Source organism: Mirounga angustirostris, unplaced genomic scaffold, assembly GCF_029215605.1.
Source record: "Mirounga angustirostris isolate CCGP_5_RB_7025 unplaced genomic scaffold, mMirAng1.0.hap1 SCAF_4, whole genome shotgun sequence".
Classification (NCBI taxonomy): domain Eukaryota; kingdom Metazoa; phylum Chordata; class Mammalia; order Carnivora; family Phocidae; genus Mirounga; species Mirounga angustirostris.
In genome coordinates, this window is record NW_026991712.1 from 100,016,407 (window position 1) to 100,088,495 (window position 72,089).

Genomic DNA, 72,089 nt, shown 5'->3' on the forward strand with positions numbered 1-72,089 from the left:
GCATCTTTAAAAAGGCCTGTCTGACTGTGAGACAGAGCAGAGGGCCTCTCCCTCAGAAGATCAACACAGGCCCCCCTCATGTACCAGGTCTACTGATCATAGAGTGCTGCAAAGTCTCAGTTTCAATTCTGGTGGAAATCGGATCAGGCTTTCTTTTTATTTTTAATACATTTATTTTATTTTATTCTTCTTCTTTTTTCCTTGGAATCAGGCTTAAGGTTTTTATTCTTTGTTGGTTTGTTTGTTTACTTTTCTCATGTTTTGGATCAGGCTTTTCTTTTCTTTTTTCCTTCTTACTTTCTTATTCCTTGGAATCAGGCTTATAGTTTTTGTTTGTCTGTTTCCTTCCTTTTTTGTTCCTTTTCCTTTTCTCTTTTCTTGGATCAGACTTTTTATTTTTTATTTTTTAAAAGCAGGCTTATCTTAACAAACAGATCAAAGCACACTTAGTTAAATGTCCAAACACTCCCCACTCTAATTAAAACACCATAGGGTATCAGAATGGATAAGAAAAAACAAGACCCATTGATATGCTGCTTACAAGAGACTCATTTTAGACCCAAAGCCACCTCCAGATTGAAAGTGAGGGGGTGGAGAACCATCTCATGCTAATGGACATCAAAAGAAAGCTGGAGTAAGCCATACTAATATCAGTCAAACTAGATTTTAAACCAAAGACCGTAGTAAGAGATGAAGGGCACTATATCATAGGGAAGGGGTCTATCCAACAAGAAGGTCTAACAATTGTAAATATTTATGTCCCCAACTTGGGAGCAGCCAAATATATAAATCAATTATTAACAAACTTAAACTCATTGATAATAATACAGTAATAGTAGGGGACTTTAAAACCCCACTCACTGCAATGGACAGATCCTCTAAGCAGAAAATCAATAAGGAAACAATGCCTTTGAATGACACACTGGGCCAGATGAACTTCACAGATATATTCAGAACATATCCTAAAGCAGCAGAATACACATTCTTTTTGAGTGCACGTGGAACATTCTCCAGATTAGATCGCATACTGGGTCACAAATCAGGCCTCAACCAGTACAAAAAATTGAGATTATACCATGCATATTTTCAGACCACAATGCTATGAAACTTGAAGTCAACCACAAGAAAAAATTTGGAAAGACCACAAATACATGGAGGTTAAAGAGCATCCTACTAAAGAATGAATGGATCAACCAGAAAATTAAAGAAGAAATAAAGAAATACATGGAGGCAAATGAAAATGAAAACATGACAGTCCAAACCTTTGAGATGTAGCAAAGGTGGTCATAAGACGGAAGGATATAGCAATACAGGCATTCCTCAAGAAGCAAGAAAAGTCTCAAGTACATAACCTAACCTTACAACTAAAGGAGCTGGAAAAAAGAAGAGCAAATAAAGCCTAAGACCAGCAGAAGAAGGGAAATAATTAAGATTAGAGCAGAAATAAATGATATAGAAATTAAAAAAAAGAGACACCTGGGTGGCTCAGTTGGTTAAGCGTCTGCCTTCAGCTCAGGTCATGATCCCAGAGTCCTGGGATCAAGTCCCACATCAGGCTCCTTGCTCAGCGGGGAGCCTGCTTCTCCCTCTCTCTCTGCCTGCCGCACCGCCCCCCCCCCCCCCCGCCACCGCTTATGTTCTCTCTCTCTTGACAAATAAATAAAATCTTTAAAAAAAAAAAGAAATTAAAAAAAACCACAGTAGAACAGATCAACGAAACTAGGGGCTGGTTCTTTGAAAGAATTAACAAAATTGATAAACCCCTAGCCAGACTTATCAAAAAGAAAAAAGAAAGGACCCAAATAAATAAAACCACAAATGAAAGAGGAGAGATCACAACCAACACCACAGAAATACAATTATAAGAAAATATTATGAGCAATTATATGCCAACAAATTGGGTAATCTGGAAGAAATGGATAAATGCCTAGAAACATATAAACTACACAACTGACACAGGAAGAAATACAAAATTTGAACAGATCTATAACCAGCAAAGAGATTGAATCAATAATAAAAAATCTCCCAACAAACAAAAGTCCAGGGCCAGATGGCTTCCCAGGGAAATTCTATCAAACATCTCAAGAAGAATTAATACCTATTCTTCTGAATCTATTCCAAAAAATAGAAATGGAAGGAAAACTTCCAGACTCATTCTATGAGGCCAGCATTACCTTGATTCCAAAACCAGACAACGACCCCACTAAAAAGGAGAATTTCAGACCAATATCCCTGATGAACATGGATGCAAAATTTCTCAACAAGACACTAGCTAATCAAATCCAACAGTACATTAAAAGGATTATTCACCATGATGAAGTGGAATTTATTCCTGGGCTGCAGGGGTGGTTCAACACTCACAAATCAATCAACGTGATACACCACATTAATAAAAGAAAGGATAAGAACCATATGATCCTCTCAATAGATGTAGAAAAAGCATTTGACAAAATACAGCATCGTTTCTTGATTAAAAACCCTCAAGAAAGTAGGGATAGAAGGAACATAGCTCAACATCATCAAGGTCATATATGAAATGCCCACAGCTAATATCATTCTCAATGGGCAAAAACTGAGAGCTTTTTTCCCCTAAGGTCAGGAATAGGGATGTCCACTCTTACCACTGTTGTTCTACATAGTACTAGAAGTCCTAGCCTCAGCAATCAGACAACAAAAAGAAATAAAAGGCTTCCAAAGCAGCAAGGAAGAAGTCAAATCTTCACTTTTCACAGATGACATGATACTCTATGTAGAAAACCTGAAAGACTCCACCAAAAAATTGCTAGAACTGATACAGGATTTCAGCAAAGTTGCAGGATATAAAATCAATGTACAGAAATCTGTTGCATATCTATACACTAATAATGAAGCAGCAGAAAGAGAAATCAAGGAGTCAATCCCATTTATGGTTGCATCAAAAACCATAAGATACCTAGGAATAAACCTAACCAAAGAGGCAAAGGATCTCTACTCAGAAAATTATGGAACACTTATGAAAGAAACTGAAGAAGACACAAAGAAATGGAAAAACATTCCATGCTCATGGATTGGAAGAACAAATATTCTTAAAATGTCTATACTACCCAAAGAATACATTTTACACATTCAATGCAATCCCTCTCGATATAACAGCAGCATTTTTCACAGAGGTAGAACAAACAATTCTAAAATTTGTATGAAACTGGAAAAGATCCCACATAGCCAAAGTAATGTTGAAAAAGGAAAGCAAAGCAGGAAGCATCACAATCCCAGACTTCAAGCTGTATTACAAAGCTGTTATCATCAACACAGTATGGTACTGACACAAATACAGACATATAGATCAATACAACAGAATAGAGAGTCCAGAAATGGACCCTGAACTCTATGGTCAACCAATCTTCAAAAAAGCAGGTAAGAATATCCAATGGAAAAAAGACAGTCTCCTCAATAAAAGGTACTGGAAAACTGGACAGTGACATGCAGAAGAATGAAACTGGACCGTGACATGCAGAAGAATGAAACTGGACCACTTTCTTATACCATACACAAAAATAAATTCAAAATGGACGAAAGACCTTATGTAAGACAGGAAACCATCAAAATCCTAGAAGAGAAAACAAGCAGCAACATCTTTGACCTCAGCCAGAGCAACTTCTTACTAGACACATATATTGTTTAATTTCCAAGTATTTAGGTACTTCCAACCATCTTTTGCTGATTGATTTCCAATTTAATTGTCCTGTGGTCAGAGAACATAATCTGTCTGATTTCAGGCATTTAAAGTTTATTGACTTGTTTTGTGGCCCAGGATATGATCTTTGTTAGTGAATTTTACATGTGCAGGTAAAAATAATGGGTATTCTCCTGTTGATGGGTATACTGTTCTATTAATGCCAATTAGTTGATCATGTCATCGAAGTCTTTATACCCTTACAGACTTTGTTTTCTTATTTTATCCATTGCTGTGAGAAAGATATTGACATCTCTGACTCCAGTTGTGGATCTATTTATTCCTCTTTGCAGGCAGTCTATCCATTTTTGCTTCATATATTTTAAAACTTTGTTATTGGGTGCATACACATTACGGTTGTTATGCCATCTTGATGAATCAACTCTCCTAACATATAAAATGTCTTCCTTGTCTTGAAGTCTTCCTTGGCTGATTATTAATATAGCTACCCCAGATTCCTCATAATTAGTGTTTACATGGTATTTCCTTATCCACTCTTTTACTTTCAACCTGTATATCTTTATATCTCATTTTTGTAGAAAGTATACAGTTAGGTCTTGCTTGCTCTGCCTTTTAATTGGACTGCATAGAATATTATGTTTAATGTAGTTATCTATATGGTTAACTTTAAGTCTACCATCTTATTTGTTTTGTTTGTCCTGTTCTTTTTCCTTTTTTCCTCTTACATTCTTTGAGTCAATACAATATTTTTTAGTACTCTATTTTATCTCTTTTTATTGTTTTATTAGCTACAATTCCATGTTGTTGTTTTTTTTTCAATGGTTGCTCTAGGGTTTCCTGCATACATTTTAAAATGTAAACTACTTCACATATAATGCAAGAATCTTTAAGCAGTAGACTTCATGTCCTCTCCCCCATCTTTTTTACTATTGCTGTTATACATTTTACTTCTATGTTATAAGCTTCACAATGTTACTATATTTGCGTTTGAAAGTTATTTATCTTTTGAAGAAACGTCTTTTATATTTATAAATGCTCAGCACTTGCAATATTTTCTAGAAGTTTTATTAATAGCTTTCTGTTTATTATTAATTCCTAAAACTCATTCATTTAAAAATACATATTTTATGACATTTGATCACATTTTTATTATAGCAATTAAGTTGAGTTTTATTTGTTTATAGACCCAGAGCACACTAGATGGTGAGCTTCTATATGAGCAGGTTTAATGTTCTTATTTTTATCTAGCATTTAACAAAATGACGTATAAAATTTATAAGAAATAAATTACATCTTAAAGTATACCTAATATTATTTTAAGAAATAAGCTAATTTTATTCTGTGGTCCAAGACTTGGGATTTTCCAAGAAAAAATATTTTTTAAAACACTGGTCTGGGCCTGTCATTAGACTGTGCCTCTGACTTTTAAAAGATGTGACCAGAGATTGAGGACACAAAGCTTCAGTGCAACAAATTACAGAACTAGGTTTCTACATAATCCCTTAACCCTGTCTACCCTCAATTTTAGAAGGTTTCGGGCTCCTTTGCGGGAGCCTGTAAAAGAGGCTGGGGCCTGGCAGCAATGTCTGGTGTCCCACAAGACAAAGGAAAAAAGTGTAGTCAGCAGTGTCTAAACAGGACCAGCATGAAATAAGACAAGGATATCAAAGCGTCCTTTGGATTTTGTGACAAAAGAGTTCTGTAAGGTGGCCAGTGGGGGCAGTGGCGAGGCTGCAATGCGTCTGGGAGAAAGTGGGAGGTGAGGAAGAGGGGGGCTCCTGCAAACAACCCCAAGGTCCCTGGGAGCGGGCCAGCAGGGGAGAGACTGGAGCCCTCTTCAGACGTCCCCCGAGAGGAGGGGTGGCACCGGGGCACGGGATGCTCCCGTCCGAGGCGCGGGTCAGAGCAACTCACAGGTCGCAGCCGCTCAGTTCGCCCTGGGAAACACCCGGGTGCTCTTACCCCCTTGCGCGGGCGAGCCCGGGACGGTCCTGGACGCAGGGTGCCGCCGCGCTTGGCGCCTCCACTTCCAACTCCCGGGGGCGCCGCCCCTCCCGAGGGCCTGGGCCCGGCTTCCCACGAGGCGGGCCTCCGGAGTTTCTCCCAGCGGCGCCCCGTAGCCCAGCTGCGCGGCTCCGCCCGCCCCCGAGGCTCCGTCGGGCCGTTGCCTGCGCCACCTGCAGCCGCGAGCAGCCCGGCGTCGTCGTCGGGGCGGCGGCAGGTGGCGCAGCCGGGGGGGCGGGACGCCGTCGCCGGGACCCGGAGGAGAGGCGGCCGGGCGGGCCGGGCCATGCTGCGCTGGCTCCGGGACTTCGTGCTGCCCGCGGTGGCCTGCCAGGAAGACGATGACTACGTCAACTACGAGATCCTCTTCCAAGAGCTGGACCGCGACGGGAACGGGCTGGTGGACATCGTGGAGCTCCAGGAGGGGCTGAAAAACTGGGGCTCCTCATTTGGTCTGAACTCCGAGAATGTGAGTGACCAAGGGAGTGTGGCACCCGGAGCGTGGCGGAGTTGCAGGGTAGAGGTTGAAGCCATACTTGCTCTTTGCAGAGCTTCTTTCAAAGACCGGTGTTGGGGTTCGCTTCCGCGAGTCCCCGCAGCGCAGAATAATGCAGCCCGGCGAAACACGTTCTCAGCCCTCTTAGAACACTTTCCACAATGACCAGAGGCTTCTCCTGGGCGTTTTGGGAGATACTGAGTGGGTTTCTGGTGACTCAGCATTTACTGAACCCGTTCAGAATTTCAGGGGCCAGGTTAGCCTTTGTGAATTCATGAGTAGGAGACCTTCTCTTTTCTCAGGATGTTCACAGTCTCGGTTCATGCTTCAGGGTCTTGTACAAAAGACAGGCACAGATAGGTCCCCAGAGCTGCTGTCTCTTTCTGACATCGACACCAAAGGTCTAGGGGGAGTCAGACCTTGATCCATGGGTTGACATGGATCAGCTGATCGATTTAGTACTTTGCCTAAATTAGGGATGTCTTCCTTCTCTGGACCAGTCGCGACTTGATTATTTAAAAACTGTTAGGTGAAAGTTTCAGGATCTCAAGAGAAAACAAAGTATTCTATTTCCCCTCTATCAGTGCTGAACAGTCCTCAGATGTCACCCCACTTGTGTCAGCTCTCTACTGGTGAGATGCGTGTGTTAGAAGTCCAAAATATTCCCATGGTTCGGAGATTCCTGTATGTGATAGGACTAGTGGATCTTATAGTCATTATACAGCCCCTTTGCTGTATAATAAGACCTTCGGCCCAATGCAATGTAATGTGTAATTTTATGTCAAAAGATCACACACTCTTTAATCATTGGATTGTCCTGCTGGCTGAGGCTCCTCAGGCAAGTAAGGCAAATACGTACCTAAAATATGTGTCTGGATGAAACACTGCACCTTTCAGAGTGGAATAGTTCCAGAGTAATCAACTTGCTGCTCAATGGCTGGTGGGTTTCCCGAAGGGATGATGTTATGTCAGTGGCTCAGTATGAGTCTCTGATGCTGGTGGGTTGGGCATTTGGCAGCAACAGTAGCTATATTAGGCTTGGTGAGTGGGAGCCCATGCTGTTTGGCCTGTTGATCTATCTCCACCACCATGACCACTCCATTACGATACCACTGTGTTGTCACTGGTGTTCATTGTGTCAGCTGACAGAGTCTGGTTGACTTTATCTGGCTGGGTCATTCTGTCTACTTGGTTGTTTCATACCTCTTCCATGGGAGTGACCATACAATATAAACATATTTTTACTTTGTGTCCACTTCCATCTTTGTACATATTGCCCAGACCTCTTTGTCTCTGATTTTCCAATCTTTTTTGCTTCCAGGCCACTGACCATCTAACCAAGCTAGTCCACAAATCTATATTTATTGTTCTCTGATCACTTCTCTTTTTACATAAAGTGAATGATCAGGTACACTACTTGAAGTTCTTTTCACTGGGCAGATTTCCTCTCATTGCTGTCTTTCAGATTATTCCTGAGTAGTGCTGAGTAGTGCATAACTGGCCTTTTTCGATTTGCACTCACATACTAAGAAATGAATCTGTGAATCGAGCTCATCCTTTTTAGTCCTGTGTCAGCTGGTCATACTGAATCTCCATGTAGTTACAAGTATGGGCTTAGGGAGAGGTAATGGTATAACAGTGATGGGGTGTGAAAATCTGCATCGCTCTTTGTGTGTGGGGCTTGCTTGTGTTCTGATTCTGCTTTGGCTTGATCTCACATATACTGTTCCGTCCTATGGTTTGCTGCTGGAATCACCAAAACTTATGACTTGGTGAGTCTGACAGAATACAACCCAAGATAGGCAACTCTGGCTGTATATCATTTGATGTCCCATATTTAAGCACTCTGTTTCTACCCGGGCCCCATAGCATACCAGGAACCGTTACAGAGCTCTGCTATAGATTCTTCTTTTGGAGCTCACTGTAAACCCCACACAGCATCTTTTCCTACCTCTGATGCTTGTGATACCACAGAGTCTACTGGGACAGGTGGCCCAAGAGGCAGGGCTGTTTGCTGCATGACTTAGATCTGCTGAAGAGCTCTTTCCAACTATGGTCCCCATTGAAAGCTGTTAGCCTTTCTTGTTCCTCAGAAGTGGGTCACAGAATTTTTCTTAATTTTGACATATATTACCTCCAGAACTCAAAGAGGCCTCAGGTGTGTGTTTCCTTCTTAGGTGGTATGAGATGCAATCATTTGCCCTTTATTTTGGTGTGGTAGGGGTATGTCCTGACATGCTTCAGACTGGTCCTGGAAATACTTAATTGATGTGGTAGATCCCTGAATCTTCATTGACTCTATTATCTCCCACCTTTTGGAGTGTATGTACCTTACCAAGGCCTCCAACCTATTGCTACTTTTTTTTTTTTTAAATAAGAGAATTATTATTATTCTTTAAAGATTTATTTATTTATTTTTAGAGTGGAGGTTGAGGAGCAGATGGAGAGGGAGAGAGAGTCCCAAGCAGTCCCTCCGCTGAGCACAGAGCACAATGCAGGGCTCGATTTCAGGATCCTAAGATCACAACCTGAGCCAAAACCAAGAGTCAGACACTTAACAGATTGTGCCCCCCATGCACACCCTCATTGCTACTTCTTGTTCATCTAGTCTAATTAACATGATGTCATCAATATAGTGAATGTGTAGACGGACCAGGTCCTTCTGTGACAGAGGGCAGGAGATTTAAATGTATATTATTGTCTATGACATGGGAATGCCAACTGTTTCTGGTTCTCCTTCTTGGTAAATGGAAAACAGTGCATTCACCAGATCAATGGCCATATTCTATGTCCCTGAGGCTGTGTTAATCTGCTCCAGTAAAGATACCACCTCTGGATCCATAGCTGCAATTGACTCTTCTGCTACTTGGTTGAGCAGATGTTCACTGTCATCCTCCACTGTGATCCATCTAGCTTTTGTAGGACTCAGAATGGTGAATTAAATGATGGACACCTCCACCTTTGAATTCCTTAGTAAGTCTGTAAGTACTAATCTGTGCTATTTATTTTGGGCTATGATTTTTTCCCAATTATTTTATTGTGGTAAAATACACATAATATAATACTTACTCTTTTAACCATTTTTAAGTATAGAGTTCATTGGTATTAAGCAGATTCATAATGTTGTGCAACCATCTATCTCCTTAACTCTTTTCATATGGTAAAATGAAAACTTTATGCCCATTAAAAAATAACTCCCCATTCCTCCCTCCCCCCAGCTCCTGGCAACCATCTTTCTACTTTCTGTCTCTATGATTTTGACTAAGTATTTCATGTAAGTGAAATCATGTAGTATCTGTCTTTTTGTGCCTGGCTTATTTCACTTAGCATAATATCCTTAGAGTTCACCCCTGTTATAGCAGATATCAGAATCTTTCCTTTTTAAGTCTGAATAATACTCCATTGTATATTTATGCCACATTTTTGGTGCTGTATTATTCTCAGCCTTTTTTCCAATGCATTGATGGCCTGCAGTAACATCCATCCAATTCCCTAGTACTTATAATTGGTATTTCTCCCAGTTTTCAAAAACTGAGGTCCTGCATCAGCCAATGCATTCTCTTCCCATCACAGTTTACCGTTACCACCAATGACTGTGTGTATCATGTGGAATCTGCTTCCTAAGACCATTTCTGGTACCAGCTGTCATAGGTTGTGTTCCATGAAAGCTGCCTCTAATACTCAAGATTCGTGTGCAGAAACTTTACTGGGGAGTACTCCTAGGGATAATACCTGTGAGAGCAGAGGAAGCAGGATTGGACAGAGGGGGAAGATGAGCTGTGATGGAGTTGCAACAGAGGCTTCAGACAATTCAAGGAACTGTGGATCTGGGATAGTTCTTTAGAGTTGTCCCTCTTTGAGGCAACAGGCCAGGCCTTTATTACCTGCCCCCGCCTCCTCTGCCTCCTCCCCCACTTACTGAAGTTGGCTACCTCCTGGGAGTGACTTCAGGCAAGGTGAGTCTTTTCTGCCTAGGGCAATACAAAGGGAAGGGCTCAATTAAGAGCTGTCAGTCACCAGTACTCCCAGCTACTCTCAGTCCTGAGGGAGATGTGAGCAGTGCACCACAGAATGTACTACAGAGATACATTTGGAAAATAGTGCTGATGGGACTAGTTGATTAATTGGATTTGGAGTGTGAGGTAAAGGAAGAATTCAAGAATGACTCCAGGAATTTTGGTTTGAGCAACCAAATGGATGGTGGTGCCATTTGCCAAGATCAGGCAGAATTGGAGAGTAGTGAAGTAGGGTGAGTGATTAATCAACAGTTCTTGGTTTGGACGTTTGAGGTCTCTTTTAAACAACCAGGTACATATAGCAAGTAGTAGTTTTGTAAATCATGAGGAGATGTCAGGGTAGAGATGTACATCATCAGCATAATATATTTAAAGCTTTTTATAGGGTGAGATCCCCCAGGTAGAGGATATATAAGAGCTGCTCTGAGGACTGAGTCCTGGATCATTGCAACATTTCAAGGTCAGGAACAGGAAGAGCCAACACAAGAGACTGAAAAACATTTAATGAAGTGGGAGGGAGATCAGGAGAGTATGGTCTCTTGGGAGACCATGTGAGTCAAGTATTTCAAAGAGGGAGTTATATAGAACTGAGAAGTCTGCTGAGAGGTCTTGTAAGATGAAGACTGAATTTAACTGTGGGGTTTGTCAAGATGGAGGAAGTGTCTAACCTTGAGTAATTTCATGCATGTGTGTACCTTGTTTTTGGTTGTGTCTCTGCAGTAAGTGAGAGGGCTAGGATTCTGAATTCCTGGCTGCCTGACCACCTTCCTATGCTAGTGATATGTGTTAAAGTCAAGGGGGGGTGCACAACATGGAGGACACTCTGAGCTGGGGCTTTGGTCCCAGATCTCCATGTTATTCCCATCTGTGAAGAGGGAAGTTGTGCTGGACTACTGGAAGTTCTTGACTTCTGAACACAATCTAGGCTAGTGGGTATACAAACTTGAATATATATGCCTATGTATTAACTTCTAAAGAAAAACTATTCTTGTACTCCCAAGGATCGAGTTAAATCTTTTTTTTAAAGATTTTATTTATTGATTTGAGAGAAAGAGAGCATGAGAGAGAGCACAAGTGGAGGGGAGGGGCAGAGGGAGAGGGAGAAGCAGGCTCCCCGCTGAGCAGGGACCCTGATGCGGGACTCAATCCCAGGACCCTGGGATCATGACCTGGGCCAAAGGCAGACGCTTAACCAACTGAGCCACCCAGGCGCCCCGAGTTAAATCATTTTTATCATGTTACTTAGATATATATATAAACATCAAAAGCATAAAATCATTATGCTTATAGCTCTTATATAAACATAAATCCTAACAGATATACAAATTAAACACAAGACTATAAAAACCACTGAAATTCTAGTAAATAATATTTATTTAATAGGATAGCTAATAACATTTGGCTAAAACTAAATTTCTACTTTCTTATGAATATTCTATTGATTGATAAATTTGAGTTAAGCATTCTGAAATTATGTTTGCCCTGTTATCCACTGTCTTTTTTTTTTGTTTGAATACTGTGAAAACTGTCATTCATATGGTGGGCTCTGATGTCACTGGATTTTACTTGGCAAAAAATGCATTATTGCCAATGAGGTGAACCCCTGTTCTTTTTTTCATTAGCCCTCAAGAAAGGGGTATTATTTGAAAGTAGCTTGTGTGTGAACACAAATACATGGGGGCAATGAAATCAATATTAAGCCTTAGTTATAAAGTGGTTATCTGGTTGCTTATGCTATTTGCCTTCAGATTATCTTCAGAAAGAAAACACAAAATTAGAAAATTTCCATAGAAAACACTCAGACCCCAAGGGGTCTGTGGATTTCAGGCTGAGAAACACCTAGATTATAGGCAAATTTAAGCTGCCAGTGCCCTCTCTTCCTCTGGGCTCTACCCTGTTTCCTACAGGACCTTCTGAGGGGAGGGGTCAGGGACCGGGCCTAGAAAACCAGTTTAGAGTTTACTAAGCAGAAAGAAATGTGCACTTGTTAGAGTTCTATTTATAGTCCTTTTGCTCCTCCCAGTAAAACTCTCCTGTTTTAGCAGTGGGCCTAATTGTTTTTGATCTATTATCAGTGCTCTAATTCCTTAAGGAAGAATAAGGAAGTAGAAGGAAGAAACTTTCCTTCCCTCATTTCCACCCAAATCTTTCTGTGACCCCTGGAATTTTTGTTTTGTGGTTAACAACCTCTCAGCACTTAAACCTCTTCACAGAGCCTTGCTTTCCCCTGCAGGTCTTACTGAAGTAGCTCTCCTCCAAGGAGCCGTCTTGTAGCCCTCTCCGGGTTGGAGCCCCTCCTCCTCTTTCTCCTTTCGAACCACCTGCTTCACTGAAGCCCATGCCATCTGCCATCGGACCTAACCATTTTATTCTTTGCTACTTCCTGACCTTTTGGCACCTGATTTGGCACCTGCTTACAGTCTTCATCTCCACTCCAGATCCTCCCACTGACCTGGGTGACTTCCACATCCACTTCTGCATATGAACCATGCCACATCCAGGCTTCCTAATTCCTTGACTGTGTATGTCCAATGACCTTCACCTCCACACCATTTCAGCATCTCAATCTCATGGCTCCACTTGGGTAAATTTCCCAAATAAGACTGGAACCCACCTTATAGAGTAGTTGTTTCGGTTAAACGAGGTAAGGCTTTATTTTAGCACAGTGAGGACACATAATAATCATCACTTAGTAAATGTTAACTGTTATTATTGTACTAATTTATATCCATAGGGTTGGAGGGTGGTGGAAATAGGGTGGTGGAAAAAGATTTCCACTTCTACAGATTTTACCGGGAATGTGGGAGATTCTGAAACACTAGAATGGGAGCATGGCTGGGGAGGGTCTGAGAAGGCCCAGTGGTGTGAGCAGCTCCCTCCTCGACAGCAGTCTCAGCTGAACCCACAGGTGGGCTTATATATACACACCAACTTTAATTAAAAATAGGTGAGTTGAAAAGTTCACCCATAACTTTATGAAATGGCATACATAATATACAATTTTGAATTAGGCCGGCCTCTTGTCCAATAATGTTATAAACCGTGCAGATAAGCCTCTGGCTAGTCATTTGACCATTGACAAGGCAAGCAGAAGAGTGACAGAACTAACATTTATTGATCATTTGCCATGTGTTAGGTACTGTCTTAGGTAGTTTACATTTTTCCGTTTCATTCTAAATTTATGTTTTCTCATGTATAAAAAACAAGAGTTCTAAGTTTCAAAATTCTAATTTGAATTCTCTCGATAATGTAAATCACCTAGAGAAATGAACCTCATTGACCCCTGAGAAAATGAGAAAGCTTTTTTTTTTTTAAAGATTTATTTATTTATTTTAGAGAGAGAGCGAGCTCAAGGGGCAGAGAGAAAGGGAGAGAAGCAGACTCACTGCTGAGCCGGGAGACCGACATGGGGCTTGAACCCACAACCCTGAGATCATGACCTGATCTGAAATCAAGAGTTGAACGCTTAACCGACCAAGCCACCCAGGCACCCTATGCAAGCTCTTATTTTTAAAAACAACTTATACTTCTGCATTTTTATATGCCTTATAAAAATAAAACTATTGTCCTTCACTGTAAAATTTCCTTGTACTACTTCAAAAAGCTTTCTTCATTTTAGCCTCTATTTGTTTTGTGACTTACTAGCAAATGTAATGCATAGGAAAGCATGTGGTTCCTACATGTATTCTTAGAATTGGCATATGACTTTAAGTCAAATTTAATCTACAATAAATATGTATTGAATGAGCAGGTGTGATTAGTGATGGGATATGAATGAACTATGGCAAAAAAATCATCCATTATTAAAATAATTTCTAGAAATTTAACTGTAGTAGAATAAAAATGTATTTATTGGCAAAGGAGGAAAAATTAGCCATTCAAGCCAGTTGGTAGAAAATGCTACTTAACGATTCCGACATAAAAGTTTTTAAAAGGTTCCAAGGAGAAGAAAACCTTTTTCTGATCTATCTTACTCCCAGTAACCTCTATGCCCTTTTAAACTCCATGGTGTACACAGTATAGCATCTTAGGAATACTGCAAGTTGACCTGCTTTCCAAAGGAAAAAAATATATACATCTTGGAGCTTCATTAAACAAACATTACAATAGAAAATTATAAATTGCTTTGGAAGACTTGTCTAGCAAAGGGAATGAAAGAGGAATAAATTAAACTGGTAAAGAAGGACTATTTCAGGAAAACTAACAAATGAGGGGAGGAGTTTTTTTTTTTATTTGAGAGAGAGAAAGAAAGTACATGCATGGAGGGGAGGGGCAGAGATAGAGGGAGAGAATCTTTTTTTTTTTTTAAGATTTATTTATTTTTAGAGACAGAGACAGAGAGAGAGCAAACACGAGCAGGAGGGGCAGAGGGAGAGGGAGAGGGCATCCCAGGTGGACTCTGTGATGAGTGTGAGCCCCATGAGGGGCTCCATCTCACAACCCTGAGATGATGACTTGAGCCGAAACCAAGATGCTTAACCCCCTCTGCCACCCAGGCACCTAAAGGGATAGAGAGAATTTTAAGCAGGCTCTTTGCTTAGCGCAGAGCCCAAGGCGGGGCTCAATCTTACGACCTTGAGATCATGACCTGAGCAGAAGTCGAGAGTCCATTGCTCAACCGACTGAGCCACCTAGGCGCCCCTGGAAGAGATTTTTCAATCTTGTGGGTTTATTTCTGGACTCTATGTTCCATTGATCTATGTGTCTATTTTTTGTGCCAGTACCATTCTGTTTTGATTACCATAGCTTTCTAGTATATCTTGAAATCTAGAATTGTGGTATCTCCAGCTTTGTTCTTCTTTCTCAGAATTGCTTTGGCTATTCAGGGTCTTTTGTGGTTCCACAGAATCTTTAGGATTATTTGTTCTAGTTCTGTGAAAAATACTGTTGTTATTTTGATAGGGATTGCATTGAGTCTATAGATTGCTTTGGGTAGTATGGATATTTTAACAATATTAATTTTAACAATCCATGAGCATGGAATATTTTTTCATTTGTGTTGTCCTCAATCTTTTTCATCATTTTTTTTTTCTTTTATCATTGTTTTATAGTTTTCAGAGTACAAGTCTTGTACCTCCTTAGTTAAGTTTATTCCTAGGTATTTTATTCTTTTTTTTTTTTCCCAACTATAAATGGATAAATGGGATTGTTTTCTTAATTTCTCTTTCTGCTACTTCATTATTAGTGATAGAAAAACAACCAATTTCTGGGTGTTAATTTGGTATCCTGCAACTTTACTGAATTCATTTATTACTTACAATTTTTTTTTGTGTGTGGAGCCTTTGGAATTTTCTATGTATAGTATCATGTCATCTGTAAATAGTGACAAGTTTAATTTCTTCCTTACTAATATGGATGCCTTTTATTTCTTTTTCTTGTGTGATTGCCGTAGCTAGGACTTTCCAGTACTATGTTGAATAAAAGTGGCAAGAGTGGACATCCTTGTTTTGTTCTTGATCTTAGAAGAAAAGCTATCAGCTTTTTGACATTACCTTCCCTCCCCCCTTCCTTTTTTTTACAGTCACAGTTTTTTGGCATTCCCTTTTTGGATGATAATTTGGCAATTTTCTTTCCAGGAATCTATGTTACAAACAATTGCAATTCAAAGATTGTAATCTCACAGAATAGTCATTGTAGCATGTCCTGTAATAATAGTGAAAATTTGGGAACAACTTAAGTGGTAAACCATTCTTAAGTAAGCCAAAGAATGATTAAATAAAATCCACAAAATATATTTTCTTTATATTATTTCTCCACATTTTTAGGCTTTGTTCAGCAGTTATTGATTACCCATTGTATGTCAGAAACTGTTCTATGTTTTTGGGGTGTGGTGATGAACTAGACAAAGTCTTTATTTCTTGGAGCATTAAACAGATAAACAAGATAATTTATATATAATTATATAATTTATAATACTCCCTAATTACATACACCTCTCTGGCCTCATCTCCTGTTTTCTTCCATTTCTCACTCCCTCTCTCCTTCACTCACTGTATTACAGTGAGCTGTAATAGTTTCAGCAACCTTGGAGTTTTTGATGTTTCCAAACACATACTAGGCAGGCTCTCAGAGCATTTACATAAAGCTATTGCTCTAGGTTTTGGTGCATTTTGTGCCAACTACTTTAGTAAGTATGACAAGCATGAAGGACCTCAACTACTTCAATTCATGAGACTCAGCTTTCAAAAAAAGTATGTATATCATCTCATAGAACCTATATCACACCCAGGAAAATCAATAACTAAATGACAAAAAGAATATTGTTAAAGAAAAGTTGGTGATAAAAATATTAGGTTTAAAAATTTTAGCTATTTGACTTAGGATCCAAAAAGTGTATGCATATTGGGAATTCTAGGAAAAGACCCCATGTTCTTCATGATTACTACTGTATCCCGAAAGAGTAATTCTGCATTGTTACAATGTCTTCCCTGCTAATATAAACCACTGTTTCATAATTCTAAAGAAACTAGATGGTAATTCACATAAATGGATGGGGTTTGTAATATAATTAATTATGACTTCTATCAAATTAGAGAGAAATCTTATCAGAATGCTGACCAGACACAGAAGCCAGACCACCCTGTTGCCTTTACTGGCTTCCTCAGAGTGCCAAGCTGGCATGTCACGTACAAGGAAGGGGAGATGTGAGCAGAATCCTGGCTCTGCCTCCACCTACCCTATAGCATGCGGTGGACAAAAGCCCTCAGCTTTCTTTTGTTTCCTCAGTTGTAGAATTGAGGGGAGCAGGCTAGATGAAAAGCCATCTTTCAGCTAAGAGATCTTTCAACTAAACGGTCTGGGTCATCTTGAAATCCCCACCTTTGAGCAGACATTTAGGGTGGCAAAAGAAAATGGATTAAAAATGGTGGGTGAAGTGGGGCACCTGGGTGGCTCAGTCTGATTGCAGCTCAGGTCATGATCTCAGGGTTGTGAGATCGAGCCCTGCGTCAATCTCTGTGCTGGGCTTGGGGCCTGCTAAAGATTCTTTCCCCCTCTGCCCCTCCCCCCACTTTCTCTCGCTCTCAAATAAATAAATCTTTAAAAAAATTTCATTGTCTGATGCTTCATTTGCTTACCCCTTACCAGTACCAGTCATTAGTATCAAAGCATTTGGCAAAGATTTTTTTATAAAATAGAGGCCCTTCCGAGTTTGGGCAGAAAAACAACACACCACACATCACACCAGCAGTCAGGACTTCCTGCTCTGAATTTTAACAGCCATCAACCTGGTCAGGAGATGCACATTCAGACCATTCAACAAAATCAAATGAGTGCACCCTGATTAAGAAGATGTTTCCAGGTGTTTGCTGTGGCAGCACATATACTAAAATTGGAAAGAGTAAGTTTCCTGAAATCTTCCCAGGAAATCAACATGAATGAAACTGGTTCTAATAGAAAGGATGCAAGAGATTTAAGTGCAGGGTGGGATTTTTTTTTTTACAGAATAGAAAAATGACCGAAAGGCCAGTGGCTTTTCATTTATACACATATCCCCTCTTCTGGAATCTAACACACTGGTTTCATTTTCAAAATGAATCATTTTATTTTCCTCAAATGCAGCCGTAAATTATAAACCTTAAGCATGTGATAGTCACATGATTTCTTCAGTAAGCTCAAGACTTCCACAAGCTTCTCTGGAGCTTATAGCCAGAGTAGTCCAGGGAGTCAAATGTTAAAGCTTTTTTCACAGCCATACATTCCTTTGATGTTTGGGTTATTGAACACAAACGCACTGGATAACTTGTCTTCAGCATTGTCCATTTCTGTTTCTGAAAGTGTTAGCTGTGTTTTCTTTTCTTCCTTTTTTTCATTTTATTTTACTTCACTTCCCTTTGTTTTATTTTCATCATGATATGTGTACTCTTTAATCATCATCCCCCTCTCCACCACCTCCCTTCTGGTAACCATGTTTGTTCTCTATAGGTAAGAGTCTGTTTCTTGGTTTGTCTCTCTCTCTGTTTTTTTTCTTTGCTCGTTTGTTTCTTAAATTCCATATATGAGTGAGATCATATGGTATTTGTCTTTGACTGACTTATTTCGCTTAGCATTACACTTTCAGGTTTTCTACATAGAGTATCATGTCATCTGTGAAAAGTGAAGATTTGACTTCTTCCTTGCTGCTTTGGAAGCCTTTTATTTCTTTCTGTTGTCTGATTGCTGAGGCTAGGACTTCTAGTACTATGTGGAACAACAGTGGTAAGAGTGGACATCCCTATTCCTGACCTTAGGGGAAAAAAGCTCTCAGTTTTTGCCCATTGAGAATGATATTAGCTGTGGGCATTTCATATATGGCCTTTATGATGTTGAGGTTTGAGGTATGTTCCTTCTATCCCTACTCTCTTGAGGGTTTCTATCAAGAAAGGATGATGTATTTTGTCAAAATGATGTATTGAGAGGATCATATGGTTCTTATCCTTTCTTTTATTTATTTATTTATTTATTTATTTATTTATTTATTTTTTAAAGTTTTTTTTTTTTTTTTTTTTGAGAGAGAGAAAGAGATAGAGAGCATGAGAGGGGGGAGGGTCAGAGGGAGAAGCAGACTCCCCGCCGAGCAGGGAGCCCGATGCGGGACTCGATCCTGGGACTCCAGGATCATGACCTGAGCCGAAGGCAGTCGCTTAACCAACTGAGCCACCCAGGCACCCCTATCCTTTCTTTTATTAATGTGGTATATCACATTGATTGATTTGCAGCTATTGAACCACCCCTACAGCCTAGGAATAAATCCTACTTGCTCATGGTGAATAATCCTTTTAATGTATTGTTGGATTTGATTAGCTAGTGTCTTGTTGAGAAATTTTGCATCCATGTTCATCAGGGATATTGGTCTGTAATTCTCCTTTTTAGTGGGGTCTTTGTCTGGTTTTGGAATCAAGGTAATGCTGGCCTCATAGAATGAGTTTGGAAGTTTTCCTTCTATTTCTATTTTTTGGAACAGCCTCAGAAGAGTAGGTATTAATTCTTCTTTAAATGTTTGGCAGAGGGGCGCCTGGGTGGCTCAGTTGGTTGGGCGACTGCCTTCGGCTCAGGTCATGATCCTAGAGTCCTGGGATTGAGTCCTGCATCGGGCTCCCTGCTCAGCAGGGAGTCTGCTTCTCCCTCTGACCCTCCCGCCTCTCATGTGCTCTCTCTCTCTCAAATAAATAAATAAAATCTTAAAAAAAAAAAAAATGTTTGGCAGAATTCCCCTGGGAAGCCATTTGGCCCTGGACTCTTGTTTGTTGGGAGATTTTTGATTACTGATTAAATTTCTTTGCTGGTTATGGGTCCGCTCAGATTTTATATTTCTCCTGTTTCAGTTTTCGTAGTTCATATGTTTCTAGGAATTTATCCATTTCTTCCAGATTGTCCAACTGGTTAGTGTATAAATATTCTCTTATAATTGTTTATATTTCTGTGGTGTTGGTTGTGATCTCTCCTCTCTCATTCATGATTTTATTTACTGGGGTGCTTTCTCTTTACTTTTTGATAAGTCTGGCCGGGGTTTATCAGTCGTTAATTCTTTCAAAGAACCAGCTCTTGGTATCATTGATCTGTTCTACAGGTTTTTTGATTTCTATATCATTTATTTCTGCTCTAATCTTAATTATTCCCCTTTTTTTGCTGGTTCTAGTCCTTATTTGCTGTTTTTTTTTTCCAGCTCCTTTAGGTGTAAGGTTAGATTGTGATTTGAGACTTTTCTTGCTTGTTGAGGAATGCCTATATTGCTATATACTTACCTCTTATGACTGCCTTTGCTGCATCCCAAAGGTTTGGACTCTTGTGTTCTTTGTTTCCATGTATTTTTAAATTTCTTCTTTAATTTTCTGGTTAACCCATTCATTCTTTAGTGGGGATGCTCTTTAACCCCAAGTATTTGTGGTCTTTCCAAATTTGTTTTTGTGTGTTCTTGTTCTTGTGTTCTTTGTTCTTTCCAAATTGTGTTCTTCAAGTTTCATAGCATTGTGGTCTGAAAATATGCATGGTATTTTCTTTTTGTACTGGTTGAGGCCTGATTTGTGAACCAATATGTGATCTTCTCTGGAGAATGTTCCATGTGCACTCGACAATAATGTGCATTCTGCTGCTTTAGGATGAAATGTTTTGAATGTGTCTGTAAAGTCCATCTGGTCCAGTGTGTCACTGAAAGCCATTGTTTCCTTGTTGATCTTCTGCTTAGAAGATCTCTTCATTGTTGTGAGTGGGGTGTTAAAGTCCTTTACTATTATTGTATTATTATCAATGAGTTTCTTTAAGTTTGTTAGTAATTGATTTATATATGGCTGCTCCCAAGTTGGGGCATAAATATTTATAATTGTTAGATTCTCTTGTTGGATAGACCCCTTTATTATGAAGTAGTGCCCTTCTTCATCTCTTATTACAGCCATTGGTTTAAAATCTAGTTTGATATAAGTATGGCTACTCCAGCTTTCTTTTGATGTCCATTAGCATGATAGATTGTTCTCCACACCCTCACTTTCAGTCTGGAGGTGTCTTTGGGTCTGAGTCTTTTTTTTAAAAAATACTTTATTTATTTATTTGAGAGAGAGAAAGTGAGAGAGAGAGCACGAGCAGAGGGCAGGGGCAAAGGGAGAGGGAGAAGCAGACTTCCTCAGGACTCGATCTCAGAACCCCAGGATCATGACCTGAGCTGAAGGTAGATGATTAACCAACTGAGCCACCCAGGTGCCCCTAAAATGAGCCTCTTGTAAGCAGCATATTGTTGATGGATCTTTACCCTATGTCTTTTGATTGGATTATTTAGTCCATTTACATTCACAGTGATTATTGAGAGATATGAATTTAGCACCATTGTATTACCTATAAAGTCACTGATCCTGTAGATTGTTCCTTTCTAGTCTTTGTTGCTTTTGCTGTCTCTTTCCTGCAGAAAGTGTCCCCTTTAGGGCCGCCTGGGTGGCTCAGTTGGTTAAGTGACTGCCTTTGGCTCAAGTCATGATCCTGGAGTCCTGGGATCAAGTCCTGCATCAGGATCCCTGCTCAGCAGGGAGTTTGCTTCTCCCTCTGACCCTCCCCCCTCTCATGCTCTCTCTGTCTCATTCTTTCTCTCTCAAATAAATAAATAAAATCTTAAAAAAAAAAAGGTGTCCCCTTTAATATTTCTTGCAGAGCTGGTTTTGTGTTCACGAACTCATTTAGTCTTTGCTTGTCTTGGAAACTCTTTATCTTTCCTTCTATTCTGATTGACAGTCTTGCTGGATATAGTATTTTTGGCTGCATATTTTTCCCATTCAGTACGTTGAATATATCATGCCACTCTCTTCTGGCCTACCAAATTTCTGTGGTCAGGTAGGCTGTTAACCTTATGTGGCTACCCTTATAGTTAAGGACTTTTAGTCCCTGGCTGCTTTCAGAATTCTCTCTTTATCTTTGTACTTTGCAAGTTTCACTATATGTCTTGGTGTTGACTTTTTTTGTTGTTGTTGATTTTGAGGGAGTTCTCTGTGCCTCTTGGACTTGAATGCCTGTTGCCTTCCCCAGATTAGGGAAGTTCTCAGCTATAATTTGTTCAAATAAACCTTCTGCCCCTTTTTCCTGCTCTTCTTCTGGGACTCTTATGATATGGATATTATTGCATTTTGTGGAATTGCTGAATTCCCTAAGTCTATATTCTTGATCTAATAATTGTCTTTCCCTCTTCTTTTCAGCTTCATTATTTTCCATAATTTTATCTTCTGTATCACCTATTTGATCCTCTGCCTCTTCCATGATCATTGTGATTACATCCAGTCGGTTTTGCATCTCAGTTATAGATGTTTTTATTTCGGCCCGACAAATTTTTAGGTCTTTTATCTCTGCAGCCAGTGTTTCTCTGGTGGCTTCTATGCTTCTTTCAAGCCCAGCTAGTATTTTTATGACTGTTGTTCTAAATTATTGTTAAGATATATTGCTTCCGGACTTCCAGCTCTATTACAAAGCTGTCATCATCAAGACAGTATGGTACTGGCACAAAAACAGACACATAGATCAATGGAACAGAATAGAGAGCCCAGAAATGGACCCTCAACTCTGTGGTCAACTTATCTTTGACAAAGCAGGAAAGAATGTCCAATGGAACAAAGACAGTCTCTTCAACAAATGGTGTTGGGAAAATTGGATAGCCACATGCAGAAGAATGAAACTGGACCATTTCCTTACACCACACACAAAAATAGACTCCAAATGGTTGAAAGACCTCAATGTGAGACAGGAGTCCATCAAAATCCTAAAGGAGAACACAGGTAGCAACCTCTTTGACCTCAGCCGAAGCAACTTCTTCCTAGAAACATTGCCAAAGGCAAGGGAAGCAAGGGCAAAAATGAACTATTGGGACTTCATCAAGATAAAAAGCTTTTGCAAAGCAAAGGAAACAGTCAACAAAACCAAAAGACAACCAACAGAATGGGAGAAGATATTTGCAAATGACATATCAGATAAAGGGCTAGTATCCAAAATCTATAAAGAACTCATCAAACTCAACACCCAGAGAACAAAGAATCCAATCAAGAAATGGGCAGAAGACATGAACAGACATTTTTCCAAAGAAGACATCCAAACGGCCAACAGACACATGAAAAAGTGCTCAATATCGCTCAGCATCAGGGAAATCCAAATCAAAACCTCAATGAGATACCACTTCACACCAGTCAGAATGGCTAAAATGAACAGTCAGGAAACAACAGATGTTGGCGGGGATGCGGAGAAAGGGGAACCCTCCTACACTGTTGGTGGGAATGCAAGCTGGTGCAGCCACTCTGGAAAACAGTATGGGGGTTCCTCAAAAAGTTGAAAATAGAGCTGCCCTATGACCCAGCAATTGCACTACTGGGTATTTACCCCAAAGATACAAAAGTAGGGATCCGAAGGGGTACGTGCATCCCGATGTTTATAGCAGCAATGTCCACAATAGCCAAACTGTGGAAAGAGCCAAGATGTCCATCGACAGATGAATGGATAAAGAAGAGGTGGTATATATATACAATGGAATATTATGCAGCCATCAAAAGGAATGAGATCTTGCCATTTGCAACGACATGGATGGAACTGGACGGTATTATGTTGAGCGAAATAAGTCAAACAGAGAAAGACATGTATCATATGATCTCACTGATATGAGGAGTTCTTAATCACAGGAAACAAACTGAGGGTTGCTGGAGTGGGGGGTGGGGTGGGAGGGATGGGGTGACTGGGTGATAGACACTGGGGAGGGTATGTGCTCTGGTAAGCGCTGTGAATTGTGCAAGACTGTTGACTCTCAGATCTGTACCTCTGAAACAAATAATGCAATATATGTTAAGAAAAAAAAAAGAAGAAGAAGAAGGTAGCAGGAGGGGAAGAATGAAGTGGGGGAAATCGGAGGGGTAGACGAACCATGAGAGACGATGGACTCTGAAAAACAAACTGAGGGTTCTAGAGGGGAGGGGGGGTGGGAGGATGGGTTAGCCTGGTGGTGGGTATTGAGGAGGGCACATTCTGCATGGAGCACTGGGTGTTATGCACAAACAATGAATCATGGAACACTACATCTAAAACTAATGATGTAATGTATGGGGATTAACATAAGAATAAAAAAAACAATGAAAAAAAAAGATATATTGCTTATATCTGTTTTGGGTAAATCCCTGGCTGTGCTTTATTCTTGATCTTTCTTTTGGGGAGAATTCCTCCATCTTGTCATTATGTCTAAGTTTCTGTCTTTCACATGTTATGAAGGCTTGTTATGTTTCCTACTCCTGAGAGTAATACTATATTAAGAGGGGGTCATACACGAACCATGAGAGACTATGGACTCTGAGAAGGAAATTGAGGGTTCTAGAGGGGAGGGGGGTGGGGGGATGGGTTAGCCTGGTGATGAGTATTAAAGAGGGCACGTACTGAATGGGAAAAAAAAAAAGAAGGGGTCATACACTGTCCAGGGCCTGGCATTTCAGGAAGTGTTTCTGGTGTATGCTGTGTGCACTCTGCTATTGTGTTTTGGCTGCTCTTTTCCACAGGTCAGTCCTCTGCAGAGGTCCTCCTTCCTTGCAGTGGGGAGTGTTTGGACTTTTAACTAGGTGTGCTTTGATTTGTTTGTTAAGATATAAAAGGGCAAAAAAGTCCTGATCCAAGGAAAGAGAAAAGGAAAAGGAACAACAAACAGACAAACAAAAAAGTATAAGCCTGAGTCCAAAGATAAAGAAAGAAGGAAAAAAGAAAAGAAAAAAGCCTGATCCAAAAAATGAGAAAAGGAAACAAATAAGCAAACCAACAAATGAACAAAAAACTATGAGCCTGATTCCAAAGAAAAAAAGAAAAAAGGAAAAGAAAAAATAAAAAACCAGTTCCACCAGAACTGAAGCTGAGACTTAAGCACTCTGTGATCGGTAGACCTGGTACATGAGGGGGGCCTGTGTTGGTCTTCTGAGGGAGGGGCCCGCTGCTCTGTCTCACAGTCAGAACTGCCCTTGCAAAGATGCCCTTGCCAGGCGCAGGGGGCCAGGATTTGGTGTAAGGGACTCCAGCCTCCACTGGAGGTGCTGTGTTTCTCTCTCAAGTCTGACAGGGTGTGCGTGTGGGGGTGGAAGATGGTGTCACCCCGCCCTCTCATCTCCAGGGAGGGGTACTCACAGCCTCCCTGTTTAGGCAGCCCTCACAGAAAAGAGAACAATCTCCTTTCCTCTGCCGCAGGCTTTCATCAGATCCATGCCCTCAATCTGTCTGTGGCTGGCTGTGGGCACGCCTGGCACCACAGTTCTTCTATGTTTTATCTTTGGCCCATGGCTGGGTTTCAAAACTCCGTATTTTAAAGGGCACGGCAAGGTGTGGACCTGTTCCCTCCCCTGGAGAAGAGCCTCACAGCATTGCACCTGGCACTGTTCAGTACCAGAAAAGCAGTTGCCTAGGCTGCACAGGTGGCTGGAGTCTATGGTGATGCACAGGGAAAAGCTATGACCAGATTATCAGCCCTCTGCCTGCACCTCTGTCCCCTGCTGTTGAACTGCTGCTCTGTGGTGCCTGGTGGGCCTTTTGTCCTTGGAGAGGCAAAAACTCTCTTCCAGGGGCCCCTGGGTGGCTCAGTCAATTGGCTTCTGCCTTTGGCTCGGGTTGTGATTTGGGGGTCCTGGGATCGAGCCCCATGTCAGGCTCCCTGCTCGGCGGGGAGCCTGCTTTTCCCTCTCCTCTCTGCTCCTGCTCTTTGTTGCTGTTTCTCTCTCTCTCTCAAATGAATAAAAAAAAAAATCTTAAAAAAAAAAAAACCCCTCTTCCAAATGTACTCTGGGAAGGGGAGCTTTCTTTCCCAGTGTCACGCAGGGGATTCCCACACCACGACGTCTTGCACAGACCCTCCCGCTACTCTTTCCCTCCCTCCCCAACTTTGTTCCAAGAAAAGTGCTCCCTCTTCTCTGTGGCACCGCAGCTTTTTTCTCCCCCAATTCATGGCTCTGAAACTCACATCTGCCATGTTCTCTCCCTCCAATTGTGCAGATTGTTTTCTTAATCCTCAGATTGATTTCCTATGATGTTTTGATGTTGAGCTAGCTGTGTTCCAGGGAGGAGGAAGCCCAGGGTCCCCCTACTACTCCACCATCTTAAGTCCTCCTAGAAATTTAAGTATTTTCTCTCATTTAGTTAATAGAGTGTGAGGTCTCTGATGGCAAAGATTATGTATCTTAATATCTTTCTTCTCTCAAGGCAATTGGCATTCATTGTTTACCTCTGGTAAATACCTACTTATAAATTCAGAATTATGTGGAATGACGTGGTTATTGACTCTAGTATTGCACAAGTTAAAAAATCACAAATGTTCTTAGCCTTGTATCTGTGACTGAAAAACTAAGACAATAATTAATATGTGTGAAATGTGCCAATGTTAGCATGCTACAGTGGGTTTACTTGCAATATGTCTCTGCAATGAGTTTCTTCTTTCTTGTAGGACATTTTTAAAGCTGGAGATACCAATGAGGATTCAAGATTGGACTTTGGAGAATTTTTGCAGTACCTTAAAGACCACGAGAAAAAAATGAGGCTGGCATTTAATAGTCTGGACAAAAATAATGATGGTGTGTGTTTGTGTTTTATTACAATTAGCTTAACACGAATAATAATTGTCAGTATTAAAGGACATTGTTTTATCAGCCTTTAACTTCCTCGTACCATCAGAGATTCAGTTATTTCTATTGCATGTCTAGTAGTAATTTTTTCTTTTGGAGAATATTATATAAACTATATTTATTAGTGTTAAAGTTTTTGTGTGGTTACTATATTTTTAAATATTTAATTTATTTATTTGAGAGAGAGAGCACAAACAAGGAAGGGGCAGAGGGAGAGGGAGAAGCAGAATCCCCGCTGAGCAGGGAGCCTGATGCAGGGCTCCATCCCAGGACCTCGGGATCACGACCCGAGCTGAAGGCAGACACTTAACTGACTGAGTCACCCAGGCGCCCCTGGTTACTATTTTTTAAATAAAATAATTTGTCCTCTGAATTTAAAGCTTCTTGGCTTAGGGAGTAGGTCTCTCCACTCTTTTTTTTTTTAAATTTTTTTTTGAAGATTTTATTTATTTGACAGAAAGAGACACAGTGAGAGAGGGAACACAAGCAGGGGGAGTGGGAGAGGGAGAAGCAGGCTTCCCACCGAGCAGGGAGCCTGATGCAGGGCTTGATCCCAGGACTCTGGGATCATGACCTGAGTTGAAGGCAGACGCTTAACGACTGAGCCACCCAGGCGCCCCAAGGCCTCTCCACTCTTTTGCAATGTATGAGCTGAAAGTATCATGGTAATTTAAAAAAATGCCATTGTTTACTTGCTGATTTTGAAAATATTTTGGTTGCAGGAAAGTTAGATAACACAAAGATCTTAAAAGAAAGTAAAAGTTACTTGTAACCCTGCTGTCTGGAGATCAGGTTTAACATTTTAATATATTTTTATAGTTTCTTCTAGACTTTTTATTTCTTTCTTGGTTTCTCTTTCTCTCTCTTTTTTTAAGCATACACTTTTTTTTTTTAAGATTTTTTAAAATTTATTTATTTGACAGAGAGATAGCACAAGTAGGCAGAGCGGCAGGCAGAGGGAAAGGGAGAAGCAGGCTCTCTGCTGAGCAGGGAGCCCAATGCGGGGCTCGATCCCAGGACCCTGGGATCATGACCTGAGCCGAAGGCAGCCACTTAACCGACTGAGCCACCCAGGCGCCCCAGCATACATACACTTTTTAAAAAAAGATTTTATTTATTAGAGAGAGAGAGAGCACAAGCAGGGGGAGCGGCAGGCAGAGGGAGAGGGAGAAGCGGGCGCCCTGCCGAGCAAGGAGCCCCATGTGGGGCTTGATCCCAGGACTCTGGGATCATGACCTGAGCCTAAGGCAGATGCTTAACCGACTGAGCCACCCAGGCATCCCTCTTTCTCTCTTTAAATGAAATTGTAGTCACACTACATATAGTTTGATGTCCTACTTTTTTCTTTTAATGTTATAATGTAAGCATTTTCATTTCATTTAATATTCTTCACATAGTTTTTAATGACTCTGAAATATTCCATTTATGAGTAGACTTATCTAATCATTCCTGTATTTTAAGACATTTGGGATGTTTCCAAATTTGTACTCTTATACATAGTGTTGTGATAAATATCCATACTGATTTACAGAGGAAAGGTGCACTTTGTCACAAACCCTTAAATCATAAAGACTGTAGGTAAAAGTAGAATACCATTTCCGCATCCATATGTGGCTAATCAACCATGGGTAATTAGAACCTAATTACACCCTATTTAAGGAACACATGGATTTTTAAGTTTTCAGAAATTTAATTTTTGTTAATTGAAAAATTCTAAGTGTACCAGAGAAGCTATTTAAAGGATTGTACTGATTGATTCTTGGGTAAAACAAAATGTATCCTGAATGTCACAGGCTTTAGTGACCTGTGATACCCAAATTGCAGTGCTTCAAGCTTCCATTCACTTTTTCAGAGAGAAGTTTAGGACTTTCTGGGTCCTGCTATTGAAATAGTGCCCAGGGTGCCTGGGTGGCTCGGTTGGTTAAGCGACTGCCTTCAGCTCGGGTCATGATCCCAGGGTCCTGCGATCGAGTCCCCCATCGGGCTCCCTGCTCGGCAGGGAGCCTGCTTCTCCCTCTGACCCTCTCCCCTCTCATGTGCTCTCTCTGTGCCTCATTCTTTCTCTCTCAAATAAATAAATAAAATCTTTAAAAAAAAAAAAAAAGAAAGAAATAGTGCCCAGAAGCTTTAGAGGTACTACTTACTAATGTCTTTCAATTAGAACTGGTCCTCAGTTGCTGCTGATCTTTTCCCAATAGTTCTGCTCTTGTGCTATTCTGGAATTTCACCTGTTACTGGTGGTTACCATCGTGATCAACATTTGTAAGCTGAAAATCCACTGTGTCAGATAATCAATGAAATCAGATAATTAGTAAAAACATAATGCTATTATTGTCTCTGGTAAAGCTGCAAATCAGTGCTTGTAGCTCTTGGTAATAAAGAGAATACTTTTTCTGAGGCAAGGTGGAAATCCGAAAGTAATACAGTGATTAGCAATATAGATCTTTTCATTTCTGCCTTGACTAGTCAAGCTGGAATATCACAGTTCAGTCCTCAAAGTCCTGTGGAGGTACCATTCTGGTAGAGCTACTGTCCAAATTCCCATGGGCTTCATTTGTTCTGAGCTGTGACAGTTGATATGAAGCTCTACTCTTGGCACCAGGGCTCCTGCCCACCTGGACTGCAGAGCTTAGGCTCTAGCAGAGGTCCGAGGTCTGATCAGGCTGCCTGCTTTCTGTGTCATCACTGTTGTTGCTTCAGTGACCACTTTTGTGTAGAGCTCAGCCAATTTACTTTCACCAGCATGCTTTTTGTGGGTGGAAAAGGGAATACATCCTCTGGTATGGGTTGAATTGTGTGTACCCTAGAAGAGATACATTGAGCCTCCCATACCTCAGACTGTGACCTTATTTGGAAATAGGTCTTTACAGAAGTAATCATGTTAAAATGACACCATTAGGGTAATGCCCAATATCTAATATGACTGGTGTCATATAAAGGGGAAACTTGGACACAGAGGCAGATATGCACAGAGGAACATGATGTGAAGTGGCTATTTGGTGTGATGGGATCAGGAATGGGGTGATGCATCAACAAGCCAAGGAACAACTGCGGCTACCAGAAGCTCAGAGAGAAGCACAGAACAGATCCTTCCCTGGCATCTTCAGAGGGAGCATGGCCCTGCTGACACCTTGATTTCAGACTTCTGGTCTCCAGAACTATGAGACCATAAATTCCTTTTGTTCTAAGCTACCAGATTATGGTACTTAGTTATGCAGCCATAGGAAACTCCTCCCCACTGTTATGCTTAATCAAGTGTCTGATAATACCAGAATATTCGGGGCCTCAACGTATAAGCTTTCTCAATTCATATGAACGTGCAGTCACTTTCTTCCAGAGTGTCCAAATGCTTCCAGATTGGCTGGGCTAGGGTAGTTTCTTGTATCAGGTGTGTGTCTTTGACCCTGGAGCCAACATTTCCTTCTGAATTCTATTACTGGATCTGGCTCACTGGATCTGGCTCACTTCCTCTGCTTTTCCTTCCTGACATCATTGTTCCTGTTGGGACTCTCCCAGCTCATCACACATTATATTTATTAAAAATTAATAGTATGCAGAATTCAATTTTAACCACCTGCTTTCTGTCCCCCAGGAGGTTTTCCAGGCCTTATGCCAATCACTGGAGACAAGAGGATGCACGTGGGCTGGTGTACTATCAAACTCACTGGCAGGACGTGCGCAAGCCCTGATGTAATCTGATCTATTTAACTTCTCTCACTAAGTAGTATCTGAGCTCCTGCTCCTGTTCAGCCAAAGTGTCCATGGAATGCGGTTATAATGATGTGAATGAAGTAATTATTGAATTCTTTTTTAGATGGAGTTTTTTGGGGATTGAAGAAACAGTAGGAAAAGAACTAACATTTATTGGATTTTATTTTCTATATCTTATTTTTGTCTCATACAAGTCATTATAGCAGCTGCATTTTACAGATGAGAACACTGAGGCTAAGGAAGGTTAAACATTTTGATTTCCATTGGCTCTCCCAGTGAGCCACATCTCCCAGGATGTATGCCTTTGTGTTAGCCTTGTGAACCACACAGGCCTGGGCTTGGCCATTTTGACTTACTTCAGTCGTTAGGGTATTAGCAAGGCTTAATAAGTACTGACATATTGGAGCTTGTCCTCGTGGAATACTCTTTCTTAACATCCTGAGCCACCAGAAAAGAGAGCTAGTTACCCAACGGGAGAGATTGCTCATTTAGTTCTCAATTGTTCTACATTTCCATCTGAGGTAACAGACATGAGTGAAGCCATCTTGGATTTCCGACGGTAGTTGAACAAACCTTCAAATGAATGAATTCACAAGAGTGGCTCAGGCAAGACCAGCACAAGAACCAGTGAGTTGAGTCAAGTTCAGATTGCATACCCATAATCAAATACATCTTTTTTAAAACACTAAATTTTGGGATAGTTTGTTACTTAGCAATAAATTGCTGGTACAGGGATGGAATATTTTGCATTTCTCCCTGGTTTGCAATGCTGGAATGGTTGTGGTCCTCCTCTCTATCCATCTAACAGCTATTATTCTGTTGAATTCATTTCAAGTCTATATTCTCAGTGAAAGCTAGCTGCATATAATTAAAGACAATTTTGAATCTCCTTTTCAGTTCATAGGCCTTGATAATATTCTGGATCTCATTACCTAATTTTTTTCTACATCTAAGCTTGGATTTTTAGCTTCTTTCAGGTAAAAATTACTCGATGTATTTTAGTTCAATGAAGCAAACAGTTTTTGAGCACTATATGTGAACTATTGCACTTGGAACTGTGTTAACAAAGGTCTTCAGAAGTAAACAATTTTGGGTGAATTAAGAATAAACATACACAAGACGGACTATGATAGTTACTGTAGAAGCGATATAGGGAGAGCTTAATTGTGCCCAGGGACAGTTTAGATTTGTGCTGGATCAATACATAAACAGAATTGAAAAGAAAGGGTTTCTTGAGGACACTTGGGTGGCTCAGTCAGTTGAGCATCCTACTCTTGGTTTCGGCCCAGGTCATGATCTTAGGGTTGTGGGATCAAACCGTGTGTTGGGTTCTGTGCTCAGTGGGGAGTCTGCTTGAGTTTCTCTCTCTCTGCCCCTCCCCCAGCTCACAGGGCCATTCTCTCTCTCTCTCTCTCAAATAAATAAATAAATAAATAAATCTTAAAAAAAAAGAGCAAAGGGGTTTCTTGAGCAGAGAGATCGTAGTTTGAACAAAGGCAGAATTAGGAAATTGTCAGTCAAGGTCAGAACTGGTTTATATAGCATTTCAGGTTTAGCTCTAACTTAGTATTTTGGGGGGAAGATTTCATTGACATATAACATATATAGCAATGTGCATAAATTCTAAGTAAAAGCTCCATGAATTTTCCTGAGGCAAATATACAACATGGAAATAGCATCCAGATTAAGAAGCAGAATATTACTAGCATCTCAGGAGTGTCCCTTTTTGTCCCATCCAAATCACCACCACCCTCCAAAGTAGCTACTAACCTGCTTTCTAGTACCGTATGTAAGTTCTCAATCAATTTTATTAAACAAGTAAGTGTACCTCACTCATACTGTACCTTTTGCTGAAATGCTTTTTTTGTTTCTTTGGTGGTCTCTTGTTTATCCTTTATAGTACTTCATTTGTGACTTTTGTTTTTAATTCTTATTTATCCCTGCATTGCTTTTTATTCATAACTCTTCTATAACACATAGTTAGCACAGTGCAATATATTTTTAAAATAAGTAGTTCATCCATACAAGCTAGTAAGCTCTTCAGGGGTTGTTTTATTAATCTCTGGCTTCTTTCACATTTAACAGAGTGATTTTAATAGTATACTTTCAAAAAATTTTTTAAGTTATTGAATTAATGAGTATAGTGTTTGAGAATTGTAATGGGATGTAAAGCAGAGGATTCAGTTTCCCCAATTGAAGAAAAGTTTGATTTTTGGGCTAAGGAATAGACCAATGAATTCTACCCTGTGGAACTTGGAACACTAGGGGCCTTGGAGTGATCACAAAGAATCTGAAATTCTGTGTGTGAATACTGGGCTTTGTCTATAGGGTAAATCAATATGTCTCATACATATGTATACTATTTATAAATGTATGCAGATGCAGCTATAGTTCATAAAATATGAAATAAAGATGTGACTGAATTTATAGTAGTTTTTTGATGTTATAGATTGTACAGCTAGGTGACATTAAGTTGATTTTTTTAACATGAAAATGTCCTCATATTTTAAAAGATGAGTAGCCTCAATTCTTTGTTTTACATGGTGGTGCGGGTGGGGGGGCATCAAAGATTTTTTGGACTTGGAGAGCAGCATGATGAGTTAAATGTTTTAGAGTTTGAGGAGCATATGGAATACTTAATTTCTCCTTCACAACATTCAGCAATTTGAGATTGAAATGCATAGTAGGCTTGTATTAAATATATCAGTTGACTCGAGTTATTTAACATGGGATATGGTTGTGTTAAAAAGAGTTTGTGTTCTATTATATTTTAAGTATGTTATTTCTTTAAAAACTTACCTTATAAAATGTTGAGTGGCCTTATTTTCATGCCCCTGAATCAGATCTTCAGAGTTAGCTTTTTAATTTTTTCCAAGTAGGTACAATAACCTAGATAGATCTGTTGTAGATCTAAAATCTCTTATCGGAAACCCTTAGGGTAAAATGTGTTTAGAAATTTAGAATTTGGGTTTTAGAAAAGCAACAGAGTGCGTGTATGATATATTATGTAATACTCCAGGTGGGGCTTGGGGCATCACCATGCAATTATAAGCGTGAATATTTCTTCAGTGAAACAAATGAATAATCACACAAAATCAGATAAATAATTGGCTACCAAATGAGTTTTGGTGCCAAATTTACAAAAAGTCTTTTAGTTTTCAGCGCTTTTAGCCTTTGTGTTGTGAATATAGGATTATAGGTCTAAAAAACATGGACTTTTTAAAGACTATTGCATTCTAAGTATATTTTGCCTTGTTATCTTTTCAGATAATTTAATTTGACATTTTTTCACTTTTTAAAGGAATAATAGAAACTTCAGAAATAATTGCTGCTTTGAAATCACTGGGTATAAATATTTCTGAAGCTCAGTCAAAAAAAATTCTACAAAGGTCAGTCCTTATCCTTATTTTTGATAGTTTTTATTTTTATTTAATATTCCATGATAGAAATTAATTGCTATAGGTGTAGCCCCTTCCTCCCTGCCTGCCTCCCTCCTTTCCTGCCTGCCTGCCTTTCTTTTTAGGTTTGATAATATTAGCTTTTATTGACAGTGTTATAAGAAAGATCCCTAAGAAATTTATTGAATTGTGAGAATGCTATTGACTAAATCATAAAGTGTTCACACGTTACAAAGTCCCTAGAGTAAAATTCTGCCTGCTTTAGTTTAAAGAATAGGTGTAATTCTCTTAAGCAATTGATTTAAAAAAACTTAATTTTTAATTTTTTTGACATACAAAAACTGTACATAACTAATATATGCAACTTGTTGAGTTTGGAGGTAAGTATACACCTAGGAAACCATTACCACAATCTATGCCATAAACATATCCATCCCTTCCAAAAGTTTCCTCCCACCGTCTTATTTATAACTCTTTTTTTGTGATAAGAATACTTTTTTATAGTTAAAACTTAAATTTATTTCTTTTTTATTGAGGTATAATTGACATATAACATTAGTTTCAGGTGTACAATGTAATGTTCTGATATTTGTATATATTGTGAAATGATCATCACAATAAGTCTAGTTAACATCTGTTACCATATGTAATTAAATTTTTTTTTCTTGTGATGAGAACTTTTAAGATTTATTCTCATCAGCTTTCAAAAATATGCAGCACAGTATTATTAACTATAGTTACCATGCTGTACATTACATTCCCATGACTTACTTTATAACTGAAGTTTGTACCTTTCAACCTCTCTTACCCATTTCACTCATCCCCTAAACCTCCACCTCTGGCAACCACCCACCAATCTGTTCTATCTATGAGCTCTTTGTTTTTTTAAAGATTTCACTTACAGGTGCGATCATACGGTATTTGTCTTTCTCTGTCCGACTTATTTCACTTAGCAAAATGCCCTCAAGGTCCATCTATGTTCTCTCAAATGTCTAGATTTCCTTTTGTTATGGCTGAATAATATTCCACTGCGCACACACACACATTGTGTGTGTGTGTGTGTGTCTGTATGCACACACACATACCACATTTTCTTTATCCATTCATCCATTGGTAGACCCTTAGGTTGTCTCCATGTAAGAACAATTAACATAAGATCTACTGTCTTAGCAACTTTTAAAATACTCAACAGAGTATTCTTAGTACTTATTCTTAGAGTATTTGTTATAAATGTTATAAGCACTATTTTTGTTTTAAATTTCAGCATTGATAGTGATGGAACAATGACAGTAGACTGGGATGAATGGAAGTACTACTTTTTACTTCATCCTGCAACAAATATTGATGAAATTGCTAGTTTCTGGAAGCATTCTACTGTAAGATTGCTTTGTATTTTAATCTATTTTTATTTTGTCACAATGTCATAGCTGTTATTATGATTACATAACCTCTATAATACTTCCAGCCTCAGTGGCTAAAATAACAATATTCTCTCCTTATAATGTTCTAATTGAGCAACGGGTATTAGTATTAAATGTACAAACATAGCTACTACAATTTCTTTGTTTACTAAAACCTAGAACTTAAAGTATATACTCATCTACTGAAAGGGCCTACTTTGTGTTGAGAATAAATTACTCTAATATAGTTAACTGTCCTAGGAAAGTGGAAAAATAATATACTTTTCTTTTTTCACAGAGTATATCAGAGATGATATACTCACTTAGCTTTCTGTCATGGGAAATGTAAAGTCAAAGATTAAGATTCAAAATTTCAGAATCAGAAAGGATCAAATATATAATCTACCTGTTCTTTTTATGTAAGGACTTGACTCAGAGTTGTGAGGTTTTTTAATCAAAAACTTGTTTTTTCTTTTTTAGATCTCGATGCAGGGGGTTAAGTTAATCATTTATTCATGGCATACTATTTGCATCCTCTTCTTCATAGACAATATAGGGGAGGACAAAGCATAGGCTTCAGAGTCAGATGTCTAGGGTTGAATTTCACTTCTGCCACCCACTAGCTTTATAATCCCTCTGTGCCTCAGTTTTCTCAGTTATATACTGGGGATAATAATGGTAAGAGTTTTGAGAATTAAATTAATACATTAGTTAGTGAATTTAGAAAAGGGCTGGGCAGGTAATATATGTCTTCAATAAATGTTACTTATTATGATAGGCACTTATATTAATATGTGTAGTCTGTGTCTTGGATATGTATATATTCTTAGGAATCATGTAGTGTTTCGTGTGTGTGTGTGTGTATTTAATTTACATAGGTAGTATTCTGCTAAAGTCCACAACTGATTTCTTGCTTTGTTCACTCGGTGTTATGATTTTAAGATTTGTCCTTGTTGTTATGCATTCATCTAGTTTATTGCTTCTAACCACTACATGGTATACATTTAACACATCTTCTTTATCCATTTCCCTAGTAATAGACATCTAGATCTTCTCCAACTTCATCCAAAAAACAAAAAAACCAAAACCAAACAAACAAAAAAACTTTCCTCTTTTGCACTTTAGAGAATTTCACCTGGATTTCTGAGTCAAAACGAATATGCATTTGCAATTTTACAGAGGTTATCCAGTCTTAATTCTATGAAAGATAGCCATGTTATTTCCCAAATGACTTTTTATACCAGCTTACATTGCCACCAGCAATGCATGAATATTGCTTGGTATTATCCAATTTTCTAATATTTTCCACTCTGTTGGGTATAGAGTGGTATCTTGTCTTAATGGGCATTTCTAACTTGTCTTCATAGAAATACTAGAGATTCACATGTTCTTGTCTACAAATTGTCTATTTTTATCTTTGTCTATTTTTTCAAGATTTTTTGAGGCAGAATTGACATACAACATTGTGTAAGTTAAGGTGTACAACATGATATCTGATACACGTATGTATTGTGAAACGATTGTCACATTTCCCTCCATAACCCTCACATAATTACCATTTCTTTTTTGTGGTGAGAACATTTAAGATTTACTCTCTTAGCAACTTTCAGGTATATAATACATTATTAACTGTAATCACCATGCTGTTGTACATTTGGTCCCCAGAACTTATTCACCTCATAACCAGAGGTTTTTGTCCTAGACCAACATCTTCCCATTTCCCTCATTTCCCAGCTCTTGGCAACCACCATTCTACTCTGTTTCTATGAATTTGCCTTTTTTTAGATTCCATATTTAAGTGATACTGTACAGTGTTTTTCTTTCTCTGTTTGACTTATTTCATTTAGCATAATGTCCTTGAGGTCCATCCATATTGTTGCAAATAGCAGGATTTTCTTCTTTCTAATGGCTGAATAATAAACCATTGTGTATATATACTGCATCTTCTTTATTTATTCATCTACAGGTGGACACTTAGATTGTTTCCATTACTTGGTTTTTGTGAATAATGCTGCAACGAACCTGGAGGTACAGATATCTTTTTGAGATCCCGATTTCTTTTTTTTAAATGCTTTATTCGAGGGAGGGAGAATGAGAGAGAGAGAGAGAGAGTGAGAGAGAGCGCACACTTAGGTGAGCACTGGGAGGGACAGAGGGAGAGGGAAACAAGCAGATTCCATGCTGAGCAGGGAGCCAGACTTTGGGCTCAATCCCAGGACCTTGAGATCATGACTTGAGCAGAAATCAAGAGTCAGATGCTTAACCAACTGAGCCACCCAGGCGCCCCTGAGATCCTGATTTCATTTCCTTTGGCTTTATACCAAGAAGTGGAATTTCTGGATATGAGAGTTCTTTTTTAATATTTTGAGGAACCTCATACTGATTTCCATAGTGGTTATACCAATTAAATTCCCACCAACAATGCAGAAGGGTTCCTTCCCTTCTCTCTCCATCCTTACTAACACTTGTTATCTCTTGTTTTGTAGGTAGTTGCTATTCTAACAAGAGGTAATATCATTGTGATTTTGATTTGCATTTCCCTGTTGATTAGTGATGTGGACCATCTTTTCATATACATGTTGGCCATTTGTATGTCTTTTTTTTTTGAGAAATACCTGTTTTGTTGTTTTGCCCATTTTTTTCATTAGATTGGTTTTTTTTGTTGTTGTTATTGAGTTGTATGAGACCCTTATATATTTTGCATATTAACCCCAAATCAGATATATGGTTTGTAGGTATTTTCTGCTGTTCTGTAGGTTGCCTTTTTTCATATTGCTGATTGTTTCTTTTACTGTGTAGAAGCTTTTAAGTTTGATGTAGACCTACTTATTAATTTTTCCTTTTGTTTTCTTTTTAGAAAGAGAGAGAGAGAGCAAGAGGCAGGGGAAAGGCAGAGGGAGAGAGAGCATTTTAAGCAGGTTCCACGCTCAGTGTGGAGCCCTGATTTGGGGCTCCATCTCATGACCCTGAGATCATGACTTGAGCTGAAATCAAGAGTTGGATGCTTACAAATACTTTTTGCTCTTGCTAATTATGCTTTTGGTGTCATATACAAAAGGTCATTGCCAAGACCCATATCAAGCAGCTTTTTCCTTGTTTATTTTAAGGATTTTTACAGGTTCAGACCTTATGTTTAAGTTTTTAATCCATTTTGAGTTAATTTTTCTGAGTGGTTTAAGGTAAGGGTCCAATTTTATTCTGCTGCATGTGATTAACCAGTTTTCCCAACATCATTCTTTTAAAAGACTATTCTTTGTCCATTGAATATTCTTGGCTCCTTTGTCAAATATGAGTTTACCATATATGTGAGGGTTTATTTCTGGGCTCTCAATTCTGTTCCATTGGTTTATGTGTCTGTTTTTGTGCCAGTATCATACTGTTTTCATTACTATAGCTTTGTAGTATAGCTTAAAATCAAGGAGTATAAAGCCTCCAGCTTTGTTCTCTCTCAGGATTGCTTTCACTATTTGAGTTTTGTGTTTCCATATGCATTCTAGGATTTTTTTTTTTCTATTTCTCTGAAAAATGCCATTGGAATTTTGATAGGGCTTGCACTGAATCTATAGATGGCGTTGGGTATGTGGACATTTAACAATATTAATTCTTCCAGTCCATGAGCATGGTATATCTTTCCATTTATTTGTGTCATACTCAATTTCTTTCATCAATGTTATCTAGTTTTCAGTGTGCAAGTCTCTTACCTCCTTGGTTAAATTTATTCCTAACTATTTTATTGTTTTTGATGCTATTATAAATGAGATTGTTTTCTATATTTCTTTTTCAGATATTTTGTTGTTAGTGTATAGAAATGCAACGGTTTTTATATATTGATTTTGTATCTTGCAACTTTGCTGATTCCATTGATTAGTTCTAAGTTTTTTTTGTGGAGTCTTTAGGATTTCTTATATATAAGATCATGTCATTTGCAACAGAGACAATTTTACTTCTTTTGTTCTGATTTCGATGCCTTTTTTTTTTTTTTTTTTGAGAGAGAGAGAGAGAGAGACAGAGATTGAGCAGGGAGGGGCAGAGGGAGAAGGAGTGAGAGAATCTTAAGCAGTCTCCACACTTGGTATGGAGCCTGATGTGGGGCTTGATCTAATGACCCTGAACTGAAATCAAGAGTCAGAGGCTTAACCAACTGAGCCACCCAGGCGCCTCTGGATGCCTTTAATTTCTCTTTCTTGCTGAGGCTAGGACTTTCAGTACTATGTTGTATAGGGTTGGTGAGAAGAATTGTCACCATTGTCTTGTTTCTGATCTTCAAGGAAAGGCTTTCAATCTTTAATCATTGAGTATTATGTTAGCTATGGGCTTGTAATATATGGCCTTTAATATGTTGAGTTATATTCATTCTATACCCAACTTTTTGAGAGTTTTAGTCTTGAAAGGATGTTGAATTTTGTCAAATGCTTTTTCGGCATTTATTGAGATGATCATATGATTTTTATCCTTAATTCAACGTGATATATCACATTTTTTGATTTGTGTATGTTGAACCATCTTTGCATCCCAGGGATAAATCCCATTTATCATGATCCTTTTAATGTGCCATTGAATTCTATTTGCTAATATTTTGTGGAGGATTTTTGCATTTATGTTCATTAAGGCTATTGGTTTGTAGTTTTCTTGTAGTGTCCTTGTCTGACTTTTGTATCAGGGTAATGCTAGTATTATAAAAATGAGTTTGGAAGGGTTCAGTTCTCTTCAGTTGTTTAGTAGAGTTTGAGAATGATTGGCATTAATTCTTCTTTAAATTCTGGTAGAATTCACCGGGGATACCATCTGGTCCTGGGCTTTTCTTTGTTGGGAGATTTTTTTCATTAGTGATTCAATCTACTTTCTCATTATTGGTCTGTTCAGATTTTTTCTTTCTTCATGATTAAGTCTCAGTAGGTTGTATGTGCCTAGGAATTTATACATTTCTTCTAGATTATGCAATTTATTGGTGTATAATTGTTCAGAGTAATGTCTTATGACCCATTGTAGTTTTGTGGTATCAGTTGTAATGTCTCCTCTTTTGTTTCTGCTTTTATTTATTTGAGTCTTCTCTCTTTAGTTAGTCTAGCTAAAGGTTTGCCAATTTTGTTCATCTTTTTTAAAAAAACCAGCACTTAGTTTTGGTGATCTTTTGTTTTTTGTTTGTTTTTGTTTCCGGTCTCTATTTCACTTATTTCTGCTCTGATCTTTATTATTTCCTTCCTTCTGCTAACTTTGGTCTTAGTTTTTCTTTTTCCAGTTCCTTAAGGTTTATTTATTAATTATTATTATTATTTTTTATTAGTTTCAGGGGTAGAATTTAATGATTCATCAGTTGCATATAACACCCAGTACTTATTACATCAAGTGCGTCCTTAATGCCCATCACCCAGTTACCCATCCCCCCACCCACCCCCCCAGCAACCCTCTGTTTCCTAGAATTAAGAGTTTGCCTCCCTCTCTGTTTTCATCTTATTTTATTTTTCCTTCCTTTTCCCTATGTTCATCTGTTTTGTTTCTTAAATTCCATATTTGAGTGAAATCATATGGTATTTTTCTTTTTCTGACTGACTTATTTCAGTTAGCATAATACTAGTTCCTTAAGGTTTAAATTTAGATTGAGGTTTTTCTTGTTTCTTGAGGTAGGCCTGTATTGCTATGAACTTCCATCTAAGAACTGAGTTTGCTGCATGCCATAAGTTTTGGTATATTATGTTTCCATTTGTCTTAAGGTATTTTTTTTAAATTTCCCCTTTGATTTCATCTTTGACCCATTCAGGGGCCTTATTCTCTCTATTATCTCCTTTGTTTTTTGTATTTAAATATCCTGCATTTAAATACAACATTTAACATATTTCAGCCAGTACCTTTAACAAAAAAATGTAATCCTACTGAAGTCCCGTCTAGCTACCTTATCCTTTTTCTCTCTTCATGGCTATACTTCCCATTCACTTCTCAACTAACTGGTTTTGCTTTCACCACTTTATAGAAATTCTTTTACTAAGCCAGTCTCTCTACTCTTAGTTCAGTGGATATTTTCTAGATCTTACCACTCTCTTTTTTTACGTGTTCTCTTCAGCTGGCTTCCTTGACACTGCATTCTCCTGGTTTCTTCCCACCTCTCTGTCATTACTTTTCTGTCTCCCTTGAGGCTCTTCTTTCTCAGCCTGTCTCATGGCTTTCTTCTATGTTCTAGTTTCAACTTTGTTTGCCTCTCACCTTGTATATTTTTTTTCTAGGCAATCCTATTTACTCTTCCACGTTGAACTATCAGATATAGACCAATTGATTGCTCCAAATCTTACATCTCTAGAGCACACCTTCCTTCTGCATGTGCAAGAATTTATTGGATATTAATTGGGACACCTCAAACACACACACCACATCATTTGTCCCCTAGATCTTCTTTTACCATTTCACTGAATGGTGTCATCATCTTCCTAATTGCTCAAGCCATAAATGTCAACGTTATTCCAAGGTCTTGAGCGTTCCTTTACCCTCCCTCCATCCCTTTATACAGTCTTGCAGTTCTTAGAATATCTAATGTCTATGAACAAATTATTTTCTTTGCCTAGAACATTCCCTTGGTTAATCCCTACTTCTATAGGGAGACAGTACAGTGTGATGGACAAGAAGGTAAACTTTGAGGTCAGAATACCTGGATTCATATTGCTTTGCTACTTCTAAGTTACTTTACATGAAAAGTGTTCCTTGACAGTTCCACTCATCTCCCCCCAACAAAAATAAAAAGAATTCAACACTCCATTAAATGTCTCGATACTGTGTTCTTAAGACTTTTTTTTTGCTATCCTTGTTATTGTACTTATTCCTTTATATTATAATTGCTTGTTTCCTTTCCTATCTTTTGTATTATACTGTCAACTCCCAGAGGGAAGAAACTTAATTTCTGCACTATATTATGAATACACAACCCAGCACCTGGTGTGTTAATTTATTAATTCAACAAATATTTATTGAGCACACTTATCTCCAGTGACCAAAGTGCAAGGTTTACAACAGTGCATAAAAAAGACCAGGTTAGGTCTTTTTTAAATACTTAAATAGTACAGGATTTAAATACTTAAATAGACCTTTTAAGTATTTAGATACTTAGATAAGACCAGGATAGATAGTACATCTATCCCAGTGCATAAAAAAAAAACAGGTTGCTGCTCTTATCAGACTTATTTTCTAAAGGAGGAAGCAAGCAACAGATAGAAATGAACTAATAAAGATTATGCTAAGTATTAGAGAGAAATCTATGGAAAGAGCCAAGGAGAAAGGTCCTACTAGAGGGAAAATCAAGTACAAAGTTCTGAGGTGGAATGGCACTTGGAAAGGGGGCACTCAATGAATGCATAAATAAAGGTGGGAAAACTAAGAAGCAGAGAAGTGACTTGTCTGCCATGATTGACAGGTAATGGAACCTAGATCCCCTGTGTCCAATGTGGCACTCTTTTCAGTGAGTCACCCTGCCTCAATATTTAGCAGAAATGGATAATCTCAGCGAAAGCATGTATGATGACTGAAAATAAAGTGAAATGCAAAACTTGTTAGAGTTCAGAGTTTTAAAAAGAAAATTGTCATTAGAGAAAAGAGTCAACGTAAGTAATGGAGAAAGAAGTATAAGAGTATAAAATACTACTCTTGAATTCTGACAGATTAGGTAAGTACACAGTGGAATTCGAGAGATTTTGAAATGAAGTAGAAAAAATTAAGCATTAAAAAAAAAAAAGAAAAAAGAAAAAATTAAGCATTGTGTGACAGGCATTGTGGTATGTGACTAGGACATTATCCCTGCATTGAATGTTTATATTTTTCGTGGAAGAGATTAATCTAAATAGCTTGAGAATTTAAAGTTTATAACTCTAATTTAATAGGAATTGATTTTTACAGATTTTAAATCTGTATGTGAATGTATTATTAAAAATCATTTGGTCTAGGGCAAGTGCTGACAAAATTGTCAGTATTCATTAACAGGAGGTGAGATATGAAAAAATTCTTTGGGTATTTGGTCTTTGTAAAAAATTATCCTTTTCAAAAAAATTATCCTTTTATTTTATCAAGTATGTATACTTTTCTTTATTGTGTAATTCATTTTTTATTTTTATCAGATAATTGACATAGGGGAGAGTATATCTATCCCAGATGAGTTTACTGAAGAAGAAAAGCGTTCTGGAGATTGGTGGAGGCGTTTGGTGGCAGGAGGTATAGCTGGTGCAGTTGCAAGGACATGCACGGCACCTTTTGACCGCTTGAAAGTCATGATGCAGGTAGTTTGCACACTTGACCCCTTAAGGATTAAAGTCACTTGAAAAACCCTTGACAATTTTCAAAAAGAAATGTTTTGGCACATTTCATACTATTTCTCATTAAAATTTCACATTTTTCTGAAAATGCAAATTTTCTCATTTTCAATATTAAAGGATTTTTAAATTTTCTTAAAGATGCTTGTGTGCTATTTAAATTAATTTTATTTGAAATAATAATGATAGGACACTCTATTAGAAGTTTTTTTAGAAATAGAACTAAAAATATCAAAGAAGTGATAAGACACCATTAGTCTTATTTATTGATTATCTCTAGACCCTGGCACCTACATAATAGTATGGTTCTATTGTACTATTTAAGTATTAAGCCATATTTCTAAGAATTGGCAAATAAGTTACTTAGAGTGTGCTATTGACTGATACCTCACTAGAGGTATTGGTGTCTAATTATCTTTATTCTACTGAGTAATGGATTGTCAATAGTAGTTTTAATAGTGCATAGTTTAATCTCTTAACTGTTGTGATTAAAATTTAATATTTGCTGAATACTTTCTTCACAAAGATACAAAAATTAATAATTCACAATCTAGTGAGTTTAAATTTGTAATTAAACTTACATACGGGGGTGTTTTATTGTCTTTTGTTTTTTTTTTGGTAACATTGGTGACATTTGGTAATGGATTATTAATAGTTCTTTTGGTTGTTGTCTGATCTTATTTATTTGTTACTCTTAAAAAAATCTTACTTCTGACAGACTCAGCTGTAGAAGTAGGAGCTCTCAGAGGTGATAGTCTCACTCTCTTGACAATCTGTTCCTGATCTTCTCCTTTGGCTTCCTTCCTTCTCTTGGCCAAAAGTTTAGCATGTTCTGTGGACTCTTCCTTATTTTTCTTAGTATGCTGTTTCTTCACAGGCATTGTTTGTATTGCAGAGCACGTGGAGCAATGAGATGCTGAATGCTGGGCACTTGGGTCCTGGGTGTCATGCCCTCTTTGTTCAGAGGCTTTCTGACAATGTACCCATGGGCATCATCTTCTGCAGAGAGATTGAAAAGTTTGCAGACCCTGCTAGCTCTTGTGGGCACCAGGTGATGAGGCACAATAGGATCAGCCTAGGAATATCTTTCTCCTGCTTTTTTACAATTACCAAGTTGTGAACACTCAGGTCTGCATCCACAATGCAACCCTGAACAGATTTGGGCTTTCTTTCTCCAGATCTCCTGTATCTACAGAATGCCCCGTACTCAGTAGCAGTGCTCACTTTATGAATAATTTATATATTGTTTTTTGGTTTTGTGATTAACAGTATAGCATGAGCATGTTTTCATGTTATTTCAAATATTCTTCAAATATTTCAAATATTTGTGTATCCTTCAAAAACAGGTTTTAATGACTATTATTTCAAGTGGATGTGTCATTAATTTTTTAAATTATTTTTTCCTATTCTTGGACATGTAGGTGGTTTTTAAAACTCTTTTAAAATTATAATTCATAATAGTTCATAATGATGAGCTTCATTGATTATGAGGTTTTTTTTTCATATTTAGGATTATTTATTTAGAAAGAGTTCCTAGAAGTTTAGTAATGATATGAACATTTTTAAGGCTTTGTGTGTGTGTGTGTGTGTGTGCATGTGTGTATACTGTTAAATTCTTTTCCAGACTTTTTCTTCCCACGAGAGATGAGAATGCCCATTTCACCTTGCTCTCCCATTATTATCCTGTTACATTATAGACAGGAGGGTATTTTACTAAGTTCTAATTTTCACTTTCTTAAAAAGGACATATTCTTATTATAAAATAATACATTAGAAAAATGGGATGATGCAGAAAAGTAGAATGGAAGAGACCTGTAATCCTTGTGTATTAGTTTACCAGGGATGTTATAACAAAATATCACAAACTGACTGGCCTACACAACAGAAGTTTATTGTCTCACTGTTTTGAAGTCTAGAAGTCTGAGATCAAGGTGTCTGCATGGTTGGTTCCTTCTGAGGGCAGTGAGGAAAGGATCTGTTCCAGGTCTCTCTCCTTGGCTTGTAGATGGTTGTCTTTTCTCTGTGTTTCTTCATGTTGTCTTCCCTCTGTACATGTCTCTGTGTCCAAATTTCACCTTTTTATAAGGACACTAATTATATTAGTTTTTAGGGCCCACTTTAAGACCTTACTTTAACTTGATTATCTCTATAAAGACCCTATCTTCAAATAAGGTCACATTCTGAGGCATTAAGACTTCAACATATAAATTTTGGGGAGACCCATTTCAACCCATAACATGTTGCTACCCAAAAGTATCCACTATTGAAAGTTTGATATATTTTCATCCATTCCTTTTTCAGTGAATATTTCAGTGTATTCTGTAATAATCTAGCAGCAACAACATATTTTTTGTATGCAAAAATTTTCTGATAATTAAGTCATTCCTGTTTTCTTTAAGTTGCTCTCTTTGATGTATGAGATTAACGTATGTATTTGGGGACAACAAAAAATTAATATATCAATCTTATATGTCTCTAAAGGACAGTGAGAATGGTGTTGAAGTTCATAGATTTCTACATTTATGTATCATTATTTTATTAGCAATAATAACATCAATGCTATATTACGAGCAAAAAATTTAAAAATAAATTTCCTATACATTTCTAGGTTCATAGTTTAAAGTCAAGGAGAATGAGATTGATTGGTGGATTTGAGCAGATGTTAAAAGAAGGAGGAATTCGTTCTCTTTGGCGGGGAAATGGTGTAAATGTTTTTAAAATTGCACCTGAGACAGCTCTCAAGATAGGGGCCTATGAACAGGTAAAATGTTATCGCCTATGGAATTTTATGATAAAGATCAGATTTTAAATTTTATTTAAAAAATTTAGACTTTAATGAGAGAGAAAACTGGAATGTGTACAGCAATAGATATCATTGTAAATATAGGCATACCGTGAAGATATTGTGGGTTTGGTTCATCGCACTTTATCAGCGTGATAAAGTGAGTCAAATGAATTTTTGGTTTCCCAGGGCATATAAAATTATGTTTACGCTATACTGTAGTCTATTCAGTGTGTGATAGCGTTATGTCTAAAAAAACCTAGGTATATACTCTAATTAAAAGTGCTTTATTGCTGAAAAATGCTAAGCATCATCTGAGCTTTCAGTGAGTTGTAATCTTTTTGCTGGTGGAGGGTCTTGCCTGGATGTTGAGGACTGCTGACTGAGCAGGGTGGCAGTTGCTGAAAGCTGGAGTGGCTCTGGCAATTTCTTGAAATAAGACAACAATGAAATTTGCCTCATTGGTTAACTCTTCCTTTCACAAACAATTTCTCCATAGCATGTGATGCTGTTTGTTAGCACTTTACCCACAGTAGAACTTCTTTCGAAATTGGAGTCAGTCCTCTCAAACCCTGCCACTGCTTTATCAACCAAGTGTCTGTAATAGTCTAAATCCTTTGTTGTCATTTCAACAGTCTTCACAGCATATTCACCAGAATTAGATTCCATCTCAAGAAACCACTGATTTTTGCTCATCTATCAGAAGAAACTCTTTATCCATTGAAGTTTTATCATGAGATTGCAGCAACCCTGTCCCATCTTCAGGCTCCATTTCTAATTCTAGTTCTCCTACTGTTTCCATGACACCTGCAGCAACTGTCTCCACTGAAGTCTGGAACCCCTTCTTCCAAACTCCTGTTAATGTTGATATTTTGACCTCTTCCCATGAATCATGAATGTTCTTAATGACATCTAGAATGGCAAATCCTTTCCCAAAGGTTTTCAATTTACTTTGTGCAGATTCATCAGAGGTATCTATGGTAGCTATAGTTCCATGGCAATGACCGCTGCTGTCAACCCTAAGAACAGTCATCTTTGGGTCTTTCAACAAGGATTCCCTTCTTATCTTAGAAACATAGTCTACTAGAAGGTTCTCCTCATGATAAACTCCATGGTAGTATTTCCACCTTCCTGAGTCTACTCCTCCCTTCCTCAGTAAACTGTCAAGACTTCGGCATTACCACCTTGCTTGCTATCAGCCAGAGTTGTGTCCAAGCTTTAAAGAGAAATTCCTGCAGCATATTAGGATAGGTTTCGGGAGTCCTGTGTCATGGGAGAGTGCTCCACATCAATAAAGTCTTCCCTATCCAGCATTATATTCCATCCCTCAGATCCCCACCATTAGTACTCTTGTGACCCACTCTCACACTGTTCCCCTGGTTCCTTCCAGTCCATAATAGCCAGGTCCTTGGGCTACCTAAGGACTGACTCTATGTAAGTTATTGGCTGGGAGGCAGTCAGAGGAGGTGATGGGTAGGCTGATTGTGAGGAGAGCAAACATCCTCTTGGTAGGCATCTGCCTCTTTGAGGCCTTTATGTGCATGGCCTCGGTACAAAGAGAAGCTGCTCTGCTCTAGCAGTGGGAAGGGGACAACTTTTTGCCAAATTGGAGGGTGCTTGTGAATTTAGGGGCTCAGATTTCTCAGGCATATACACCCAAATGTTCGCATCCCATGCGTCAGGATCCTACTCTTTCCCAGTGAGGGGCCTCACTTTAGCATAGGAGACCTTTTGAGGCTCTACATTGTTTCCTTAGTGACTCTGTTACCTTTACATTTATATCGTGGGCCTGATTTTTAGCAGTCTATGAGGATCTCTAAATGCTGCTATGAAGGCCTCATAGTGTTCTTAATATGCTTTAAGGTGATAGTTAGATGACTTAACCTTGACATTGTCTTCCTTCCAAGTTTCTAAGATAGTGAATTAGAATCAACCAACTCCAGAATCCTTGTAATTGTCCCCATGCTGTTCAAGTATTAGGGCAACTGCATAATGTAATTCTTTCCTGTCTACCAGTACTTTATCCCAAGCCACTATGCCTATGAATCTTAGTAATTGTAATGCCATAGCATACCATAGATTTTCATCATCCCATTCACCAACAAAGATCCCATTGTTGTCAAGGTGACTGGTGAGTGATCTAACAACATCAGCAGGCCTACTTTCTAGGACCACTTTTCAAAGAACCAGCTTTTGATTTTTTTGATTTTCTCTATTGATTTCTTATTTTTAATTTCATTGATTTCTGTTCTAATTCTTGTTATATCTTTTCTTCTGCTTACTTTGGATTTAATTTGCTCTTCTTTTTCTAGTTTTCTGAGGTAGAAACAGATTAATATTTTTAGATTTTTCTTCTTTTTAAATATATGTATTCAGTGCTATGTATTTCCTTCTAAGTACTACTTCCCACTCCTTTTGATAAATTGCGTCTTCATTTTCATTTAGTTCAAAATATTTTTCAATTTCTCTTGAGATTTCTTCTTTGACATTTAGAAGTGTGTTTTTAAATCTCCACATATTTTGGTATTTTAAAAGATTATCTTTCTGTTACCGATTTCTAATTTTATTCCATTATGGTCTCAGAGCACCCATTGTATGCTTTCCATTCTTTTAAATTTGTTAAGGTGTGTTATGGCCCAGAATGTGGTCTTTCTTGGGGAATGTTCCATGTGAGCTTAAGAAGAATGTGTACTCTGCTGTTGGATGAAATCGTCTGTGGATGTCAGTTATATACAGTTGATTGATGGTGGTGTTGAGTTCAGCTATGTCATTACTGATTTTCTTTTTTTTTTTTTTTGCTAGATCTGTCCATTTCTAATAAAGGATGCTGAAATCTCCAGCTATGATAGTGGATTCATCCATTTCTTTTTAAGATTTTATTTATATATTTGAGAGAGAGAGAGTGAAAGAGAGCACAAGTGGGGTGAGGGGCAGAGGGAGAAGCAGATTCCCTGCTGAGCGGGGAGCCCAATTGCTGGTCTTGATCTCGGGACTTCTGGTTCATGAGCTGAGCCGAAGGCAGGCGTTTAACAGACTGAGCCACCCAGGTGCCCCTGGATTCATCTATTTCTCTTTGTACTTCTATCAGTTTTGGCCCCATGTAGTTTGATGCTCTGTTGTAAGGCACATATGTGCTAAGGATTGTTATATATCTTCTTAGATAAGTAACCCCTTTATCAGTATGTAATGCCTTCTTTATCCCTGGTAACTTTCCTTGGTCTGAAGTCTGCTCTGTCTGAATTTAATATAGCTACTCACACTTTCTTTTGATTGGTGTTAATGTGATATATTTTTCTCCATTCATTTACATTTAATCTATACATGTCTTTGTATCTAAAGTGGGTTTCTTGTAAATAATATATAGTTGGGTGTTGTTTTTTGAGCCATTCTGACAGTCTCTGGCTTTTAATTGGTGGGTAGGACCACTTTTGAAGTAATATCAATAGTTGTACTTTGGATTCCCCCCAAAGTTTATCTGTGAAGAAACAGGAGTGAGGAAGCAGGGACAGTGAGACACAGAAGGAAGAAAAGCCAATGCAGGGGTACATGAGTAAGGTTTCAGCTATATGCAGTAGGGGCTTGACTCTGAGGGCACTTCTAGGAAGTGTACACAATCGTTCCCAGAATTATCTGTCTGAAGGAAGAGAGCTGAGCTATTTATCTGCCAGTTTCTGTCCCATATTGTATGAAGATTGCTCTTAGGACTTTAACTTCCCCGGACTTCGGGCTGGACAGGCTCCCACAGCTTCAGAGAAGGCCCTGAGGCAGAAAAGCGGAGAGATGAGAGGCTTTTGCTTTTGATGGGTTTCTGTCAGTGAAGTGAGTCTGTGAGTCTGCACAGAACGGCTCAGATATGATGTGGGGCTCTGGAAGGGTCTGCCATGGCCAGCGAAAGCCTGCTTAGATTTGGGGCCTGTGAGTTGCTTTAGAGATCAATGGAACATAGGGTTTTGTAGGCTTTGCTTATGAGTTTTCTAGCATACAATTCTTTTAAAAACTTCTTACACTTCTCTGTTTGTTTCCAGTCAATACCATGTGGAGTAACCATATCTAAAAATCTCTTCTCTGATGTTTTATTTTCCAGTTCCTGTGCTTAGTCATTCCCCTTCTCTCTCATTTTTATAGAGGGCTACATTGATGTCAAATGAAACAGGAGGCTGAAATTGGATGACAACACCCCTAATTTGATTTTGGCAGCTAGGCAAGCTCTTTAGGACATCTAATTTCCTTCTGTTGGGGTGCAGAACAGGTGGCTTTTCCTACTTGGAAGCCTGCCATTCTTGACTACCAAACCAGGCTAAGAAAACTCCCTTAGCAGAGCTCCATTTCCATCCATTTCTGCTTGCAAATTGGCTTTGGAGAAGGCCCTAAGGCTGAAAAGCTGAGAGATGCATTAGGTCATGTGTTAATAGATCTTGCTAAAAGCAACAAGGAGTGGGCAACACTGACCAACATTCTGAGATTTTACAATCAGTTTTCCTAGAACTTCAGGCTCAAAAAGCACACGATCTACCTTCCAAATGATCACAGCAGGCAGTTTTATCAAGCATTTGATAATGAAAGATCATCATCTTCTCAGACTGCAATATCTGTGTCCTAACAATAAAGCCAGTGTCACATATTTTAGGTTTTAGTTATGGTAGTACCCTACATCTAGTAACCACTTCCTGTTCTTGTTGGGGTTCATCCTAAGCTGTTAAGACAAACAGATTCCAAAATACAGTAGCTTAAATGAGATAGAGGCCAGTGGTCCAGGGCTAGCGGTACCACTACATGGCTTCAGAGGTTGCTTCCATCGTTGCCATTCCTCAGATGGAGGAAAGAGGAGTCCGGGACAGGCCTCTTTAAGGAGATGTCAGAATTTGCATACTCAACTTCCCTTCATATCTCATTGGCTAAAATTAGTCACTTAGCCACACAACCTAGCTGTGAGAAAAAAGAGGGAAATGTGGTTTGCAGCTGTGTCAGCTCTGTTACTAAAAGGAAGAAAATAGTGGGTACATGAACATCTAGCAGTCTCTCATATTAACTGAATCAATCACACTTTTTGATGGGGAGTTACTGATTTGAGAACTAGAGTTAGTTTATAGAGAATAGCTGAATTATATTGATGATAGGCCTCTAGAAAAGGCAAACAGGAAAACATCTTGCTTAGGAGGTAACAAGATAATCAGTTTGCTAAAGCTCTCTTGGATCCTAAGTGAGTTTCCAATTTCAATCTCCATGAAACTTATTTTAGTTCCTGTGAAGCCTGACCTTTATGCTGATATTTGTTTCCTTATTTCTACATGTGTTATTGCAATAACCTCTCTGCTACTTAAGCTAACCAGAGTAACCCCTTGTTCTTTGTAAGGGAAGGAGCCGCTCACATTTTTACTATTCTTGATTACCTTGTAAACAAATAATATTAAGTTCTGGATTATGCTGTAACCAAATAATTTTAAGTACTGTGCTTATGTAAGGCAGGCGGTGAAAAAGAGATAGCAGATACAGTCCCTGCCTCCTTTTTGTCATTTGCATGGTCTTTATGAAATAGTACATTCATGAGTATGCTTAAGTGATTTAATGTTGCTAACTCATTCTGGGGTGGGGGGGGAAGGAAAGAGGAGGCCGAATAGAGAAGTCTTACTTATTATCTTAGACAACTAATTGCATAAAAATTAAAATCAAGTATTCCTCTAGATGCTAATGTCAGGTGTCTGGAATACTTTTTCAAATAATGTTATACTACTAATTAATGTTATAAACTTAGAAAAAATAATATTTTTCTAAAAACATTCTATTTCAGTAATATTATACATTTCAATACTTTTATTTATACAGTATAAGAAATGGCTTAGTTTTGATGGTGCTAATGTAGGAATTATTGAGAGATTTATATCTGGCTCATTGGCTGGTGCAACTGCCCAGACCTGTATTTACCCCATGGAGGTATGTATTATTATAAAATTTTAAGTAAAGTAATGCTTTCAATACAAAGTATAACTTTGTAAAAATATTTATTTATTTGAGAGAGAGTGAGAGAGTGTGTGTGTGCAAACCAGGGTGGGGGGTAGCAGGGGGAAGGGCAGAGGGAGAGGGAGAAGGAGAGAAGCAGGTTCCCCGCTGATTTGGACTTCACTCTGGGATCAATCTCACAACCCTGAGATCATGACCTGAGCCAAAATCAAGAATTGGATGCCCAACTTACTGAGCCACCCAGGTGCCCCATAAATTATAACTTTTAAAGTAAATGAAAAGGAGATCAGGATTTTGTACAATAAACAGCTTTATAGCTACAGGATTTAAATCTTATACCAAGAGTTAGTTGGCCCTAGTACATGTTTTCTTTTGTTTGTTTGTTTATTTAGGATCAAAGTAGTATTGTAGGTGTATCAAGAAGATAAAAAAAATCATTGCTTGCTTGCTTGATTGATAGAATCATTTAATCATTAATCAAATCAAATCTGTATTGCACAACCACTAAGTTTAAGGTATTTCTAGATGCAGAGACAAATCAAATAGGCATTTTGGTCATGAAACTTATAGTTCAGATGGGGAGATAAAACATGTACATCAATAATGATGATCCAAAATAGAAAATATAAATTCTAGAAGAGAGGTCAATATGAAGTGCTATGGAAATTGAGAGGGGAGAAATTATTGCCAGTTAGGGGTTTCATGAAAGACATAAATAAAATATGTGAGTTTGGCTTAGATTTTGGACATTTAGAGATAATGAAGAAAGGCCTTTTAGGTGGAAATAATGACTTAAGCAAAGGAATGGAGGCAAAAGAGCAGATATTTAGGTTCGGATTGGATAATATCATGAATAATGGGTTGGGGCCAGATCAGAAAGGCTCTTGAATGCAGTGTAAGAAATATAATTTCAATTTCTTAAAAAAATAAGAAGCCATTAAACACTTTGGAGCCTGAAATATAATCTTGGTAAAGTCTTTTAGAGTGAGAGGGACTAGAGAAATGAGATGACTACATACAAGAGATTGCCATCACTCAGGGAAGTGATAGTAAAGGCTTGAAATATGACACTGACTAGAGGAACCTGACTCCTGTTAAAGCTGTCTTGAGAACTGACAGACTGAGAAGTGGAAAGTAAGAGAGAGGGAAAGGAAGGAGGTGAAGTTCTGTCTGGGTTGTGTGCCTGAGTGTTGAGGAGAGTTACGTCAGAGTTATATCTCTAACAGAGTTCGAGAGTGGTGGGAGTGGCCCAGACTGTGAGAGGATGAGGAGTTCAGGTTTGTACATATTTAATTTGACTTCTTGGTGGACAACCAAGTTATGATTTTTAGCAGGCAGTTGCAAAAGTGATACTGAGATTTGAGAGGTTTCAAGTCTTGATGTGTCATCTGCAAAGAAGTGCTAGTTAAAGTCATGAGATTACTTAGAAAAAAAAGTAGTGGTTTTTCTGTTTGTTTGTTTGTTTTGTTTTGTTTTTTAATACTGAGAAGAAAATTTTTGAGAAGGCCTTAATTTAGGGAGTAAGTGGGAAAAAAACCTGCCAGCGAAGCAGACAGAAAAGATTTACTTGGGTAAGAAGGGAGTTGAGTACACTGCCCTGGGGAGGGCAGAGAGTTTTGAGAATAGGATTATCCAAAGTGTGGGGTGCTGCAGAGAAGTTCTTAAAACAAAGCCTTCCAACTGATAACTCAGAGGCAGCTCCATCAAGATACACAGTTTGCCCAATCAAGAAAAAGTTCATGCCTTTTTTTTTTTTTTTTTTTTGGTCTTGGCTGTTTTGGAGAGCCATTTCTTCAAGTATTTATAGGACTCTCTTAAGTTAAATTAATGGAAATTAATAGGACAAGGAGTGAGGTTCTATTGCACAGAAATGTTGATCACAGACTACTGAAGTCTACTATTGCCTTATAGCTCCTGTTATGTTACTATTTTATGAGCATGTTTCATCATATTAAATGCTTATAGTTTATCTGCCTCACTGTTACAATAGTTCTCACAGTATGTATTTTAAGTATATACAGAATGTTATTTTTCACATTGCTTCTTCACTTTAACATGACCATATATATGTATATCTTTTTTTTAACTTGGAATTTGGCTGTAGTTGCTTTATTTTGAAGCAATAATGTTATCTCAGATGAGTTTGTTTTAGAATATGTTGCCTTATAGCACATTAAATGAGTTTGAGCAGATGTTATCAATCAAAACCACAGTGATTAATTACATTTTCCTGTTTAAATAATTTGTAAAAACTGTACTGTGTTAGCTGTTTATAGTTAAAAGCCAATTAGGGAGAAGCTAAAATTTTATTTAAGATTGCTTTCTTTTTTGATTTCTATGATAATTAGTAAGCATTGTATATAATGGAGTTTAGTGTATTCCTAGATGAGTTGAGTGAATCTGATCAATATATTTTTATAATATTCTTCACATTTAGGTTCTAAAGACCAGACTGGCTCTAGGTAAAACTGGAGAGTATTCAGGGTTTATTGATTGTGGCAAGAAGCTTCTGAAACAAGAAGGTGTTAGAACCTTTTTCAAAGGTTATATTCCTAACTTGCTAGGTGTTCTACCTTATGCAGGCATAGATTTTGCTGTTTATGAGGTGAGTTTATTCTCATAATATGACATTATGTGTTAGATTTAAAAATAGTCTTCATTCTAAAATAGTCTTCATTCTAAAAATCTAGTTGTAAATGATTTTACATGAAGTAGTTTCTGACCAAGAAGTTTGGTTGAGTTGAATGGTTTTATTTGGCTTTTCATTTTATAATCTTAGTTGTCTAGTATTCTAATGGTAACTTTTTGTTTGGTGTTTTTTGTGAATTAGGTTTTATTGATAATATTTATAAACTTAAATGCTGATATAGTGGTTCTCAACTCTGGATGGATATCAGAATCACCTGTATGTAGATCTTCAAAAAATAAGACTCTTGGACTACCTCTCCCTCTTCCCCTCCCCGCCTTGCATGCATGCTCACTCTCTCTCTCTCTCTAAAATAATAAATAAATAAATCTTTAAAAAAAAAAAGATTCTTGGGATACACCCAAGAGATTCTGATTTAATTATTCTGGGAGGAGGCCTGGGATTTAGGTTTTTTACTCTCTAGAAAAATCTGATGTACATTTAAGATTGAGAAAGCTGAGATGTTATCGCCCAGTTGTGAAAATGAGAATTGAGGGGAGGAGTCCTTGGGGGCTACTGGGGGAGAGGCAGCATGGAGATAGGGCAAATATCCTAATAGTGTAGTGCTTGTTGATCAGGCAGGATTCCAAGTTATTCCCCTTCTCACCAATCATTTCATTTTTATGATCATATGTTTTAGGCAGACTATTGTAACAATATATACCATTTGGTCATAAGAACCAGGTGAGAGTATGTGACTAGTATCACTTAAATTCATTCTCAGTGCAAGAAGGACAGCTCTCCAGCCACAGGCCCAATGGTGTTTTTGGCAAGTGGTACCACAGTCCTATGAAAGATAGCCAATTTTGTTTAGCACTTAAAAATGCATATATTTTTTATAGATGTTTAAAGTAATATAGTATGTATTTCTTTTCTCCTTTTTTGCCTGCTTCTGTGGTCTTATTAAAATAAATTCATTGCTGCTGTTTATGTTGGGTTCCCTCCATTCTTTTATTTCTGCAGTTCAGTATCTTTTGCTTTCTTACCAGAGTAAGAGTGACGTTACACATTTCTCTTTTTTTTTTGTTGCATGACTAATAAATGCACTGAGTAAAGACATTTTGAAATATATTTTTTCAAAAGCATCAAATTATGTATTTCATAGTAATTGCCTCAATATATAATGGTAAAGCTGTATCTTTTGATAAATGAACAGTTCTAAAAGCACTTAGTGATCTTTTAAACCCACTATTTTAAAATAATTTCCTCTAGCCACTTTTATTCAAGGAAAAGCAAATTTGGAAAGATGAATCTCTCTTAAAAGTTCAGAAAATGTGGTTTTGTTAACCTAGAGTAGATTATGCAGTCTTCTCTACATTATTCTGTTAATCCCTCTGAGAATCTCCAGAATTTTGCTTGGATCTTTGAATGTCATTACAAACCAAAACAACTAGGCAAAATAGAACAAACAAAACCAAACTAAACAAAAGCACACCAAGAGATGCAAAACATAGGAGAACTCAAACTGAGGTTGTCTGAATACATTTTTTTTTAAAAGATTTTATTTATTTATTTGACAGAGAGACACACAGTGCGCGTGCCAGGGAGAGAGAGAGAGAGAGCGCACAAGTAGGGGGAGTGTGAGAGGGAGAAGCAGGCTCCCCAATGAGCAGGGAGCCAGATGCAGGGCTTGATCCCAGGACCCTGGGACCATGACCTGAGCCGAAGGCAGACGCTTAACGACTGAGACACCCAGGCGCCCCATCTGAATACATTTTTTGGAGAAAACATCTGTGTGCCCTGTCCCTGATAGGACAGTAGGCGGATAACCTCCTCTGTACACGGAGTAGGACCAGTCCTCCATAAAGATTTTGGAGAGAACAGTTACTAAAATCAAGCCATTAAGCTTGACTCTTATTTATCAGTGTTGTGACTTGATAACTTAGTTTCTCTGAATTAGTTCCTCATTTATAAAATTTATAAAGTGGAGATGACAGTATGGATTTGTCAAGTTTCTGTAGGGATTAAATGAGAGAACATCTATGACAATGCTCAGTGTAATTCTTGAATCAAGAAGCTACTCAATACGTTTATTGAAATTGAATGAGCAGTGAACTTCGGTCTACTTAGACTTGCATAGTGTTTAAAGGATACTTACTACTATCTTCTCTGCCAGCTGTTGAAGAATTATTGGCTAGAACATCACGCGGCAGAGTCTATAGACCCTGGGATAATAATTTTGCTGGGATGTAGTACATTGTCTCACACGTGTGCTCAGATAGCCACCTTCCCTCTGACCCTTATCAGAACTCGCATGCAAGTTCAAGGTGAGTTTTTTTATTTTATTTTTTTAATGAAGTAATCAGTTAAAAAGTGATTAAGAATAACTTTAATGAAGTACTAATGAAAATTAAGTCAAAAACAGTTTAAAATAACTAGGTTGTTTTGAATAAATAGAAATTAATGATGTAAAAAAACAGAAAAACTGTTCAAATTCTCCTTTGATGTCCCTTATGAAAGACTTTCAAGTATTGTCCAGTAGAACTTGCAATGATGGAAATATTTTATATCTGTGTTGTCCAGTATGGTAGCCAAGAGTGACACATGGCTATCAGACACTTGAAATGTTATTAATTCAACTAAGAAACTGAATTTTTAGTTTTACTTAATTTAAATTTAAATAGACACAGTGTCTAGTGGTTACTATATTGGACAGCACAAGACCATTCTATAAGTAGGGAGAGAGGAATATTCTAAAGTAATTTTAGCCTCCGTAATTCTCATTAATCATTGGACTATCTTAATGTACAAAGATTAAATATTGAATTACACTGATTTTTTTTCAATTTATAGCACTGGAAGAGAAAGGAACAACTTCTATGATTCATCTCATTCAAGAGATATTTAACAACGAAGGAAAAAGGGGATTTTTCAGGGGTCTCACCCCAAACATCATAAAGGTGCTCCCCGCAGTAGGCATCAGCTGTGTAGTTTATGAAATAATGGGACAATATTTGGGATTAATTTAAAAGTGAAGTATCACTTTTGTTATCATTACCAAAATCACTTAATTGTAAGATAATACCTGGCTTGTAAAGAGAAATTTGTCTTTTCCTAAAAGGAAAGACATATCAAATAATTGTTAAAACATTTTTTCTTTATCTATTACAAAATTTATAAATTAAATAATCATTTTGGTAAAGTTCTTTAATAATTTAAAATCCTTAATATCCACAGAATTCCATTTACATTTCCCACTACTTTCCCTTGAATCTTAACTTGAAATTTCTTTTTATTGGGTTTGGATATACCATGGTAACATTATAAAACATTTGGCCAATTGTAGCTGCTTGTGTTAACCTTTTTCTATTTAAATAATTTTTTGAAAAGCTGTTCTTGAAAATGTTTTATACACAAACAAAAATCACTGCATTTAAAGTCGCTGTTACAGCAAATGATCAGTTTCTCTTTTTTAAGCAAAATGGAACGTTGGTTTCCTAATTTCTTCATAGTTCCTTCTATCAGATTCTGTATGGAATAATGATAGCATGATAACCTATTTCTTCTCTGGCTACTTTATTTGTAAACATAAACATTGTTGGTTCATTTTTATTCTTGATATTTTTGGCTGTTAGAAGGAAGTCAGTACTGAGAACAAATCAGCACTGGACAAATTTTCTTTTTATCTTCTGATTGAAAAACATTTGAGAGGAAGAATTTTAAAGATTAAATCCATTATTTCATACTTGTTGAAGCAATTCTTTTTTTTTTTTTTATGTTCAGTTAGCCACTGTATAGTACATAATTAGTTTTTGATGTAGTGTTCAGTGATTCATTAGTTAAGTATAACACCCAGTGCTTATCACAGCATGTGCCCTCCTCAATACCTATCACCCTGTCACCCCCTCCCCCCCACCATCCTCCCTCTGAAACCCCCAGATTGTTTCTCAGTGTCCATAGTCTCTCATGGTTCATTTCCCTCTCTGATTTCTTCCCCTTTGGATTTCCCTCTCTTCCCCTATGGTCCTCCGTGCTGTTGCTTATGTTCCACATATGAGTGAAACCATATGATAATTGTCTTTCTCTGCTTGACTTACTTAACATAATCCCCTCCAGTTCTATCCATGTCGATGCAAATGGTGGGTATTTTGTTTCTGACAGCTGAATAATATTCCATTGTGTATATGTACCACATCTTCTTTATCCATTCATCTGTTGAAGGGCATCTCGGCTCCTTCCACAGTTTGGCTATTGTGGACATTGCTGCTATGAACATTGGGGTTCACGTGTCCCTTCTTTTCACTACGACTGTATCTTTGGGGTAAATACCTAGTAGTGCAATTGCTGGGTTGTAGGGTAGCTCTATTCTTAACATCTTGAGGAACCTCCATACTGTTTTCCAGAGTGGCTGTACCAGCTTGCATTCCCACCAACAGTGTAAGAGGGTACCCTTTCTCCACATCCTCATCAACATTTGTTGTTTCCTGTTTTGTTAATTTTTGCCATTCTAACTGGTGAAATGTGGTATCTCATTGTGGTTCTGATTTGTATTTTCCAGATGGCTAGTGATGTTGAGCATTTTTTCATGTGTCTGTTAGCCATTTGTATGCCTTTTTTGGAGAAGTGTCTGTTCATGTCTTCTGCCCATTTTTTGACTGGATTATTAGTTTTTTGAGTGTTGAGTTTGAGAAGTTCTTTATAGATCTTGGATATCAGCCCTTTATCTGTAATGTCATTTGCAAATATCTTCTCCTATTCTGTGGGCTGCCTCTTAGTTTTGTTGACTGTTTCCTTTGCTGTGCAGAAGCTTTTTATCTTGACAAAATCCCAAAAGTTCATTTTTGCTTTTGTTTCACTTGCCTTTGGAGACGTGTCTTGAAAGAAGTTACTGTGGCCAATGTCAAAGAGGTTACTGTCTACGTCCTCCTCTCGGATTTTGATGGATTCCTGTCTCACATTGAGGTCTTTCATCCATTTTGAGTTTATCTTTGTGTATGGTGTAAGGGAATGGTCCATTCCATTCTTCTATATGTAGCTATCCAATTTTCCCAGCACCACTTATTGAAGAGACTGTCTTTTTTCCATTGGATATTTTTTCCTGATTTGTCAAAGATTAGTTGACCATAGAGTTGAGGGTCTATTTCTGGAGTCTCTATTCTGTTCCATTAGTCTATGTGTCTGTTTTTGTGCCAATACCATGCTGTCTTGGTGATCACAGCTTTGTAATATAGCTTAAAGTCAGGCAACGTGATGCCCCAGCTTTGTTTTTCTTTTTCATCATTCCTTTGGTGATTTGGGGTCTTTTCTGGTTCCATACAAATTTTAGGATTTTTTGTTTCAGCTCTTTGAAAAATGTCAATGGAATTTTAATAGGGCTGGAATTGAAAGTGTAAATTGCTCTGGGCAGGATAGACATTTTAACCATGTTTATTCTTCCAATCCATGAGCATGGAATATTTTTCCATCTTTTTGTGTCTTCCTCAATTTCTTTCATAAATGTTCTATAGTTCCTAGAATATAGATGCTTTACCTCTTTAGTTAGGTTTATTCCTAGGTATCTTACGGTTTTTGTTGCTATTGTGAATAGAATTGATTCCTTAATTTCTCTTTCTACAGTTGCATTGATTCTGTATCCTGCCACATTACTGAATTGCTGTATGAGTTCTAGTAATTTGGGGGTGGAGTCTTTTGGGTTTTCCACATAAAGTATCATGTCATCTGTGAAGAGGGAGAGTTTGACTTCCTCTTTGCCAATTTGAATGCCTTTTATTTCTTTTTGTTGTCTGATTGCTGAGGCTAGGACTTCTAGTACTATGTTAAACAATAGTGGTGAGAATGGGCATCCCGGTCATGTTCCTGATCTTAAGGGAAAAGGAGAGCTTTTCCCCATTGATAATGATATTTGTTGTGGGCTTTTCATAGATGGTTTTTATGATATCAAGGAATGTTCCCTCTATCCTTATAGTCTGAAGAGTTTTAATCAGGGACGGATGTTGTATTTTGTCAAATGCTTTTTCTGCATCAGTTGAGAGGATCATATGGTTCTCGTCTTTTCTTTTTTTGATGTGCTCTACCACGTTGATTGATGTATGAATGTTGGACCACCCTTGCATCCCAGGCATAAAACCCACTTGGTCGTGGTGAATAATCCTTTTAATGTACTGTTGGATCCTATCAGCTAGGATCTTGTTGAGTATTTTGGTATCCATGTTCATCAGGAATATTGGTCTGTTATTCTCCTTTTTGATGTGGTCTTTGCCTGGTTTTGGGATCAGGGTAATGCTGACCTCATAGAAGGAGTTTGGAAGTTTTCCTTCTGTTTCTATTTTTTGGAACAGCTTCAGTACAATAGGTATTATTTCTTCTTTAAATGTTTGGTAGAATTCCCCTGGGAAGCCATCTGGCCCTGGACTTTTGTTTTTTGGGAGATTTTTGATTACTGCTTCAATTTCGTTACTGGTTATTGGTCTATTCAGATTGTCTATTTCTTCCTGTTTCAGTCTTGGTAGTTTGTAAGTTTCCAGGAAGACATCCATTTCTTCCAGGTTGCTTAATTTGTTGTCATACAGTTGCTGGTAATAATTTCTAACAATTGTTTCTATTTCTTTGGTGTTAGTCGTGATCTCTCCCCTTTCATTCATGATTTTATTAATTTAGGTCCTTTCTCTTTTCTTTTGGATAAGTTTGGCCAGTGGTTTATTAATCTTACTAATTCGTTCAAAGAACCAGCTTCTAGTTTCATTGATCTGTTCTGCTGTTTTTCTGGTTTCTATTTCAGTGATCTCTGCTCTAATCTTTATTATTTCTTTTCTCCTGCTTGGTTTAGGTTTTATTTGCTGTTCTTTCTCCAGCTCCTTTAGGTGTAAGGTTAGCTTGTGCATTTGGGATTTTTCTAATTTTTTGAGAGAGGCTTGGATGGCTATTTATTTCCCCCTTAGGACGGACCGCCTTTGCAGTATAGGTTTTGGACCAATTTGTTTTTGTTCTCATTGGTTTCCATGAATTGTTTAAGTTCTTCTTTAATTTCCTGGTTGACCCATTCATTCTTCAGCAGGATGCTCTTTAACTTCCAAATGTTTGAATTCCTTCCAAATTTTTTCTTGTGATTGAGTTCCAGTTTTAAGGCATTGTGGTCTGATATCATGCAGGGAATAATCTCAGTCTTTTGGTATTGGCTGAGACCTGATTTGTGACCCAGTATGTCATCTATTTTGGGGAAAGCTCCGTGTGCATTTGAGAAGAATGAGTATTCTGTTGTTTTAGGATGGAATTTTCTGTGTATATCTACGAAGTCCATCTGGTCCAATGTGTCATTCAAAGCTCTTGTTTCTTTGTTGATCTCCTGTTTAGATGATCTGTCCAGTGCTGAGAGTGGAGTGTTAAAATCTACTATTGATGTATTATTGTTGATCTGATGCTTTATTTTGGTTAACAGCCAGCTTATGTAGTTGGCTTCTCCCATGTTGGGAGCACAGATATTTACAATTGTTTGTTTGTTCCAGGCCTCCTCCTGTTTGTTCCTTCCTTTCTATCACTAATTCACTAATTCATTCTTCTGCCTCATTTACCCTAGCTGTTAGAGTATCTAGTTTAGACTGCATCTCATTCATAGCATTTTTAAGTTCAGCCTGATTAGCTCTCATTTCTGCCCTTAGAGATTCTATGTTGCCGTTAATGGTTTTCTCAAGCCTAGCTATTGTCTTCATAATTGTTACCCTGAAGTCTGTTTCAGACATCTTGCTTATATCCATATCCATTAGGTCTGTGGGAGAAGCCATTGTCTCTGGTTCTTTTCTTTGTTGGGAGTTCCTCCTCCTAGTCATTCTGTTGAGTGGTGGTTGAGGGGGTGTACAGAGTCAAAAATATCAACCACAATCCAGGCAAGGTGCACCCTGGAAAGTGTGGAGCTATTGGAAGCCACCACCAAAAAAACTCAGCCAAATGAAACCCAAGAATAAGATTTATAAAGTTCAAAAAAAAAAAGGGGGGGGGGAGGAAGGGAGGGCTATAATCTCTCAATGTGGGCAAGGTAGGGTGTTTCAGTTCTTCCTAGGTGTATTTTTTTCTCTTTGTTAGAGAGCACTACTTCCCAGAGTTACAGGGAGATTAAAACTGGTATATATATAAAGGTAGTATTGAATAGGGAAAAAAGGCCTACATTAAAGCTTATATCTATATCTCTATATATCTATATATAGATAGATATATAAAGAAAAAAAAGTATATGTGTGAAAAAGTACAAGTTAAAAAGTTACGATGGAATATGTTGTACTAAACATCTAGTTGAAATGATAAGTAGTTAAAAAGAAAAAACAGAGAAGAAACATGAGAAAGAATAAAAAAGAAAGTTGTATCTAAGAAATACACAGGCCGTGAGGCAACACCAGGAGCTCAATATACTCTTTCCCCTGGTGTGGGGGTTTTACAGTTTTATGGGGACTCTTGGGTTGTCCTCCTCTTATTCTTCCAGCTTGTCTTCTCGGGGAGGGGCCTGCCACATTGTTTTTCAGTCAATCCCGCTGGGGCGGAGTTGCCCTATCAAGGGGCTGACTCCGTGGAAACCGGTTTTTTGGGCTTTTGTTCTCTGGAGGCTTTTCCGCCTTTTGGGAGGGTCAGAGCAAAGGAAAATGTCCGCACCCAGACCTCCGCCCCAAAGGAGAGAAGCCACAGTCAGCTCCTCTCTGAATCCTCCAGAACACAGTCTCCCCCTCTGTGCCCCTGAAAACCGCAGCCTCCCGCAGGTGGTGCACGCCCCCAGCAATCCCCCCAGCAGTGGACCCAGGCCCCTGCTTGTCTCTGCCCCCTGTGCCTCCAAAACCGCGAGGGATCCGGGTCTGGGCGGGCACTGGTGCGGGCAGTGGTGGCGGTGGGCCCCCCGGGTCTGCAGGCTCAGGTCCGTGTGAGGGGCTGCCTGGACCTGGCTTTTCCCCCTTAAGCCCCTGTGTTCTGTTGGAGCGCTGTTATCAGGCCCTTCCCGTCCAGCCCACAAGGCTCTGCAAGCTATCGCTGGTCCCCAGGCACACGACGCTTTTGCATTGGAGTATTAGTTTCCAATGGCCTTTGTACCTCTCAAATGATGATCCTCTGCCCCTGTAGAGATCCAGATGTATAATCTTACATCTCAGGCTGATTTCGTGGGTGTTCAGAATGGCTTGGTAGATATCTAGCTACCTTCAGGGGACCGATTGAAACAGAGTCCCCCACTCCTCCGCCATCTTGCCCCTCTCTGTCGAGGGAATTCTTATTTCAGCTTATGAATTGATTGAGTCAGCCCTTCGAAGTCCTAAATATTTCTCTGCACTTTTATGAAAAAATGAATCCTGTTCTCTGCTGGAATTAAATGAGAGTGTGGGAAGGTGATGGTAATGGGTTGGGTTGGCCACAACAGGCTTCAAATGAAGAACTGACTCAAGTGCAGGCTTTGAGTCTTGGCCTTGCTGATCCCCAAATTTGACTTTATTAATTTCCTCAAGATGATCAGTTTCTTGGTTATAGATTAATTAAAATTACAAGATTGAGATACATATCACAATGCAAAGTTATTAATTTATAGTGGAGCTTAATACTTGCCACTCACCAGAATACTTTCATCCCTTCTCCAGGGCACACTGTTTGCTGGTTATCAGGGTACCTGGGAAACCAAATAAGTCATGAGAAGATTGATGGGGAATTAGGACACAGAGAGGAATGTTTTACTCAGACCTATCTCAGTTAAGGTGGGAATAAGTGGAACCTTGTGTACAAGGAAGAGTAGTTGAGGCGTGAGGTGTAAGAGAGGAGAGGATTGTGGAACTTTAGCTAAACTAAGCCACAGATCACCAGAGGGGAGGAAGGCAAATCTCATGTGAAGTCCAGGAGTAGGTGTGTAAGAAACTTGAGTAATTGGGGTGCCTGGGTGGCTCAGTCGTTAAGCGTCTGCCTAAGGTTCAGGTCATGATCCCAGAGTCCTGGGGTGGAGCCCCGCATCAGGCTCCCTGCTCGGTGGGAAGCCTGCTTCTCCCTCTCCCACTACCCCTGCTTGAGTTCCCTCTCTCGCTGTGTCTTTCTTTGTCAAATAAATAAAATCTTAAAAAAAAAAAAAAGAATCCTCCTTGAGTAATGGTGGTGGTTGTTTCGATAGACTTTCACAATGCATTCTAAATTGATGAGATCACTTGAGTAGTAACACGGAAATGGGGGGGGACCCAGAATGGGGGGGTGATTCATGGAGCATTAGGGAAATAACAAGTAGCCTGGTCAATTTAAAATGTATGGTGTATAGGAAGAAACAGTGAGATACAAGGCTACTGCTATAGATTGGTGCCAGGTCATGGAGAGCTGTGAGTTACATGTGTTAATGACATGCTCTGGTGTAAGAAGATAACTGATGACAGAAGAAAGCCATTGACAGAGGAGACAGTAGAGCCAGCAAAACCAGTTAGGATGTTATTTCCATAGTTGTAATTATAAAATGCTGGCTTCTGAGTAAGCGCTTCTCTTTAGAGTAGGTAGATCCAATTATTGTATCAGAAGTCAAAATCCAATTTCTTTTATTAAGTTCTTGCTATGTGCCAGTAATTATTTCAAGATACTTTTAAAGGTTCTCTTGCTTCAATCTCACAGAAAGTTGAGATTATTATGATTATTATGATCATTTATCTTTTTTTATTATTAACATATGATGTATTATTTATTTCAGGGGTACAGGTCTGTGATTCATCAGTCTTACACAACACACAGCACTCACCACAACACATACCCTCCCCAATGTCCATCACCCCGCCACCCCATCCCTCCCACCCCCCACCACTCCAGCAACCCTCAGTTTGTTTCCTGAGATTAAGAATTCCTCATATCAGTGAGATCATATGGTAAGAAGTCTCTTATGGTTTGTCTTACTCTCTGGTTTCATCTTGTTTCATTTTTTCCTCTCTTCCCCTATGATCCTCTGCCTTGTTTCTCAAATTCCACATATCAGTGAGATCATATGATAATTGTCTTTCTCTGACTGACTTATTTCGCTTAGCATAATACCCTGTAGTTCCTTTCAAGTTGTTGCAAGAGATTATTATTTTTTAAAATTTTTGTTCAATTTGTGTAAACTAATCAAACCAAACCAAACCAAACCAAACCAAACCAAACAGTTCACCCCTTTCTTCTACCCCCTATACCCTGCCTTTTGCGACTGCCAATCTATTCTCTGTATCTCTAAGCTTATGTGTGTGTTTTAGATTCCACATATAAAAGAGATCATACACTATTTGTCTTTGTCTTACTTATTTCACTTGGCATAATGCCCTTGAGGTCCATCAGTGTTGTCCCAGATGGCCAGATTTCATTCTTTTTTATAGCTGAATAATATTCCATTGTATATATACCACCATTTCTTTATCCATTCATCCTTTGATAGACACTTAGGTTGTTTCCATGTCTTGGATATTGTAAATAAGGAGGCAATAAACGTGTGGGAGTATGTATTTTTTGATTCAGTGTTTATGTTTTCTTTGAATGAATGCCCAGAAGTGGAATTGCTGGATCATATGGTAGTTCTACTTTTAATTTTTTGAGGAAAATTCCATAGAGGTTACACCAATTTACGTTCCCACTAATAATGCACAAAAGTTCCCTTTTCTCCAAACCTCAACAAAACTTGTTATTTTTTGTCTTTTTGATGCTAGCCATTCTGATAGGTGTGAGGTGATATCTCATTGTGGTTTTGATTTGCATTTCCCTGACGATTGATGATGCTGAGCATCTTTCACATACCTTTTGGACATCTACACGTCTTCTTTGGGAAAATGTCTATTCAGATATTCTCCCTCCCCCCTTTTTAAAGGCTTATTTATTTATTTTAGAGAGAGAGAGTGAGCACAAGTAGTGGGGAGGGGCAGAGGGAGAGGGAGAGAATCTCAAGCAGACTCCCCACTGAGTGTGGAGCCTGATGCTGGGCTTGATCTCAAGACCTATGAGATCATGACCTGGGCCAAAACCAAGAGTCAGACACTTAACTGACTGAGCCACACAGGTGCCACATCTTCTGCCCCCTTTTTAATTGAACCTTTTCTCCCCTATTGAATTGTATGGCTTCTTTATATATTTTGGATATTAACCCCTTACCAGACATATGGTTTACAATTATTTTTTCACATTAAATAGGTTGTCTTTTCATTTGTTGATGATTTCCTTTGTTGTGCAGAAACTTAAAAATTTTTTTTAAGTTTTTATTTAAATTCCAGTTGGGTAATATACAGTATAATATTAGTTTCAGGTGTACAATTTAGTGATTCAGCACTTCTATACAACACCTGGTGCTCATCATAACAAGTGCACTCCTTAATCCCCCTCACCTATTTCACCCATTCCCCCACCCACCTCCCTTCTGGTAACCATCAGTTTGTTCTCTATAGTTAAAAGTCTGTTTCTTAGTCTTTCTCTCTCTCTCTCTTTCCCTTTGCTTATTTGTTTTGTTTCTTAAATTCCATATATGAGTGAAATCATATGGTGTTTGTCTTTCTCTGACTGACTTATTTCACTTAGGATAATACTCTCTAGCTCCATCCATGTTGTTGTAAATGGCAACATTTCATTCTTTTTTTAACAGCTGAATAATATTTCATTGTATGTATATACCACATCTTTATCCGTTCATCAATCAGTGGGCACTTTGGCTGTTTCCATAATTTGGCTATTGTTGATAATGCTGCTATAAACATTGGGGTGCATGTATCCCTTTTAATTAGTACTTTTGTATTCTTTGGGTAAATACCTAGTAGTTCAATTGCTGGATTGTAGGGTAGCTCTATTTTTAACTTTTTGAGGAACCTCCATACTGTTTTCCACAATGGCTACACCAGTTTGCATTCCCACCAACAGTGCAAGGGAGTTCCTCTTTCTCCACATCCTCACTAACACCTGTTGTTTCTTATTGATTTTAGTTATTCTGATAGATGTGAGGTGATATCTCATTGTAGTTTTGATTTGCATTTCTCTGATGATAAGTGATGTTGAGCATCTTTTTCATTTGTCTGTGTAGAAACTTTTAGTTTGGTATAGTCTCACTTGTTTATTTTTGCTTTTGTTGCTTTTGCTTTTGATGTCAGATTAAAAAAATATCATCATCAAGTCCTGTGTCAAGGAGCTTACTGTTTCTGTTATATAGTTTCTGGTCTTATTCAAGTCTTGAATCCAATTTGAGTTAATTTTTGTGTATGTTGTAAGGTAGTGGTCCAGTTTCATTCTTTTGCATATAGATGTCCAATTTTTCCAACATAATTTATTGATGAGATTGTCCTTTCCCCATTGTATATTCTTGACTTCTTCATTGTAAATTAACTGACCATATATGCATGGGCTTATTTCCAGGCTTTCTCTTCTGCTCTATTATGTGTCTGTTTTTATGCCAATACCATAGTGTTTTAATTATAAAAGCTTTGTAGTATAGTTTGAAATCAGGGAGTGTGATGCTTCCAGCTTTGTTCTTCTTTCTCAAGATTGTTTTGGCTATTTGGAGTTAGAAGGTTGAGATTATCCTAATTTCCAAACGAGGAAACTAAGTTTATAGAGATAAGTGCCTTGAACAGATCTCCTAACACTTTCTCTCTCATTAAGAATTGTGCCCATCCCTCACCTTCCAGTCCTGTATTCTATATGAAGGCCTATTGTGAGCCAGATCCTTGGAGATGGCATGGATATTTTGTAAAATGCCTTAAAGTAATGATTTAGCTCACTGTCTGTAGGGTACAGCCTCTCAATTCTCTGAGATGTAGTATAAGCCTGCTCTTAGGTACTGAGATGCCTGAAGGGTAATCTTTATGTAAAAATGGTTATCACAGTGTAACTCGGACACGGAAACCTGGGAGTTGGAGTTAATCTTGAAGAAACATCAGAGATTCTGTCTGAATGCCACAGAAGAAAATAACTGGACAATATTATAAGATCTATGGTGTTAGAAGTTCATTTTAACTCTGCATAGTTTTTCAGATACCATTAGAACTTAAGGATAAGCCTGGGTTACCTTGCAGAACTGTGACACAAATTATTTTTTTAAAGATTTTATTTATTTATTAGAGAGAGAGCATGCACTAGAAGCAGGGGAGAGAGAGTGCACACAGGGGCAAGGGGAGAGGGAGAAGCAGACTCCCCTGAACAGGGAGCCCCAATGTGGAGCTCAAACCCAGGGCCTTGGGATCATGACCTGAGCCAAAGGCAGATGCTTAACCAACTGAGCCACCCAGGTGCCCCGTGAATTGTGATACAAATTAGCAAAATTCCGTCTCATGGTTCTGGAGGGTTAGCAGCATGTTGTATGATATAAATAAGAGGTTTGGATAGGTTAAGGAGTGGGTTATAGAAAATACTTAGTAACATGAATTAAAGATAAAGAAGGACCATAGCAGAAGTGATCTGGAGACACTTTATCTTATTGCCTTTGAAGTTTGGAGAGTCAGTTAATCTTTGAGTCTCATTTTCCATATTTTTAAAGTGGGGACAATTTAATATTGCCTTTTTAAAACCTTATTGACCAGATTGTTTTCAGAACCAAATGAGATAAGGGATATGAAACTGTTTCATAATATATGAACAACCATTATAAGCCTTAGTTTATTAACATTCAGTATGGAGAGAATACATGTGGACTTTTGTAGGATATGCTTAGACTTCAAAAATTGGCAACTGTAATGTTGGTTATGATCCAGAACACTTAAGTAATGTGCAAAGGTGATCTCTGCCTGGTGTGCTATTGTCCTGCAAGGAAGGAGCCAACTATTTCCAGGGGGAGAATTGTACTGGAGTTGGAACACTTTGAAGGTCCCAGCTTCATAAGGACCACTCTGCAGGCAGAATATTCAAGCCTGACCTTCCAGTCTTTCAGCTTCTGCAGGGTCCTTTCCACCTGTGCTCTAAGTCATGGGCTTAGGGGCCCTGTGTCTCTTCTGTTTCTTCTCAAGAGCAGTTAGTTTGGACAGAGTGCCTAAAATGTCCCAAAGACTGAGGGAAATAAATTGTTAGCCTAAGCTCACTTATCACAAATAAATAAGTTTTGACTCTAAATAGAGCAAACCTGGTTTGTTTGTTTGTTTGTTTTTGGTAATCTTTGCTTCTTTGTAAACTACAAGGTAATTGCAATTTATTGCAACCCCACTGGGTCTTTTACATATTCTTTCTCATTTAATTCTCTAAAAAATTCTATAAAATACATCACCATAAATATTCCAACTGAATATTTAGATACTTTTCTTTGTAATTGAGATTTTGAAAGAGCTAAATAAGCATATTTGTATACACACACACATACACACACACAGAATTACAACAAAGTGACAACAACAGATACAGAGTAACACAGGAATGTTGCTTTGGCAGCTCAAACACCACCAAGCAGTGTTACCATCAGTGATATTATTTTCCAAAATGGTAAACATTTCTTAGTAGCATTCTGAACAAAGGAAGTATAATTTCCCCTTGATTTGCACGATAGTTCTTGAAATGTTTCATGAAAATTAAAACAGTGCAAAATAGATAATAAACATGTTTTACTTGCATAAATGGTATTGTGAACATCAAAAGTGTCCCCACAAATCTGTAAGGCTAAAGGCAAAAGGAACTGCACATGAATACTATACTCTAATTATAAAAGTTGTTTCCCATAGGGGTACAGGTTAACAATTCTGAAACCACTATACATGTATACTGGAATTTAACAAGAAACCCATCTCTCTGGGGTTTATTATCAATATGACTATCATCAATATTATTAATATAATTAATATCATCATCATCATTACAGTTATGAATTAGGCAGCAAATCAAATTACCTAGTGAAAATATTTCACACAAACCCCATGGCAAGTGAAACAATGTCCTTATCTATTCCTAAAAAGTATGTGTATTCCACCTTACCTTCAATTTTTCTAAGTGAGTAGAGAAGTAAGATATCAGAGCTTAAAGTATGGGACTACCTCAGTAGGTTCTCAATGAGAATAATACCATCTCCTAGGGAGCAATTTGGAAATTCATGGGGCATTTTAAAACAATTTTTAAATAAAAATTTAACTTTAGAATAATTTTAGACTTGCAGTAAAGTTAATTTTCAGTAAAGGATGTAACAACTAGGCAGAAGACAAACAAGGAAATAAAACACTTGAACAACACCATACACAAACTAGACCTAATATCCATAGAATACTCTACTTAGCAATAGGAGACTCATACCTTCTTCTTAAGTGCACATGAAACATTCTCCATAATAGACATATACTAGGTCATAAAATAATCTCAATAAATTTAAAAGAATTAAAATCATACATAATATTGTTCTCTGGTCTCAGTGCAGTGAAATTAGAAATTTCACCCCATTGTTAATATAATAATTTTGAAGAAGAACAAAGTTTGAGGATTCATACTTCTTGATTTTAAGACTACTCTAAAGCTACGGTAACATGACAGGGTGGTATTGGCATAAGGATAGGCATTGAGATTAATGAATCAAATTGGAGAGCCCAGGAATAGACCCATGTATATGTGGTCAATTGAATTTTGATAAAAGTGCCAAGGTAATCCGAAGGGGGAAAAGATAGTCTTTTCAACAAATGGCTCTGAGACAACTGGATATCCATATGGAATAATATGAACTTCAATCCTCCTACCTGACACAATACAGAAAAAGTTAGCTGAAATAGATCATACCTTTTTTTTTTTTAAGATTTATTTATTTATTTTGGAGAGAGAGAGAGCAAGTGAGCATGTGGCAGGGAGGGACAGAGGGAGAGAATGTTCAAGCAGACTTACCGCTGAGTGTGATGCCCAACTCGGGGCTCGATCTCACGACCCAGGTGATCATGACCTGAGCTGAAACCTGGCTTAACTGACTGAGCCACCCAGGGGCCTCCAAAATAGATCATACCTTAATGTGAAAGTGCAACACTACTATTCAAAGTATTGCATATTTAAGTAAGACACCATTTTCACCTCTCACATTGAGAAAGTTTATAATATTCTAATACCCAGTATTTTTATTTTTTAATTAAATAAAGCACTCTCATATGCTACCTGGAATGGATGGAAGTGGGAATTAATCCAAACTTACTGGAGGGCAATTTGACATGCTTATTAAAAAAGATGTATCTACTGGAGTGTTTATATTTTCCATTGTTTATAATAGCAAAGAATTGTAATAAATATGTTTAACACAAAATATTAGTTTAAATCTAACACAGTACAATATGTTTTTTAAAAGATTTTATTTTTATTTATTTGAGAGAGAGAGAGCTAGAGAGAGCCTGAGCAGGGGGGGAGAGGGAGAGGCAGACCCCCTGCTGAGCAGGGAGCCCGATGCGGGGCTCCATCCCAGGACCGTGGGATCATGACCTGAGCTGAAGGCAGACGCTTAACCAACTGCACCACCCAGGCGCCCCTTAACACAGTACAATATTAAGCAGTTTTTTGAAATGTTGATACAGGAGAATATTAATGACATGGGGAAATGTTTATATTAAATCAATTAGGAAAAGCAGTACTCAAAATATTATATATAATTTGAGATTATTTTAATCAAGAAGAAATATGCAATAAAGCAGACATATAAAGAAGAGTTGGTGGGGTGGGAGAGAGAGAGGTTACTATATCTAAATTAAACTTCTGGACAATGAGCTCATGAGTATTTTGTTCTCTGTGATTTTCTATATTTTT

At 38.2% G+C, this 72,089-nt stretch overlaps 1 protein-coding gene and 1 pseudogene across 1 annotated transcript; one reads left to right on the forward strand and one right to left on the reverse strand.

Moving 5' to 3' along the window:
• Positions 1-5,932: 5,932 nt before the first annotated feature.
• Positions 5,933-36,709, forward strand: LOC123859314 (mitochondrial adenyl nucleotide antiporter SLC25A24-like). Its single transcript, XM_045897076.3, has 4 exons — positions 5,933-6,146; positions 26,085-26,211; positions 33,275-33,362; positions 34,636-36,709. Exons 1-4 carry the CDS (start codon positions 5,964-5,966, stop codon positions 34,796-34,798), a joined length of 561 nt encoding a protein of 186 aa, XP_045753032.1. The 5' UTR covers positions 5,933-5,963; the 3' UTR covers positions 34,799-36,709.
• Positions 36,710-43,057: 6,348 nt separating this feature from the next.
• LOC123860292 (small ribosomal subunit protein eS6-like) lies at positions 43,058-44,732 on the reverse strand (annotated as a pseudogene).
• Positions 44,733-72,089: the final 27,357 nt, after the last annotated feature.

Coding starts and splice junctions, on each gene's coding strand:
- LOC123859314 (XM_045897076.3), top strand. CDS start 5,964: ATGCTGCGCTGGCTCCGGGACTTCGTGCTGCCCGCGGTGGCCTGCCAG. Junction 6,147..26,084: donor TTGGTCTGAACTCCGAGAAT/GTGAGTGACCAA, acceptor TCTTTCTTGTAG/GACATTTTTAAAGCTGGAGA. Junction 33,363..34,635: donor TCAAAAAAAATTCTACAAAG/GTCAGTCCTTAT, acceptor TTTAAATTTCAG/CATTGATAGTGATGGAACAA.